Source organism: Scophthalmus maximus, chromosome 17 (assembly GCF_022379125.1).
Source record: "Scophthalmus maximus strain ysfricsl-2021 chromosome 17, ASM2237912v1, whole genome shotgun sequence".
Lineage (NCBI taxonomy): Eukaryota > Metazoa > Chordata > Actinopteri > Pleuronectiformes > Scophthalmidae > Scophthalmus > Scophthalmus maximus.
In genome coordinates, this window is record NC_061531.1 from 3,721,267 (window position 1) to 3,793,355 (window position 72,089).

Here is a 72,089-nt window from a genome sequence, read left to right on the forward strand (position 1 = left end):
AGATTGCTTGTGGGGGGATTTACAGATGCCAGACTCGGCTACAGAACATCTTAACGTACGTGTCCAGGTACTTCAGGGCTAGTGTGTATTCAAAGATGGCCGCCCTCTGGCCCTATGTGGCACGGGCTGATGTTGGCGTCTGGCATCTCGACAGGAAAAGCTGCAGAGGTTTTTTAAAAAGAAAAGGAGCACATGAAGCTGTTTTTGCCCGTTTGGTGAATGCTTATACTCTCATGATTCTTTTGGAGTAAAATCCTCACGGTTGAATGCACTTATTGTTAGTCGCTTTGGACAAAAGCGCCATCCAAATGCATGCAAGGTAATAACGCAAAAGGCACACGTAGGCGTGGAGCTGAAAGATCAGCAGCTACACCACGCTGGCACCTCCACACTCCTAAATGCTTTTATGGAGTGGTTTTAAAATGGCCCCCCTCTGGTGGTTTCCAGTATGACATTGGGGGGGGGGGGGCCCACAGGTCACCTCTTCCTCTCCTTTCTTCTCCTCTTTTTATGTCCCTCTCAGCAATTTTTAAACAGTGCTTCTTTCCATATTAGCCGCTCTGAAAGCCAATTAACACCCTCCACCTCCCAAAGCCACTGCTGTTTTCTGTTAGCTCTTAGCCACATTAGCAGGGGGCTTATGGATAAAGAGGCTGTATCTCCACTGCAGGGGGGGAAGAGGAGGAACGGCGTCGATTGGACCTGCACGTTTTTTGAAGTTTTATGGCGGTGTTTTAAACGGGTTTTCTGGGGCCTTGCATTACAAATTGTAGTTTATAGCTGGTTCCTTCTGCCTCGTTCCCTTTCTTCTCCCCGTCGGGCAGGGGCGTCTCCGAGAGTTGACAAGGTCTGGGGCTACGTGCAGACCATCTGCTGCTGAGATCAGGGTGTTTTGCTGTGCAAAACACCCTGATTTTAATGAGCCTTGGGTGCTACTGTGTAACAACTGGAAATGCATGGCCTTGAATATCTTAATATCTTATATCGCTCCACATCCTTTGTGGCAATGGAAGGACAAAAGGGCAAAAATTTGTAGCAGGCAAACTTGTAGTTCATCGCAGTCAAACAAATGGTAAAACGGACAAACAAAGATGATAATGGCTCAATATGTAATGTGTAAGTTATGTTTAAGTTGTGTCTAGGTTATATAATGTAAGTTTTTTCTAATGCTAGTTCTAACATCAGGCCCTTCACACAACTTATTTTTTCATCAGTTTATGTTTGAATTTATTTGACCGACACGTGGGTGGGTGGTGAAGACACACCCAATACGGTGTAACCTTCCACTTCTCTTCCAAACTCCGTAAAGTGACATCGCTGATCACCGTCTCCATAAGTTAACATAATGACTATGCATAAGTAACTCATACAACCCCACTTCAAAATCACTGTCAACTATCCCTTTAAGAAAACACGCGCAAAAAGACAAAACACGGGCAAATTATGAAAAGAATCTTTATCAATTTGACAACACATGTGCCGCATTAGGAAAAAACTGTGGCAAATAGACCTGCAGCGAAGCGGTAGTGTAACCAGAGGACACTTTAAAGTGATGCACACGTCTGGACACGCTTGTTGTTGCCGCGGGGTTTGACTCACAGCACTATTGAGGTTCTCTTTCCGTCATTGGTGTTGGAAAATTAGATATAAAAGTACGTGTTTTCTATATGCTGCGCATGTGTTGAAAGAAGATGTCTTGAGCTGCAGAGAGAGCAAAGAAGCACAAGTAAACTTTAGGTCAAACTTCAACGAGCTACACGAGGTCAAGAACCTTTCATGTTTGTTGATTGCAGCACCACGAACAAAATGAAGGTTTCATTTACAGAAATGAATTGCGGTAAAAAAAAAAAAATCACATAAAAAACTTAAAAAAATATAATCTGTGCATCGATTAATTCACTTGTATGATCACTACTCCCAATATAACGGACAGCAGGTTAGGTGGGCAGTGGATTGTGACTTCAATTTGCATGATCACAGACAGGTATAATGTAGCACGTCTGTAAATATACAAAACATATGTGGAGGCGGATGGCCACCCACCCTGAGTTTGGTTCTACCAGGGGTCTCTTCCTGTGGGAGGGTCTTACTGATTACATCAAGCCTGGCTTGTTGTTTTGATATTTCTCAGGAAAAAATTGGTTCTCATATCTAAGGGGCGCTGTCGTTAGTGCGTCTTCTGTCTCTACCTTGCCTTTTGCTGCGACCGCTGCAGTGCGAGCCTGACAGCCGAGCTGAGGCCGCACGGATTGCTCGCTGTCCATGTCGGCAGGAGGCTGCAGAGAACTTTTACTGTACACAAGGGGAACTTAACCCCTCCCAGTCTCTCTGCATCCACACACGGACAGCAGCAAGGTTGAGGGGAGTGGGCAATTAAATTGTTTATGTTATGCGATGATTATAGAGCTTTTACTCAGAAAGATTCGGGCCTATAGTCACAAAACATTCCCAGCTAAAATCCCTGTAAAACCCAATGGTGTCGCTGCTAATGCTGTCAGGAGTCTATCTGTTTCATTAGAGTGGCTCAAACCCGACCCGACTGAGTTCCACAGCCGTTAGAGATGCAGATTACAGCGGATTTTTAAGACCGTAAACACTGCATCAAAAAAAGCTCAAGACTGTACAAGTTGTAGATCCGTGAGTTTGAAGACAGGCGTTATTGTACGTGGTACGAAGGAACAGAAAGTGTGCAATCGCATGCATCGGCCCTCTAAGCTCAGAGACATTCCTCCTATCTGAGCTTCCACGATGGTAAGAAAATTCATTTCCCCAGAAAGAAACCTCACGAGACATAATCCTGAGCAGAAAGCCCAACCGTGCATATCAACAGCATTGGTGTTTCATACTGGCTAGTATGAACAAATTCACTGTTCCAGGAAAAGTTTGACATTTTTGTAAAATACTCTTATTGGCTTTTCTTGCCAAGAGATACATGGGATTGATTCAACTCTCACATCTATGTGGTCAATGTTAAGCTACAGCTTAGCTTAGCATGGACACTGAAAAGGAGACACTTTTCTGCAAATTTGAATTTGTTGTTTTTTCATCATTTTTTACTTTTCATATTTTTTCATTTTTGTTTTTGTTTTGGACGCTATGTCACATTCAGAAAAAGCTTGTTATTAATGACACCGGTTGGTGTTGGGTGAACTGCAATTTGCATCCCAAGGGAAGCGCGAGCAGACATCCTGGGCATCGGCAAAAATAGCAATGTGACTCAATTGACCGGCATCATATTGATGGATGACATAGCTAAAGTAAATATATATATATATATATATATATATATATATATATATATATATATATATATATATATATATATATATATACTATATTTGACTATTGTGTATGTTGACTGTTTGTTTTGACTATAGTTTATCAGTGTAAGCGGACTGAGTAGATGAGTGTGAGCTTCAAGGCAAGGCGCTGGGTGGCTGAGCATACATGTCACACCCTGACATGGTAAGGAAATCAGTTGTGTTTTTCGCCTTGATGCACAACTTCCTAGTTATTCTACTTTTCCACACTTGCTGAGGGAAAATTGAGCGTGTCCTGGTTTCATCAAAATGGCACTTGAGCACAAGCCCATTGCAGCTCCTGGCTTGAACACAACATTTCCAGAACTCTTTAAACTCTCTGACTCTGAACGCTTTAAGGCTGTAGGTAGATTTATTCAAATGTGACTGCGTGCTGAGAAATACATGCTGGTTTCTGTGCTGACTCGTGTCATTTGACTTTCTTTAGTTTGTGTTGTTTTCGTTGAGAAACAACTGAAAGGTTTCGTTTTTTTCACTTTGAGAAAGAAGAACAAGAGAAGCCGTCTGAGAAGAAATGTCAGGGCTCCACCAGATGCAGCTCCTGGTGGGTGGAGCATAGAGAGAAGTGGGCGGTTCCATCCACGGCGGCAGGCGGTGATTGGTCAATCCGCGAGGTAGGTCGTGAGCTATTGGCTGCTCCGGTGCTGAGACATCGGAGCTGCTGGTGTCCGAGCTGGCTGATGAGATCAGCAGAAGGTGCACACACACGCACACACACACACACACACACACACACACACACCAGTGGATTACTCATTTCAGTAAAAGTTATGTGGCCTGGTCTCATCTCTCCCTCTCTCTCTCTCTCTCTCTCTCTCGGTTCCTTTTCCTCACTTCTTGTCTGTGACTGTCCCTCTAATCTTCACTGTTAGTTCTTCTTCCCTATCAGTGGCTTTCCTTCCGGCAGAAATGGACCACAGTGTCTACTTTTCACAAAGTCGCAGTCCCCCTTTTACCCTGAAAGTAAAGCTTATTGTTCTTTTACGACGATGTTATAATCTCACAGGCTCTTCAACTTTCCCGTCCGTAAGCAAACCCCACTACTGCATGTAGGGTTTGTTTTCTGCTTTCCGAAAAGTGTTTCTTCTTTGTCAATCTCAAATTCCTTATTGAATTATATCATATATGAATAAAATGCCATGTAATGCATGTGGAATGACTCACTTTGATAAAAGTTAAGTTGGCCAGGTTTTTAGTGTGTAACCTTATTTTTGTTGTTGTGGTTGTTATTTACCGATCGGGCACAGGTTAGGGGATACAGTAGGACTGTGGTTGACAAAGTAAATATGAAGTGAACAGCTTAGTTTAACAAAAGTCAGTGGCTAAGCTAATATTAGCCTACCTCTTACATGGTGCCATGGGAACAATTTCTAATGTAATACAGGGTTTTCTCATGTAGGCATGGATGACATGTGGAAACACGGAGAAAGGCGAGATGAAAACACCTGATATTCCCCAAATTAATCAAAACTTTGTTTATTGGTTCAATCTATTGTCATCAGACTGATGGCGTATTTTATTTGCACAACACAAAAAAAAAGTAAAGTAGCATATTAACACTTTCATCCAATAGGATTGAGAATCCTCAGCTGTCCTGCAGGTGGCCATTTTGTTCGCAGCAATCGTCTTAATATTACTATTGATATCAACGAACGAGATTCAATCCTCATGCAAGGCAGTGAAATTAAATAAAATGGCGGCAGGAGTTCTACAGGTCATTGGTTGTTGCACTGCCACAAATACAGGGCCAAAATTTCAGTGAAACTGTGCTTTCCCCCATACAAATATTTAGCATGAAGGTACATTCTAAACTTTTTCTTTTTGGCACAGTCGCTCAGATGACTAAGACTCGATGCCGTAAGTCAGTGAAGGCCTCGGGTCGTCAGGCATTTGCTCTTGTTCCTTAGAAGATCCTCACCCACAGTCAGTTTATCAAAGGGTCCGTAAAACGTTCTATTATCATCGGCCTCTGTCTGTGCTTGACGGTGACAGTGGTCAGAGAGGCAACAATGGTGGAGGTCTCCTCTTCATCAGTGCTGTGGTTCTGACAGTATATTTGGGAACTGTGCAGCTATTTGTTAACAGACAGAGTTGTTCTGGCGACCCCTGGTGGTGACATAGTCAACTGCACTCTCGCAAACCTGAACTCCCATTCACACACACAGACCCTGCGCCCCTGCAGCTGTGCTCAGCTGCTGGCCCACTGGTACTGGTCCTGGTGCCGGTTTCACCGGTGGACTGTTCTCACCGGTGTGGGAAACAGGAAGAGGAGACACAATCGATAACCTGGGAAAATCGGCAGCAATTACCACACGTGGGGGAAAAAAACCCTGCAGATTTAGGGTGGTGGGAGAGTGGGATGGAGGGAGGGAGGGGCAGCTGAGGGGAGAACTGTGGAGTGGAAAGGGGGCGTGTCCTACAGGATGACGGGTCGTGTTAAAGGAAGGGAACGAGGTGTCCTCTTTCCAGACGAAAGTTGACGCAAAGCAGAACAAAACACTCAAAGATGTCGGCTGTTGCTGTCAGGCGCACAAACCACTTCAACCAGACGCTTATGGACTTTTGTGATCAAAGAATAAGACTGGTGATACTCTATATTCTACTTATTGACAATAAATCCAATGAACAATGAATTGATCCCACAAACGGGTATATTAAGTATATGTAGCCTGACATACTGTATGTTATTGTATATTAAAATGCAGTCATCAGTTGGTCACACTGCTGCACTCTATTTTCCTTTACTTTCCTAACCATCAACACACACACAAACACACACACAGTAGTTTAATAAAAGACTCAAGGTAAATACGAGCTAATGCATATCAATCCGCACCTGAAAATAGCCCCCGAAAGATGCACAATTTCATCTTGCTTAATTTTCTTTTGGGAAAAATAAACAAAAACTATAATTCCCCTCTAAATCGCAGATCATTTGTCTTGAAGCAAAACTACCCTCATTTGGCAATTTATTGGCACACCTATAGCTAAAAACAATGCATTCTAATACAGGTGCTGCTATCAATAGATCCTTGTGAAGATTATTAATGTTTTAAAACCTACAGTGCCCAGCTGGAAGATACCAGTATATAAGTAAAATATATCTATCCAGACTCATTGTAGATTTACATCCTTACTGATCAACAAACCACCGCCCCCAGTCACTTTGCCTAATTTAATTTGCAATAATATCTCATAATCCAATTACACAAAAAAATGTATTTAGGAATATGCTCAGTACAAAGAATAATGTCAGCTGATGTAATTAAGGTTTTAAACCCCACCCCCCGAACAAGAGAATAAAACAATGCCTGCAAATGACAATGAACTTGTAATTCAACAGCCTTCCATATGTTAAGCACATGGAGTGTGAATTGAATTAAATGAAACGCTAGATTAATTTGTTGATTTAACATTTTCATGCAACTTTAGTGCTCTATAATGATCAGCTGTAAACTCAGATGCTATATGTACGATGCTTACGTGTTTTAACTCATGACAATAAAACAGATGCTGTGAAAGGGCGCCATGCAGCATTTTGCCTTGCAGTTGACCAGAACTGCCCCCCACCCCCACCCTCCGAACTCCAACACAGACTGCGTGTTTACATGGACGAACACAGGACTCAGCAGGATAGTTTATGTTAAAGTGTGTGTGTGTGTTTTGTTCTGGTCGAACAGTTTTCAGGATTGAATCAAGGGGGTGGGGGGGGCGGGGGGGGCATCGACTGCAGTCGGGGGGCTGTGACTAAAAAGACTTTCCGCCATTGGTATAGATCAGCGGGCAACATCAGCGCGCCGTGTGTGTGTGTGTGTGTGTGTGTGTGTGTGTGTGTGTGTGTGCATTTTGGTGAAGTGGGTGGTGGCCTTTCTCTGATTGGCTGTCTCTGGGTGACAATGTGAGGGACCAGCATGCACTGGCAGAAGAAGAAGAAGAAGAAGAAGAAGAAGAAGAAGAAGAAGAAGTGTCCCTTTCTCTCTTTCCACTTTTTGGAGTTTTGTCTTTTCCTTCCCTTTTGCTCTCACAGTCAGATGTTACCTCCCCCCACTCCCCCCTCTCATCCACACACACACACACACACACACACACACGCAAAACCCTCCCGCCAAAGATGATTCACCATTCGCCCATCGGGTCCATAGCATGAAAGGAAAACAAACATGGTTTTTACAGGTTTTATTTACAAAAACAACTCCCAGCTGAGTCACAGTTTAGCAGGATTGTCACAAGACTTGAGATAAGATTCTAATTTTTATTGTACAATGTGGTCATTTTGTTTTATTTTTTTTTTTATTTTCATCCCTTTAACTGTGCTGTCAATAACATAATCATATAATACACTGTACTCTTTTTGTTCTTGTGTTTCAGTGATTATCCTTTTGACTAAACTCAAGACAACATGTTTTATGGCTGAAACATCACCTCAGATGTAAAAGTCTCTTTTCATGCTTTTCACGTTTCATGCATCGCATCCGCATAACTGAATCGTAATAGTTAAATTCAACTGACACAAAGATGTGAGCGTCTGATTACAACTAATTTCCCTGTCAGCCACAAAATCAAGCGCCTGCTGCACCAGTGCCAGTCAACCGTAGTGTAGTACTCTGCAACTGAATCCAATAGGCACAGGCTGCATTAAAAAGAAAGGCAGGTTTATATTTCCATCTGCATTATCAGTGATTAAAATATGAACACAATGCATTTAACAGGGGGAGCGGACGGTGTTCTACCGAGACATACTGTATTGGTTTATAGAGAGTGATTTAAGACACATCAGATGAGACAAAAATGAACAAACGTCACCGTCACTCCTCCTCCTCCTCATTTCAGATGAGGAAAACGTTCAGTCGTGGCTGAAGCAAAGTGCTAGAGGGAAGGCTGAGCGTGTACAGCGCCTCCTCCCTCACTCGTCCTCCCTCTCGCAGGGTGTGGCTTTTCACCCCGAGCGGGTGAACTCCGCTGGAATGTGGGATGAAGAGGGGCGGCCCAAATGGCTTCTCAAGCTTTTAATGTGTTTCTATTGTGGGCCTCTCTATTTGACCATGTGTGCGTTTTTCACGTGCCAAGGTGGCGGGGGAAGAAGGAAAAAGAAATCGACCAAGTTTGAATCCTAATTCAGAAATTCAATAAAACACCAATAGCAGGAACTATCAACTTTTAGTTCCTACTGAGTGTTCTAGTCGAGTGCTCTTCTGTTATAAAGATCAGATTAACAGTAATATACAGAACAAAATGAAAACTGGAACAGACGGCGTGAAGTAGCTTTCTGTATCTACATGTTGAAATAATGGGATAAATTTTTTAAAAAGTCTGATATCCAATGAAGTGAGGCCAAAGATTGTGTCATTTTTCCATCAAGTTCCCATAATCAGAGCTGGAAGAAGCAGCATCCAAGGGTAAATATTACTTCATTGAAGGCATGTAGCCATAAAAATATTCAAAAAGAAAAGTTTAAAAGGCAAACTAATAAGTCTAATGAATTAATTGAATTTAACTCGTCTATAATGTTGAGTCATTTAATCTACAACAACTCGTATTTCAGTGCATCAAATATTTTTGAATGTAAATCGAATAATTTGTACCTAAGGCTGCTCAATACGTGTAGTGCAGTAAAAGGCACAATAACAGTGTTTCCCCGGCAACATTTAAGGGACCAAAAGTATAAAGGGAAATATGGCAATAAGGGAAACATTCAAACTTCTAATATACCGAGTGCATCCATACAGTACAGGTACAGATTCAGATCTACACATCGACAACTGGTAAAGTGCTTTGTTCACAATTAAGTAAAAGCATTAAACAGAGCACAGTGACACATCAGACGAATCACAGCATGATCTATATCTTTATCTCCTTCATGTTGGTGTCAGCATGTTTCCATCCATCTAATTTGCAGAAACGGCTTTTGCACAAAATGTCATACATAAGTATGTATTTGGCCTGCATACATACTTATATATGACTTTTTGAATAATGTGAATTACAGGAGGACCAGCTTGTAGTGAGTTGTTGTAATATTTCATGTCATCAGGTTTATGCACAATATCAGCTGATGGGGAATGACTGCGATGACGTAAGTCAGTCACAGGCTCATGAAAATTGAATTCAGCTGCATGAGTGTGATGAGATCCAGTATCACACTGCAGCGGAGCTCGATTTGAAACCCAGCTCGCATCTGATCGGAAAGCCTGATCGACAAAGCGCGCTAACCTCCTAACCTGCAGCATACAATTCAACAAACACCCTTTACGATGAGATGTGAAATTGTTCTCCGATTATAAATGCAGCACACGTCTCTGTTCACTCTGCTGCCTCAGTTTTCCTTTTAAATCCTCCTCTCCGCGTCTCGCCGCTCTCAGTCGGCCTGTCTGTGCCTGCCTCCGGAATACCTCAAGTTCCAGCCTCCTAGTTTTCGTTTTCCTCTCTTTCTCCGCTCCTTCCTGTTCACTGTCAGAAAATAAATTAGTGGAAAAAATGAATACTAAAAACATGCATTGTAAACTGGGGGCAGCAGAGTTACCAGTCAGTGGGTTTTGCTAAATGTTTTACTGTAATTCAATAACAGATATTTTTTTTATTAAGAAACACAGGACATCTGTATTTATTCATTCTACAATATTCCACATGAGATAGGATGCTTTGGATTAAATAACACAAATGTGTGAATTCATAAAATGTACAAAATAAGCACTATATTTCCATTATATCTGGTTAATCTAACTGTTTAATTCTTGATTGCTAATAAGCACCTGCATAAGGTTTGTGTTGTATGATGCATAAGCTGTAAATGAACCTGCTATTAAATTTTAGATGTATTGACAAATCATGGACAGTAATCACAGGGGAAATTAGTCATCAAAAGTTAATTCAAAATACACTGAACGTCATATTAACATCTGTTCAACAAGTATTAAATATTTATTTTAAACTTTACAGATTAATCAACAGTCCTCAGAACAATAATGATAATAAAAAACGAACGCATAGAAAGTGCATAACATGACTCATTGGTTCAAAACTCATGGGAGTGAGTGACAGAGGAGGATTGTTGATGAATTCAAAAAAAAAAAATGTCTTTGTACTTGGTTTGAGAAAGCTTAAAGTTTCGATATTTTAACACTTTTCCGGTGTTGTGATATCCATAATGAGATATATGTTGCGGCTCTCGCGCCGATAGTGGATCCAGGTGGTCTGATCGTTTGCTCACTGTTGTAAAGACGCTGCAGGAGCAAGATGCTAGTAAGAACACAGGTACTTCTCCTCAGAAGCTAAGGAGACGAAGCTGGTGAGGTAATCTATGTTAGTGTTAGCTAACTCTGTAAATGACCAATGGAAGAGACATCTGAAACATCATATTAGATTATTTGCATCTGTCCCACAATGCACCTGTGCACTGAAGATGTGATCCAGGTTCACTGCCCCCAGGCAATGCATCACTACTTGATAGAAACTACAAAGTGTCACTGTAATGAAACCATCTCACTACTGTATAAAGAAGCGTAGGCTTCTTTTCCTTCTCTCTGCAAACTACAAACACTACAACTATACATTGTACACACGCGCACACACGCTCACACAAACACCTGCAAGGCCATGAAGTTACAGCGGTTTGACCTCTGCCTATACAAACACATGAAGACAAGCCAGGACAGGCATGTTGCTGTGGATATAGGGTTACACACACTCACTCACACACACACACACACACTCTTGGCCTACACACTAGTAAGAAGAAAAGAGAATCGGTACATATGATTGTTCTGCAGACAGAAGCTTGGACCTACAGACCAAAATGTTTCCAACTTTTGTTGGTAACTTTTTTTCTTCTTTCGATTAGTGGGCCTCATTTCACCACAGAGAATCAAACTTCAGGCATAGGTCACCTAGGCCGTTGCGTAGGGCGCCACCAGCTGGAGAGGTGCCAACAACGCTGCTCACCGCAGCAAAACTATTATTATCATAACCTGATGTTTTTAAAACCAGGCAAGTCTTACAAAGGTTGTATATGTTCCATGCAAACATTATAATATGATCAAAACTGCGATAAATCATCGTCATCACGACACAGATAATACTGTACCTGTGTGTGTCTCCTCAGTTTGAGCCATGTAGTCAGAGAGTCGGTAGGTTTAAATTGGAATGAAGTCAAAGATGGGAGCCAATCAGTGGTTGTTTTGCATTTGTTTCAGGGATATTTATCTTCATCCTGTTATTTCTTGGCTCGATGATGGCTGTCTGTCACACTGACATTCGCTCCCTTGGTGTGCATTTATTTGTATGATAACGGGAAACTTTTGGAATTAAAATTAACATTTTACAATAAAATGTTGTCATTTCATATTCATATCACTTGCTCCTCATTACAAAAAAGGGAGAAACTGCCTGAAATGTAAAGGCATCTAACAACAGTAACCCAATAAAGCTATAGAATTATACATGCATGAATAGTCAGTTTATGTTCTAATTCATTTAATAAATATGGTTAAAACAGGATAATGCACACAGTGGGAGGGATCAGTGTGCTTGTAAAGATATTTTTAAAAGACGATCTTCATGGCATGACACAGAAATGTTCTGATAGTTATATAATCAGACCCCTTTGGCAAGATGTGCGTGTGATACTTTAACATTTGACGTACTGCAATAATAGAATAAAATCTGTCACAAAAAATCTGTACACTTTCATCTGCAAATTCTGGCAAATCCAGTACCTGTAGAATTGATTCTTTTTTTTTCTTTTTTTTACAACTGCAGAAAAGTAAATGAGAATAGCTTTGATGGGTGTTCTACATATTTTATTCTGCACACCTCACCATCTTACCCTTTCTCTCCTTTTCTCGTTTACACACCGTGACGTATCATCAGACATCAAACTTCTTTGCCACAAAGTAATAGTCAGTTACGCAAAAAACATAAGCAGTGTAACTTTGGCATGCAAACAAATGCCCCATGGCTGGAATCGGACCAGGTGCATGTCTTGAGGACAAAGCCCGGACACCTCACACTCCCCAAAAAAACCTCTGAGAACTAGTATAGTAAAGTACACCACAGAGGGTTTGGTTCATATGTTTAAGTTTTCTTAGTATTGAAAATCAATATCTACACATCTCATCCTTCGTGAGTCACAGGGGGGCTGGAGTCCATCCCATCTGACACCGGGCGAGAGGCGGGGGAAAACCTTGGACAGGTCGCCTGTTCATCCCAGGGCCGACATACAGAGACACACAGAGGCAGTTGGGAGCTCAAGCATCATGCGTTTGGACAGTGGGAGGAAGCACTCTGAGAAAAAAAAAACCACACACACACGGGGAGAACATGCAAACTGTACACTGAAAGGCCCTGGTGGGCCATCATGTTCGAACCTGCACCGCTGTGCCTCGCCAGAATCATGGTTTTTCAAGGCTATGTGTTATGTGTTAGGGGTTTTTTTTTTCCATTATAAAAGCAACATTTTTAAGAATCTTGCTTGATGTGTCAAAGGTCTTCAAAATCACTAAATCGGTTCAAATCTAGTATTGACCTGATGTGTCCTCCTTACAGTACATGAACCTCCATTCCTTATTTAGAGGGATAGTTCAGTGATTTTGAAGTGGGGTTGTATGAGGTACTTATGCATAGTTAATATGTTACCAATCAATATGGTGATCAGCGATCTCATGTAACGGAGTTTGGAGGGGAAATGGAAATAGCCTAAGTCACAGTTTTCCGCCAGACATCGGTTGAAGTTTGCACTTTGCACTCCGCGGTATAGCTTTGAGTCAAACAGCTGATTTGCGGATTGATACTCTGCCGGCGTAAGTTGGCGCAGTTATACATTGCCAAAGTACGCTCCATCTCCATAAGGTAACATATTGACCATGCATAAGTAACTCATACAACCCCACTTTAAAATCACTAATCAAACTATTTCCTATATCCTTTTTTGGAGGACTAACCGAGCTCCCACACGTTGCTTTAACGCTTGACGGTGATTGTGCCTGACGCTTTGCGCTCGCACAATCGCCGCAATGACAACAACCTTCTCGGGACACGCGCCTTAGCAAGCTTTCCGGCAAATGCTCCGTGGAGGTATGTCTGCGACCGAGAACACGGCACCGGGAACCAGATAAGAATGAGCTTGTTCACTGGTTCATTGGTTCACTGGCTCACTGCTTGCGCATGCGTATTGCAACGTCTCCTGGAATTCCAAACATGGCGGGCAACGACGTAACATCTCACATATTTTCTTTGATTTTGCACTCTTAAAGCCTTTAAATGTTGCGTTTGATTTGGTTAGAATAGGATTAGGGTTAGGGCTGTGGTTAGGGTTAAGGCCTGTTGTTGTTGTAAATTCAACATCAAACTTATCAAAACAAACAATACATTGGTTTCGAAATAATCCCTATAATCAAACAAATAATCCCTACATATACGTCTCTCCTTCAGGTTTTCTGCCCCATTTTAATATCTGAAAGGGAAAACCCCAGAGCAGAAGGTGCTGAGAATGCAGCTATTACGCCATCCCGCCATCGAAATCGACGAAGAAGAGTGTACGAGCCATCACGTTGCGATTACCCGTGCAATGCTAAAGAGAATCACACCGGTTCACAGGCTGCCTCCGGGCTCATTCTGACATTCGATGTGATTTGATTGGCTGGTGCCTGAGCTGACGCCTGAGTATTTGCTCGAAAAAGCGGAGCTCGTCTCGAATCCGACCTCGCCCGGTGCGAACAAAGTGGAGCGAACAGAGCTGCGACGCAGTTTGACAACACAGTCAAGGAGAACGAGCAGCGTTTCCGTTGAAGCCTCCAACGCGTACGTGTGAGAGCTCTTCACTGAATGTCCTTGAGATGACCTTTCCCTGTCTCGTTTGACAGAAAGCTTGTGAAATGTTTTGTTCTGCTTTTGTATTTGTGTGACGTTTGCTTCCTGTACAATAGCTTCTGTCATAACGCCCTTTGAATTTGTGCTTTTCTGTTTTCTTTTGTTCATGTGTAGTTTTTGAACTCAAAAGAGACAAAGTGACACTGTAACATCCAGTATCTATGAGTGGGTGAGTCTTTCTTGCAGCTGGATCTCTCACAAACAAAACCTTTCAGTGCAACGCTCCCTCTGGTGGACCACCGAATAATCCAGTGGTGATACACGTGTACGTTTTTTTTTTTCTCTCTCTCAGTTCTTTAAAGTAGAGAGCAGCCGCGTTGGCTACCTAGCAGCCTGGTCACCACAGAAAGGGATCGGGGTGCATCCTGGGAGCACAGTGCACACGGCCTCGACTGACCAATCACAGCACTTGTCTCATGCGCTCAACACTTTTTTTAACTGGATGTGTTGTTGACCTCAGACGACTAAACTCATCCAACACCAGACCCGCCTCATGTAATTCCATGTTTCAGTATCCACACGCGCACACACACACACACACACACACACACACACACAATCACACAGAGGGGTCTACTTTCAGTAACATGGTTTTAGCCACAAGTTTGTACTCGTAACTCAATCTTTCTACCTAGAATTTGAATTAAACCATGGAAGGCACGGGCACATACACAAACACACACGCACACACGCACACACACACACACACGGACACACCTCCACGCACACACACAAAGGCCTGGCTCTCATAGATTTTTAACACTCTTCCTCGTATCTACTCTACATCTAAAAGAATTGCATATTCATCCCCAGGAATTCATAGGGAAAATCGCCCAGATATTGATAAATCCAAACACAACTGCAGGCAGGGGCGTAGCTGGCCTGTAGCCGGCTCAAACCCTCTAGTACTCCACAGAAAACTCGTGGCAACCCAGTGTGTCTCATCCTAGTGGAGTGTTCTATTGCCCCCTGGTGGCCATGTTGGAAGGTTACCATGTGGTCCCTGCTCAGCTGACCTAACTTACTAAAAATTGTTTTCTGGCATACACTGAAGCCCGAACATTTTCCTGAAACTTTCTGAAGGGGCTGTATGGGAGATCGCAGATGTCCAAAAGTTTTACTTTTATCATCTTCTGGAACTAGAAAAAAACGTCCAAGTGAGCCCATGCGGGATAGGCCTACAGCCGAAGGATCTCTGGACCATTCAGAGCGTGACAGTGGGCGCGACAATGACTGTAAACGGAAACACCGCTTTCCCCCGGAGAATCATCGGCATGTCCCGCCTCCTACTGTACATGCTCTACCAGGACGCCACAGAATGTTCCGTATATGAACTTGCTGTTGCGAACGAGTCTGACACGGACAATGTCCTGCCGCGTTCGACATATGTGAACGTCGAACTCTGGAGAATGTCTGGACATCATTTTTGGGGACAGTTTCCAGAGTTCATATCTGAAGAAAGTCTGAGGTGCTGTGAGATGGAGATGATGGTATAGATTTTTTTTGTCTGTGGAGATGCTCGTTCGGGTCATAGTTATCCATGAGGGTGTTGAGTCAGGGACAACTGGACTCGGTTGTGGTTTCGTGAAGACGTGCCACCTCTCATTCAAGAGGCCTCTTCAGTTCTAACTAGTTGAACGTAGGAGATCGTGAACCTGAACGCCTATTAAAAGTTGTGGTGAATCCCAAGTATTTAGCCTGTGGAGTCCGGACAGTGTTATAAACGCAGCAGACTGTTTGAACGACATGTCGGTGAAACTGTTATAACCAGGTCGTGAAGAGTCATTGGAGACAAGTTGGTTTTTTTTAAGTCTCCTGAGAAGAGATGAAAGGACATGCAGCATTGTGAGGGGGGGGGGGGGGGGGGAGATGGCGTCTCCGGCCTCCTCCTCTGTTCAGGGATGGTTTCACTATTTTTACATAGATGGCTTTACTTCACTCCCCTTTCAAACCATCTGGTGAAATGTGTAGAATGAATTACAAGCGACTGATTCAACACCCTCGTGGATTTTTGCACTATTTGAAGCCCACAACCCAGAGAATAGCCTTTGTTGCTTTTCAAGGAAAACTTGCTTAACATGGGTTATGGGATATCCTCTAAGAACCCAGCGTGACACAGGTCACACACCCTTTGAATGTTCTGGAAAGTTCCTCATTCAGCTTTGTCCTTGCTTTCAACTCATGAATTCCCCAAGTGACACTGAAGGAACATCCTGGGAGTGGTCGTGAGACAGTTTGTGTATTTACATTATATATATTTAGCAGACGCTTTTGTCCAAAGCGACTTACGATAAGTGTATTATTGTTTGTGTTTCCATGACAACATTTCCTAGATGGCTGTGTGCCTGGTCAACACGGGACAGAACTAGCTAGTTTTAAAAAGCTATTTTTGGTTTGTTCCTAAGGTAAGTCATTTAACGATTGTAACGCTTACATAACACGTCCTATATTATCTCTATCTCTATATGTAATGGAAACATATTGGAAACTTTAGGGATTTATTGGTCAGTCCTAGTAACCTGTTAATAAATATATTTTTTCCCACCGTATGTCTAAGCTATGCTTGAGCAACATAAGTAAAACAAAAAGTTCCGAAATATCAGTTTCAACAAATAATTTTATGTATTTCAAAACACAAAAGAAACAATCAAAGACACAGTCCTTATTAAGTTAGTAGCATTCTCTCAGGTGTCTTAAGCTCAGCTGACATCACGTTTCACAGTGTGAAGTCTGATGTCACATTAAAAGACAGCTGGTCAGGAGTTGGCACTGGTCCGCGGCCCTCTGCTGATGTGGATCCTGGCTTCGTCGTCCAGCTCCTCCACAATCCTCTCCTGTTTGACGGACACGATGGTGTAGCTAACTGGTAGACAACAGGTTAAAGGAAAAACACGACGGCATGTAAAAACAGCTAAATACCTTGTTTATTTTTTGGGTTTCAACATACATTGACTGGAATCACTCGACCAATTCAAAAAATTTAAACAAACATGCTGCATGGTCTATCATTTAAGAGTCACATTTGATGAGTAGTTCAAGTTCCACACCAGTCACTGTTCACGATACACCACGTTGGCACAATACAATGTATATAAAGATGGACGACATGACAGCTCCCATCATAGAAATCATAGAACATGTGAAATCTTTTTTTTTTTTCCAAAGATGGTTTCTGTTATTTTAGGCAGCACTTATCACACTGATGTATGTCCAGATGTTACCTATCCCAGTAGGTTTTGTTTTAACAAGTTATTTGATGCTATAATAATGCTATGAAACACCACGATTGACAGCTGACACAGTGACTCATGATTGGTTGAGCACGTGTATGGGTGGGACCTTGATAACGCGGCTCCACGCCACAATCACAACTCAGCAGACTCTGGCTCCAAATAACGTGAAAAGCGCAAGACGGTGGCACCTGTATCCGAGATACTTCAGCTTCATTTTTGTACGACGGGAGGAAGTGCTCACTGCCTACTGTCAGATCTATACTTACTGACAGTCTGTGTTTCATATGCATGATGACCCTCACAGTAGCAGGGCAGTGGAAAGAGAAGACCACTGCATCTGAGAGCAGTGTTACTGACAGTGACAACTGACAGCTTATGTATTGACCCATCAACATTCATTCATTCATTCATTCATCGTCTACCGCTTTATCCATTTAAGGGTCGCGGGGGGTCGCTGGAGCCAATCCCAGCTAACATTGGGCGAGAGGCGGGGTACACTCTGGACAGGTCGCCAGCCTATCGCAAGGCCACATACAGAGACAGACAACCATTCACTCTCACATTCACACCTACGGTCAATTTAGAGTCTCCAATGAACCTAACCCCATTCTGCATGTCTTCGGACTGTGGGAGGAAGACGGAGAACCCCGAGAGAACCCACGCATACACGGGGAGAACATGCAAACTCCACACAGGAAGGCCCTGGTTGAACAGGATTCGAACCCAGAACCTTCTTGCTGTGAGGCGAAGGTACCCATCAACACGTGAAGCAATATTCCGTTTACCGGAGGTCATTCTCCATTTCTGCGCAAGTTTCCACACACACATCTGTGCATGTGCACAACAATATACAATAACTGCGCACTTGTCTGTTGTTAGTTATGGTCAGTCACCTGTCGTCCCTGGTGGATCCCAGGTTTGATCCTGAATGCACCAAAGACCACAGGCTTCTCTCCCTGTTGTTAAGTTGTTGTTTTTTAACCACATTTTACACAGCAGAAGGCATATAGAGCATATTGTAGTTGTGCCCAGCTTGGGATAAATAAAGTAACTATCTATCTATCTATCTATCCATCTAGTTGGAAGGGAGTCTTACTTGGTAAATAGTCAGAAAAGCAAAATGACAAGTTTTAAGTGAATGCTTGAATTGAACCACAAAAACCAAAGACAATGTCATTTTCACGTTAATCAAGACAAGATTAATATAATATTATGTATTATAATATATTAAAGGGAGATCTTTAGGTCAATTCATTTATGTTTATGTATCTGCAGGTAGGAGACATGTTATGTTGAACAATAACATTGCTTTAAAACAATATTCTATACATTATGAGTTTGTTCTATTCAGGTGCACTATTTAATTATCATAATTGTGAACGCACCTGGCTGAAGGGCACAGGTTGTATTCTGTTACGTCAGCGCTGTGACCAGGGAAACAGGAAGGATACACATTCCGACCACAAACGCTCCAATGGCCAGGCCGGTCAGCAGGTTCCGCCTGCGCAGGCGCGGCGCGTTCTTCTTCCAGTGGTAGTCGAGCTCCTGTCGGCGGCGGAGGAGCTGCTGCTGCTGCTGCTGCTGCTGCTGCTCGACCGCCGCTCGCTCCGCGGGTCCTTCAGCTCCCTTCTCCCCCATGATCTGTTATGACGATCGGATCGGCTGCACGGAAGTCCCCTTACCGGAACCCTTCTAAAAAAAAAAACCCAGAGGGGAAAGAGTGCCCCACAGCGCCACCTACTGTGTTGGAGTATGTACGAGTCATTGCGCATTCTCCTATTCCTCTCTTACTCACTGTTTGGGACGCTCAGGCATTGTTATTTTACATTTGTACTTCATAATTCAATATCAGCACATGCTTAATAACATTGTTTTTTTATAATAAAAAAGAAATATTTTTACATATCTGTTGCTTTTTTATACTCTGCTATCCACTTTGTAACACCATACTGTAACGCCCACATTTTCCCAGCTGTGGGACGAATAAAGGATTGTCTTATCTTATCATAGTATATGAATTTTTATTTAATGTTTGGAATGTATAGTCAACTTTCCACTCTTAAGTTACACACATACACAGTAATGTCGATTTTATTGTCTTAGGCTCTACTATTGGTGTTCTATCACTTGCTATTAGCAAGAACATATTTACTCATACTGTATATATTGAGGGTTTGTTTGTGAACATGAATCAAACACACATTGTGGAGTGTGTGCCTTTTAATGACATTATAACAATAAAAGATTAAATAAATAAGGTACATAACCATGGACCTGTATCGTGGCTGAAATCCATGTCACAGATTACATGTGTTGAAGCGTGTTTCCTGCTGGCCAGCTTAACCCCCTGTCTTTTGTTTTGGGTCCCAAAGACCCCAATGCTGTTAGTGTAAAAATCATTATGATGATTGCAAAGGCAACCATCTTTTCCACTTTAAATATACCTTCATTTCTTAAATAAAACCCAACATTTGGAAAAGTATCGAACTGGTAACCTTTCACACATAATGTTGAAGGTCAGACCATATTAAAATCACTATAAAGCATTTTTTAAACCAAAGAATCTTTGACTGTTTTATATTTTACTGTATATGGGCCCGTGTAGGAACGCACATGTACTGTGATGTCACCAGAGGGCTTACGTCTACATTGAAGTGTGGTGAAGCAATAAAAAAGGCTTGATTCGGGTTTTCTCCGACAAAATATGTCTTCTTTAATTCTCTTAATCAAAATGGTCAACTCAGCATTTGAAAACTCGACACTCAGCAGTTTCCTCTTTCTTCATCTGATCCTGGCCCCTTCCCTCCAGCCTGCAGCACACGGGAGTTGTAGTCTTTAGTTGGTCGGACATTTTTTGTCTGTAGTCTTGCAGCCTGCAGGAGGGAATGAAGCGGCCTTCCAATACCAAGCCTCTTGTGACACCACACAGTACATATACATTTCATAATATTCTCCTCACGAACTGTTTAGTCTTTGGCATTTTGCATCATTAATGGCGCACAATGATTCCAGGGATAATTTGGCCCGTGAAAGATCCCACAGGCCCGACTTGTAGAGCGGCTGTGGCCAAGGACATATATAGGGTTGTCCTCTAACCAAGAAGGTACATGGTTCTAACCCCGGCTCCAACATTCCACTGAGTGTCCTCTTTGTGTTTTAAAAAAGGGCTGTAAAAATACAGTCCATTTACCATCCATTTACTGCGTTGAAGTCCACAATTATATAAAGTTTTTCATTAGTTAGTATAAAGTAGATGCCATCATCAGTCAAATGTCAAATGTATAAAACAGCAGTAGCTCTGATTAAAGCTGCAGCATTCACGTGGCGAGGAAGCAAAAGCGGTAGTGTGTGTGTGTGTGTGTGTGTGTGTGTGTGTGTGTGTGTGTGTGTGAAACCTTTCGGATCAAAAACCGTTTTGGAAAGCGGCCCAAATGGCTGCAACGTCAAACAAATGTAAAAATGAGTCCTAGCACGGCTCAGTGAGAACACAAGTGAGCAGGTAAACATCACCCTGCATATTATGAGAGCCAAGTCACCAGCTCAACCTGCCAGAGTAAAGCTCCCTGGTGATGTCAAGGCTTCACAGCAGGTCAAAGCCCCGGCTGAACTGGAAAACGGTCTGTTCAGGCTACAAGTGCAGATAATTAGCAGATAATAGACCTTTTTAATAGCAGACAGACTTGTCATAGCAGGCAAAGCACAGGGGAAACCATAATCTAGTTAACAACGGCTCAGTTCCATTAAGGCGCCCCGCCCCGACACTCGCTCACCTCACTGGAATGTGGCCATTTTCAAGGTTATGTTTTTTTTTTCGCCACTTGCGGTTTACTTCCTGCTTTCACATGCCAAAAAATGTCTGCTATGACAATGTCTACTAAAACTGCTGTACTGTCTGGGAAATATATTAATTCAGTCATAAATACAAATGAATCAAAGTTGGGAGTTTTCTGTGCTACATTGCTAATTACTATCAAACACAGCTAAATAACCAACCTGGACCCGCATAGGAATTTCTGAATTATAAGCGGAACAGGAATTATTAATAAAGGTGCAAATATAAGGATAAGAAGGATTTTGAACCACCCAATACAAGTGTTCATTGGTGAACACTTCCGAAAGCATTGTAAAGCGAAGGCTGATGGAAACTTCACCAGTTATGCGTCTCTCAAAGACAAAGTTTGACCGGCTGGTGGCGCTGGATGAAAAGTCACGGGATCCACAGGATTCGTCCTCTGGGGAAAACGAATGTCTGCAAAAATCTGACAGTCGCTGAGATATTTAGGCCTGGACCAAAGTGGTGGACCAGCGGCTGACAATGCCGGTCCGCTATAGCAGAGCTCAAAATCTTAATGTCAAGATCTGCACAAACATCCTGGTAACTGTGATGTATCAACTGACTCCGCAAACGATATTTCAAACGTAATATACACATGAGGCAGTTTTGTGGAAAAACTAAATGAGCTTAAGACAGAGGATTGGGGTTTAAATGTAAAAACATGAAACTACAAGTGAAGGCTCCTCTAATCCTGATTAAGCGTCTACACACTGTCCTCATTAGGCAAAAGTATTCAAAGGAGAAAACACGCACACACACGATTGCATTTGAAAAAGCATCGACTCAACACAAAAAAATTTGGTTTGTAGATTCCAGGTTTATTATTGTCACCGATGTCTCCAAACAGTCTCAACAACCATTCTTTGCTGCTTTCTCACTAGCACAAAGAAGAACAAGCCTTAAGTGTGAACACATTTCTCCTTTTCATTCGTTTATCTCTTCACCAGCTGTATAGTGGTGTCCTGCTCTCGCAGGGGGACACGCCACACAAGCCAAAAGACTCCTAGAGTCCAGTTTAGAAAGAGCTTAAGTCGACTCTGTAAACACGATCGTCAGTGATCAGCTCAATCAGCCCGTGTGAACGCTGCCTGATCCGAGGGCTGCAACAACAGGTCGGAACCAAAACGGACCTGACCTCCGCCGTGAGGGTAAACAGATGTAGAGAACCAGCAGGTAACTGAAGCCGCTGAGTGAAAACCAGCCTGTAGGAAACGTCTCAAGCACCTTCACAGTGTTATTGAGCTTAAATGTCCAAATAAACCTACAGAACTGTGTCAATGCCATTCTTAAATGCAAGAGAGCACGCATCGAACGCTTTCATCGGTTGCCGGTAATGTTTTGAGGAAAATTGAAACATTTTTGGATCCACGAATACCCTGTTTTTATTTGTATGTTTTATGTGAACATGACTTACCAAGGTTACTTATGCAAAAATATGTTCTACTGATATTTCCAAGTAGGACATTTAGACTGTATGGAAAATGGCAATAAGCTTGATTGCCTGTAAATTTAAAGAGGGTACAATTTGACTGTGAAATGATCTTATCATTCTGTACACTACAACATAATTTTGTTGATGTATCTTTTCCGTATTCTTCCTATCTTTTCCTTATTCTTTCTGATCAGACTGTTTCACAGTCTGATCAGAAGTTGTCATGTAGAGCGGACTGAGTGTAAATTGGATGTGTTGAAGCTCAGAACCTAAGGATAAAAACTGTGCAACCGTCTAAATACTTTTGGTCTTGACTGTATAATCTCTAGTATGATTTACGGCTTGTCAAATTACTCTACTATGTCTATTTTCCACGACGCAGAGGCTTTGGTTCTCACGTCTCAAGGTAGAGAAAGTTCCGAGTGGCATAATGAAAAACCAGAACTGGGGAAAGAGCAGTCAGAGCAAACATGGGAACGCTCCGGAGCTGGCCGGGGCTGAACAAAAAGGAAACTCCAGAGCCTCAGCGCTAAAACATCTACAGCGCCAACACCGCCCAGCTGCTGGGAGGCGGGGGGGTGGGGGCTCAGGAGCCGGCGGCAGGTGGAGGGAGCTGCTGGGAGGCGGTGAGGGAGGAGGAGTTGTGGAAAGAGTCAGGAAGCTTCTTGGCGTACTCCACCAGCTCATAGGAATCTCGGATGTCTGTCAGGCCGAACCAGAAGACGGTCCACACCCCGTTGACAAAGCTCCCGTCACAGTGTTTGAAGTACCTGAATGCACAGAGAGGGAGATCAGGTCAAATGTCATTGTTTATTCTATATGAATATTGTTACTAAGACTTAAGGCCCCAAGGTATGAGGCTCTGCGCTGTGCGGGCATCTCCACGTTTTATTTGGATTCACGTTCAGTGGTAAGATAAAAAAGTAAGTGAAAACATTGGACTTAAATGCATTTGTGTATACATTTGTCTTGGCTAAAATAAATAGCTGGACTACTTGAACAATCAGGCATCTTCAGCGCTGCACGACCCACCCCAAAGGTTCCTGCACCAACGTGGGGTCCGACCCTCAGAGCAGGGACTGTTTGGGGGTTGAAAATGATACCCTATTCCCTGCGGTGGGAACGCAGCTTAAGCGACAACTATGAACAAACCACTGGTTAATATCGCTGTCCGTCAGTCTACAATACACAAATAATGGTGCGTGGACCCTGGAGTCCATTGCGGGACACCAATGAGGAAGCAGCTGTGGAAGTGTCACTTTGAAAAATGAAGTCTACCAAAGAGCCGCCTTACACTACACAGCACATGGGGAAACGTTTTGTTGGACTAATGAAACTAGGGGATACTTTGGTATGACAAATTTCATGGCATGATAACGGTCTCAGAAAAAATCACAGTTTCATGGTATCAAGGTGTTTCACAATAACAACATTATCATTACAGTGAGGATCGAAAACATATTGCTTTTCTTGCTTGTTAGCATCAGTGATGGAGGAAGTATTCACATCATTTACTCGAATACAAGTCAAATTCCTGCATTGAAAGAGTTAAATTAAAGTAAGTATTGTGACAAAAATGATCTTACTCAATGTAGAAATATACTCCCTCTTGACTGGTACCTGCTCATTTTATATCATAATAAAATGCAGGACTATACCTTTGTGTTTGGTTGAGGTGGAGCTCAACTTTTTTGTATCCAACTGCAAATAATGACAATCAAAATTATCAAAATAGCCACTTTTCCTCCACATGATACCACACTTCCACTCTCATTTTCTTTTTCCGTGGGATGGAGATTATCACTATTCTTTTTCTCTGACATTTCCCCTGCATGTGTGTGTGGAGTGAGTCTGTCAGGCAGTCAAGGAGGAGATACATACACGAGCCGCACAGGTGAGCTTATCTGCCTGTTTGCCTTCTTTTGCAAGGCCTGCGTTTTGGTTTGGGCAACAGCACGACTGAGACTAATGTGAGTTTGTGCCAATGTGAAGACTTTGTCTTTTGGGGTCGAGCCTGCACGTCTCCAGGTTATGAATCGGTTCAGGTTTACAACACTGCCATTGTGCGTCTGAACATGTGGGGGGTCGGGATTTCTAGGCTTTACCTTGAGTTAGCCATTGTGTGCCCCTGTAGACGTTTAGCCATCCCGTCTCTCAGAGGACCCCGGGATCACTCATGTTGGTCAAGGCTCTCTCTCTGTTTCTGTTGAGGCTCCACAGTGCAAAGAGCTCCCCACTGAGATTTGGACATTGCCCATATTCTGCCACAGGATAAAGCCAACTTTATCTTCATCTCAACATCCCCAGCAAACACTTCCCTCTGTAAGCTTTTGTATTACTGAACATGCTTTCAGTCGTAAAGCCTCAAAAGGTGTGTTTGTGCACGAGTCTTACCAGGGGTTGATCTTGTTGGTGGCTCTAGACCTCCAGAACAGTTTGCCGAGGTCCTGTCTGATGCACTCCCACAGAATGTGGCTGGTGCCCTGGCCCTGCTTACTGCTGCTCACCACAAACTTATCGAGGTAGGGAGTGCCGCCGTTCACCGGCTCCATGGTGATGATGGCTGCTGCGCTGTAGCTGGAGGCACAGAGGCATGTAGACTATTTAGGATAAGAGGATCACTCGGTTTACATCAGGGACGTGAGACGACCAGCCTCCGGGCAGGAAATGGCCCAACATGGAGGTAAACAGGATGTGTCATGAGGACAAATGCACTAAAAGCTAAGAAACTGAAACCTCATTCAGAGGGAGAATCTGTGATGGAGCCTTGTTGCTGCTGCAAGGATGCAAACATCAGACAATCAGAAAATTGTTCCAAAGTTTTGAGTTTGTCTCGAAGAACCGTAGCAGAGTGGATTACTGTATATGGAACAAGATATTGAATTAACTAACACTGAAGAACAAGAAGTTTTCCATTTATTCTCTCTGCAATGAATCAACGTATGTAAAAACCCCATTTTTGTTTGTGGCATTACTGCAGAGTTCGATATGAGGGAGGAGTTGTTTTGGCTCAAAACCATTTGTGGGTAGTAGAGCTGCAACAGTTAATTGATTAGTAATCGACTACTAAATTAATCGCCAACTATTTTGATGATCGATTAATCTGTTCAGGTAGCTTTTCATGAGAAAAAAAAGTCAAAATTCTATGATTCCAGCTTTTAAATGTGAATATATTCTGGTTTCTTGGAGTTTGGGAAACACGGTCAACATTTTTCACTATTATATGACATTTTATGGACCAAACAACTAATCGATTAATCGAGAAAACAATCCACAGATTAATCGATATTGGTTGCACCCCTAGTGAGTAGCATCATCATCATCACTACCATCTCACATAAGACGCTTCACCAAAGAGAAGCAGTTGCAGCCATCCCATTAAAGAGTTTACTGTGACATGGATTCAGTAATTTCAGAAGGCTGTTATGAAACTATAAAATGGTCTTTGATAGGATAATGGTTTTTGCACCCCACGCTTTAGGTTTATATATTTGACACACTTACACCCGCAGGCCTTTGTGGAGCGAGGAAGAGAAGAAGGAGGCTATAACCCTGATCTGGATTTATATGAGGTCTTTTAGACACGGGCCATTAAGACGCTTGGACATGTATTTTTTTCCTGGAATAGTTGCACACACCCTTCAGACAGGTAGATGGAGTGCAGTCGCCCTTTCAGGGAGTCCATGTAGTCTCGCCTCAGAGATTTATCGAATGACTTGTTGATGAGAGCCAGCAGACGGTCCACATCAATCCCATCCAGAGAGCTGTATCTGCACACACACACAAGGGAAACAAGCATTTACTCTAAACACTATAAGAAAGTCAAATGCAGTGTTTTTTCTATGAGCAATACTTTGAAGGAGCTAATTTAGATTTTGGCTCAAATTTAGGGTTACGGTGTTGATGACATGTTTGTGTATACGTATGGGTGAAGTGTACATACCGGTGTATGGGGTCACCATTTTTAAAGAGTGTGCCCGACCCTAAGACACAAGAAGAAGCAGTTATGAAAATCCGAACATAACCTCACTGTCGGTGCATGTGTGAGAAGCTCAGTGAGTTAGTCAGTTCAGCCTCACCTCGGTGGCTGAACAGCTCCGTCAGCATTGTGTCCGCAGAGGTGATCACTGCGGAGGACTCGGTCGGCAGGTGGTTGAGCAGTCGGGCTATGGAAGTCACTCTGTGGCGCTCCGCGGCGCTCAGACATGCTGCTGTGGACAGACTGGGAAGGTCGCCAGGCATCGACACTGTGCCAAGCACCTGGAGCACAAAGAAGAACTGTTCAGCAGAAGTTCAACAAGTCCCTTATAGAATATAAAGTTAATTTCTATTCTGTAGTGGCAGTGTTTAAGTGCACCTAGTCAGACTGGACTGTAAAATGACTCTTGCAAACCTGACATATCCAAACGATATATATACTGCTACTACTCTGCTATATATTGTGTATATAAAGCATACTATGTATATCTATAGAAACACAATCAGACGTTGAGTCAGGGTACATGCCTTGCACTCTTGTACTCGCAGGCCTCCCGAGTTGTTCAGGAACATGACTTTGTGGGGCTGCAGGGCTCGGGAAACGGCCGCCGTCACCTCTGTCGCGTCCAACGTCACAGAGCAACCCTGGCCATCCCTCCCCACCGGGCAAATCAGTGGGATTGTCCCACAGTCCAGACTCCACTGGAGGAGGCTGGTGTCCACAGCAACGTAGTGTGGAGCACTGAGGGGAAGGAGAAGGGGAAGACAAGAGGACAACGGGGTCAGATGGATGTTTGGGGACAGCAAAAAATGTAGACTGGAGGAACCAGTGAAGGAGAATCACTGTCATGTTGGGGAAAAAAATTCTACATAAAAGAGAAAATAGGGGGTTTAAACATGGGTGTCTGCCCCATTGTATGTTGGTGGGTCAACACACACTTTTTAAGACCAATAATATTGGACCCACCCACTTTTACCATCTCTAATTCTGTAGTGAGTGGCCTTGAACTCCCAACCTCCAGCATTGGCGACGGTCCAAAAGAAGCTATAATCCATGGGGTTTACAGCATTCGACTGACTGGCCTCCATTACACTTAAATAAAAGGCACCAGAATACAGCAAAGAGCATCTACCCTAGTAAAAAAAATTTCGTCCCACATTTGATTTGCTTCTGACGCCCATGGGTGTGAAAGATGTGAGCATTTAGGAGGCGGGAAGGGTCTACGAAAAAGGCTACACAGTTGCATTATGGGAAAGGTAGGACCCTACATGTTTACAGCTTAACCCATGTTAGTCACTAAAATTTGGGACATCTCAACCTCTCTTCACCACGTTTGCAGAGATGCAACACTTATATCATATTAAAGTGAGACACATCTTACACAGGATGCAGCCATATCAATAATTGATAAAGCCATGTACTAAAAGATAAATCTCAAAGGACAATCCATATGAATTAGTAAGTGGTGATGATGATGATGTTTTAACGATGACGGGGTTGAACGGTGATGCCTGGATGTGCTCCTGGTTTTATGTTTATATTCAATACATTATATTTTACGTGAGCTAATGTGATAGATTCAGATTTACAATGTACTTTACCTGATCAACAAGCATGAAAGTACATTCATTCATAGCTAGCTTTATTATTTTTTAGTTTTCTTTTGTGAATATAATGACAATCACTGACTGTATATAAAGATGGATGACATATATTGTTGAAGTTATAAAGTTAAAGTTGATTACTGTTTGGTCCAACTACTGCTGTATTCTACTGGTTCAATGAACGGTGGCAAATTAACAGTATTTGCATCTGTTACAAAAACTGACACTATTCTGCTAAAACTGATAAAGTACAAGTCTTGAAGCAATAAACACATTATTACAGGTGAACACAACAAAGTATGGCTGCACAGCCTATGACATGAAATGATTATTTCCTGTGTGATATTGATGCAGTTTTTCAGAATATTTACATTTTGCAAACATCCTGTAGTGATAAGATACCGGACGCCCCTCACCTGCTTCCTCGCGGTGCTTCCTGCAGCAGGAGGAAGGCCTCTGCGGAGAAGAAGGGCAGGACGGTGGCCGAGTGCTGCTGCAGGGCCTCGGTCAGCTGCTGGCAGCGCTCCACCAGCCCTCGGCTGCACCAGGAGCTGGCGACCGGTTCGGCGGGCCCCATCTCCTCGTGCTCAGACCAGCCCATCACTACCACTGGCTTCATGTCCATCCGCTGCAGGAAGGAGAGCCCAAAGGCCAGGCTCTGCACCATCTCCCTGCTCTCGAACACCGAGCCTTCCACCTGGTAGAGACAAAAGACCCTTTTACAGACACTGCACCATATTGTCAGTGAGAAGTCCTGCCCGTTATGCCGACCTAACTTGTTCACAATGTACAAAACAGAGCCGGCATAATGGTGCTAACCTAGTGTGTGATTTTATAGAGCATGCCGGCATTCTGGAATCAGAGGCGTGACGTGGAACAAAGCAGCATCCCTACTTTTGTTGATGACTCATGCTGCCCTCATGTGCTATTGGAATTAAGGTAAATACAAGTTGGCAACTTGGAAATTGCACATGAACAGTCATAATTACGAGTAGGAAACTCTGAGTTAATTTTGATCCCCGAGTTCCAGAGTTGGGGTGACCAGAACCTTTCAACATGGTGGAAAAGAGGACAGATTCAGTAATGGGTGGTACGTAATCTTTATTTTTTTTTTTACAGTGAAACAAGTATTAGCTGTTGCTTGTCTACATACTTGTCTAGTCTATGTACACTTAAAGCACCAATGGGTAATTTTTGTAATTTTTCTGGCGCCATTTGGTGGTAAAGTCGCAAACCGCAAACCAACTGAACAACCAATAGGGGATACTTTATGGTGGCGCATCGCTGATTCCATTTTCCGGTTTCCGGCAGCGTCGGAAAATTCAAAGCGAATGCAACGTATTCTGGACTGTTTTGTGCAAAAAACGTACTCAACACGACGTAGCAAACATGGCGACTTAAACCGAGGTCGGGTCCACCTAATGTAACAATATTTAACTCATTCAAAGTTGAAGAAAAACATAGGTTCTCTGTTGCAGGTGGTTATACATATATGAACACATAGTTATGGACAATATATTCAATTTCTGTGAATAAGTTCTTCTAAATACACTGTAGCTTTAACTTGATATACCGCTTGATATAGACATTTCGCCATTTGTTCAATTCGTTCTGACAGCAAAGCATTTGAACGTGACATTGTCGTAATTCCGACTTCACAAGGGAAGTAAGGGTCTTCTGACTAGCACGCGAAGGCAACGTTACAAACCTTCTGTTAGAACAAAAGTTTTGGAGAAACCGTGTAACTACAACTTCTGATGCATTGTCAGGACAATATTGTACTGATGCGAAGAAGTAATGTAGCCTCATCCCGCAAAAACATGATGACCCAAAACATCAGAAGAACAGAACCAGAAGGAGGCGTCAAATGATGAAACATGTAGCGCACCAAAAGTGGATTCATATTTTCATATTTAGTGCTGATTTCACATTTGAACTGTATGCCTGCTTATTGTTAACGGGAGGAAAAAGTGTTGTATGCACCGTTTAGGGTGAGAGCGCTTCCCCCGCTTGGTTACAAAAAACGTTGCAGAAACAAAGATGGCTGCCTTTTGGTGCTGTTCATTTGAGGGGAGGGGAGGGGGGCAGCACCGTCTCCTGACTTGAACTTCACGGAGCTGCTTCGGAATGAGCCGGGACACGAGGTCAAAGAGCAAAGCAAACTACAAGTGGCAACGCATTCCTGGCGACTTCCGCAACCGTGTTGAGGACCAACTCAATGAGCAGAGTTCGATTTCCGTTGTGAACAGGACGTCATGAGTGTGTGTGTGTGTGTGTCGGACAGCTGCCTGAGGGAGCAATTTAGATTAACTATAGTTCGACAAGAATATTCAACAATTCGTTTTTTGTTTTTTTTAATGACTTGTATGCTTTAATTTCAGGAGCATTGCGACGCTGAAACGTTATATTCTTACTAAAGTTTGACCGATGGTGTTTATTGTTGTTATTACGCAAGCGACGGAAGTTTGTTTCTACGTCACATCCTGAAACATTAGTCGTCACATAAATCAAAAGTTAGACACAAGTTTCAATTTCTTATTAGATTTTTTTTTCCCATTATTATAAAATTAAAAAAAAATTAAAAATAATAATAATAATAATAATAATAATTCACCTACCTCCAGTACAGCGAAGGCAGGGGCCTGGGCCGACGTGGCCCTCTGGAACTGAGTGAGCCAGTAGCGAGCCTCCCGCGGGTCTCCGCCGACCTCGCTGAGGAAGGCCTTCACGTCCCGGTAAATCAGGGTCCGGTTCGGCAGCGCGTGCCGCTCCGCCGCGGAGAAGTAGCCCGGCTGCTCCTGCAGGGCCAGAGCCGCGGCCTTTCCTCGCGCGCCGGCCGCGTCGGAGCCCGCCGTGCGGCGGTGCGCTCCGAGCATCCTCCGCTGCAGCAGGCCGCTGCTCTGGGTCAGCAGCGGCGGGGACGGACTCGACAGGTACTTCCCCGCCAGGACCACGGCCCGGCAGCCGGAGGAACCGCTGTTCACTTTGGCCATGCCGCGCGCTGACCGTCCCGAGTGCCTCGGGCTCGCTGGGGGCTGGGGTCGGGTCGTGGTGCGGGGGTGGGGTTGGGCTGGGGGGGGGGTCAGCACACATAGTCCCCGCCCGCACTCCACTGGCAGCTTTGTGTGGTGCAGTGTTTCATCCAGCGCCTCTGCTGCGTCGGCACCTCTCCGGTTTCGTCGGCCGGGCACACGGAGGGACAGAGGGATGCTTCTCAACCCCACTCGTCCTCCTCCGGATGGGGGATGGGGGGGGTTGGCCCGCCGGCGGAGTCTGAAAACGGTGCGCGGTGCCCCGGGTTTAGTCCGATTTCCTCCTGGCTCTTCTCTCGATAGAAGGCAGGCTGTCATTGTCTGTCAAATGGGTTCCAGCTAGTTCTGCTCGCTTCACACACACACACACACACACACGTACACACAGACACACACACACACACACACGTACACACACACACACACACACACACACGTACTCACACACACACACACACACACACACACACACACACACACACACACACACACACACACACACTCGTTCAAACTCAGGACTTTAGGCTCAGAAACTGTGGCAGTGTATCACAAGGTCGATACCTGTCAGGTTAACTCATTGTGTCATATTATTTGGTTTACATATACACATTTCACATTATACCTTCTCAACAACCATAAAAGAGTCAAGTGCCCCTCTTTATTTTAGATTTATTTAATGTCATTTGAGCAATTCAATATGCTAGTGCTTATATGGACATTTGATAAGAATAATGTTTTCATCCTTCTCCCCCAAAATGTACATGGATTATCACGACTGCAGGGTGTGATTATGGACAGCCTCACAAATCACATGAATAGTTCCCAATTGATCGTGGTGTGATATACTGTACGTAGAGCTGCAACAGTTTTAATCGATTACTAAAAAAATTAGCCAACTACATTTATTAAATGATAAGTAGTCAAAATTCTCTTTCAGCTTTTTGGCTGGAGCCACTCCCAGCTAACATTGGGCGGGAGGCAGCCCTCTTTCGGCTTCTTAAACATGAATATTTCTTTGCTCTATGACAGTAGACTAAATATCTTTGGTGTGTGGACAAACCAAAACAACATCTTGGGGTTTTGGGAGACACGATCGACATTTTATGGACCAAACAACTGACAGATTGATCGATAAAATAATCAACAGATGAATCGATCATGAAAACAATCGTTAGTTGCAGCCCGATATATGCCATGCAGATTCCTTACAGGCAGAAAAAGTAAATCCCCCCCTTTGGAGTCCAGACACGGTGGGTGGTGATGGTGGATGAGGCAGGTAGAAGAACAAAAAACAAGAACCCGGCCGGACTCAATGTTGAATAATGCAGACAACCATGTGGGGGGGAAAAAAAACTATAGGTCAGATGATATTATTGAGATATTCCTCAAGCGTACAGACCAGTGCCGGTCGACTCTTCATCAGAGTCTGACAAACAAATGCTCAGTTTGAGTCATACAGTACATGATGCCCGACAGTACAGCTGTGGCCTGGTGCACTGCCCCTAGAGGGCGCTGAATGAAAAGGTTGAGTGCCTAACCATACAGTCATTTCAACCCAAATCACAACGTTGTCCCGAGCTTAACCAAGTCGTTTCTTTGTGCCCAAACCAAAACCTAACCGCATCACACTTCACATCATAAAACTGATTTACTGATTTATTCTTTAACAGTGATTTGTAACTATTTGGAAGCCACAACGAGCGGAATTTCAATTTATACTTTTGCGGTATGCCGATAGATGAAAGACTCCGTAAGAGAATTATTGGCATAGACCAGTCTGTTGCAGTGAAACCACCACGGCACAGTTATATATTCAGTGGTGTGGTGAAAGATTGGCAGCGGGATCCTCTTTATTCCACCAAAAGCTCCAGTTTACTGCATCTTCAGCTCTGCCTCTGCTTTTCCACAGACGCCTTCACGGCCCCCACTAGACCATAATAACACAGAGAAGACCTGCCAAAGTCACACCGACAACCAGCCCAGTGACTTTACCAGCTCCTCCATCCGTCGGATTTTTTGTAGTGCAAAAAATGTGCTGACTTTTTAGCTCAGTTCATACACTTTGTGCGTTGCCAAATTTATTTATAACTCTTCCTGGTCTTCCCTGTTTGATGACTCAATGCGTCTGTCTCTGTTCCTTCCCTATCTCTGTCTGTCATCAGGCTGGACACGGTGGACTACATCTGCCCTGGCTGCCCTCAGGCAAACACACACACTCGGCCCCCCCCCTCTCACACACACACACACACACACACACACACACGCTCAGCGAGGGCAGTGCAGCGGTGCACGTACTGTATAATCTTCAGGAAGTGATTAGGGGGTGTGAGATCAAAGGTTTTGTGTGACGGGAAAACATTCCCCCCTCCATCTCCCCCCCCCCCCCCCAGGGCCGATAGGAGGACGGACAGCTTCGCTCAGGTTTAACTCCGAGTCGCCTCGAAACAACTGACACTCAAGAGAGCTTGTACGGCACCCAAGGCCAGTGTCACGGATACCGGAGCAAATCATCGGTGAGCAGTGAACAACGGTGGGCCGCCGGGAAAAAGAAATCCATCCAGTTTTTACCAGCTCTGTCAGACTTCCCAGTCCCTCTCGGTGTGCCGGACGTCCGGGGAGTTACAAGTTCAATATAAGCAACTGAAAATGCTCTACAGCGTTTGCAAAATACATGTTGCATGTATAAACTCTTTTATATACGGCAATAAATACTTATTGAATAAAGGTTTAACTAAATGATGAAATCTTGATTGAGCGATTAAAAGTGACATTTACCCAAGAACTGTGTGCTTAGTGGAGGACATGCACAAGACGGAAAGGGCAACTTACAAAATGAATGTGAATGAAAAGTTTCTCTTTAAACAAAGTAAAAGTAATTGACTGATTATATATATATAAATGAAATGTTAAACACATTTTGTTTACTTCTTTTTTCCTTTTTTCATTTTTTGTTTTAATTGAATGTGTGCATACATGTGGCAACATGAATGCATATATATGATGTATATATATATATATATTTATATATATATATATATATTTGTGTGTGTGTGTGTGTGTGTAAATATTTATGAGTAACATCTACTTTGTATTTAATATGGAAACTGTGTCAACTGTGCGGGTGAAGAATAACAAATAAAAAAACATCCAAAATTGTCATGATGTTGAAAGAATACAAAATGTGACAGTGAAATATATGAAAGACATGTACTAATTAAAAAAAATTGTACTTGTACTTGTACAAGTAAAACAAGGGATTTCTATCTTCTGCGACTCTACTTCTACTTGACTACATTTCAGAGGCTCATACTCAGCTTTGAATTGTTTTTAGAAAGCAGCTGACCATCTTGGAAATGCAGCTTACATGTAAATCTAATCTTACAATATCTGCACCCACAGCGACTGTTCTTCTGCATTCAGTTAGTAGTCCTCTGACTTTTCATACTGACAATTATTTGGTACTTTACTCATCGGGGTCTGCAAGGAACGCTGTGCATGTGGACAAATGAAGGAGTCTTTTGTTGCCCCAGAGGGAGCTGTGGTGTTGGAGTTTCAAAAGAAGTCCGAGTGGAGCAGACCTCTGCAGTCTGCTCCTCATCTCCGCACAGTTTGAGGCCTGTTGCTGTGACGTACGGTGGGACAGTTGAATTGTGGGTACATTAGAAAGAAGAATGTCTATCCCTTCATCAAACTCTCCACTGTCTGACAAATTACTCATGAAATAAATCGGTCCTGAAATTTAACAAAAACAAGCTCAAACTTCTTGGTAAGTATTGAGCTTTTTAGTATTTTCTTGCAATATTTGGCCTGTGAGGTGGTGATGGTATAGTCTCACTCTCTCACGTTTTTTTTTTTGCCCTCCAAATCTGAAGGTCTGATCTGACCATGAACTAAGTAAATCACTGCATTTCAGCAATATGCTCTTATCAACTATACAATGTTGGTTTTGATCATGTCTTTTTTAAACGAAAGGTCATTTCACAAGCACCCTTAACATTTGAGTTACTCATGTTCTCTGAGTGCTTACAAACAATTTAAATTTTAGAATATAAAAAAATATGATATAAGCATATATAATATATTATTTCCACACTGGTTTTTTTTTATGAGATGACACCAGTGCTAGTTCCAAAATCTGCCCGAATGAAACCGCAAAACGAGGTGAAAGTCAAAACTAGTGTTCTCTGTTAATTTTTATCAATTAATTCAATTTATTAATACCATTTATTCTTTATTGAGAGTCCCATTAGGGGCGATACGGTGGTGCAGTGGTTTGCACTGTCGTCCCACGGCATGAAGGCGAAAAACCGGGGCCTTTCTGTGTGGAGTTTGCATGTTCTCCCCTTGTATGCGTGGGTTCTCCCCGGGTTCTCCGGCTTCCTCCCACAGTCCGAAGACATTCAGAATGGGGTTAGGTTCATTGGAGACTCTAAACTGACCGTAGGTGTGAATGTGAGAGTGAATGGTTGTCTCTGTATGTGGCCCTGTGATAGGCTGGCGACCTGTCCAGGGTCAGCTGGGATAGGCTCCAGCCCCCCCCCCCCCCCCGCGCGCGACCCTAAAGCAATGAATGAAACTCCCATGAAACATGTGCAGCCAACAAAATCAAATTGTTGTAATTTGTTGAAAGGCTCTTTCTCTCTCCTCACTTGACCTGGAGAAATGAGAAGTTTAAAGAACAGCAGAGGGCAGTGGACACCAGGGGCTGTATACGTGTCCCTCTTTCTGTGTGTGTGTGTGTGTGTGTGTGTGTGTGTGTGTGTGTGAACTGCTCTGTACTGAAATCTTTTGGAAGCCGGCCCAGCCACACTGCTTGACTGACAACACTGAGTGGCGCATCAAACACAGAGTGAAAATATGATGATGCGGCTCAGTGAACATTCAAGTTAAAACAGCGCTCGGCGCTTTTGAACTGACGCCAGCTTCGGCCAACTGCACGAAAGGTGGCATTCGTGGAACACCCGCTTTTCAAGTAGTCTAATGTCAAAGTGTACGTGTCCCTGGAAAATCTTGAAATCATTTCTAATTCTTTTCAAACACGCACACAGCTCGTACATGGCTTCCCCGTGCACCGGGACAAATGGGAAAATCCCCACAGCAGTGATTTTAGGGCTTTTCAGATAGAACACACGTTTTCAAGTGGCAAAGTGGCCGACACTTGCTCTGCAAATAAACGTGTGTTTCGCATTCTGGTCAGAGGCCGTAAAACACATTTCATTTAGTTTTACAGGCTTGTCAAAAGGCAGGTTAGTGGCACGAGTCCCCGTCCACAGGCCCATTATTTCTGGCTACGCGTCCAGTGAGTGATAATCGCCGGGCAAACAAACCCTCAAGGCTCTCGAATTTGTTTCACGGCCTCGTAGCGTGACTCAATTGGAGGCGCACCAATCAGCCGCGACTTGACGCACCAGTTACCTGTTCCGATGCTGCGGCTGACGTGCTCGGTGAAGGCTCCCGCCGACGGGGTCCAGTAGCCATGGCCTGCCTTTACCTACAACATGAATCCACCACCCGTAGCGGAAGACTATCCGTTATTAGTCACACACGTCTTTGGGAAGTGGTTGTGTTATTTCACGTTAACATATCTAGGCTACACGACGTATGTATCACTGGTCATCATCTCAAAGGGTTCTTCTTTTGCCCTAAAGGAGGTTGAACGCAACGATTTTTGCTTTGGTTCGTCTGAGAAAAGTTTTCCCTTTATTCCCTCTTTGGATCTTCCCCCCGTCCCCTTCTCACTCTGCTTGTTCCCCATACCTGTCCGCCTGTCCGCCTGTCCGCCTGTCCGTCTGTGTGGGTGGTCACTTAATCACAGGCCGTATGTGGCCCTTCATCCTCCTGAGGGCGAGAGGGCCGATTGAAATAAAGCTTTTTCGGGGCGCGTCTGATTAGACAGGCGGCAGCTTGTGCGCGCACAAATCCATCGACGCGGAGTGTCACCGTGAGATTTCCTCTCTCCCGGTGCAACAGTTTCATCTTTCTCGAAGCACGTGACGGGTCTCGACCGGGCCGCAGACGTCTGAGATTTATTGGTGCGGGTCACGTGGTTTCAACGATGATGTGTTTCTTTTTTAAAAAAAAAATAATAAGCTTGGGAAAAAGCCGTTCCGTCATACACCCACATCACAAACACAATGAAGATAATCAAAATCTCCTTACTCACGCTTTTCTGGCTCCATTAGAGTTGGAAAAGCGGTGTGAAATGTGTGCGCTAACAATAGCCTATAGATGTGAGATAACTGCTGGGGGAAAATAACAGCCCAATAAAAAAGTCATAGAAATAAATCACTATAAGACCTAGAATAAAAGAAAATAAAAAAGGCACATAACGTACGGTAACGTAGCATGCGTTTTCAATCAACTTACAAAATCATTTGTGGAGAGATTGTCAAAATTTCTTTTTTTTTAATCTGAAAAGAGAGGGGAGAGATAAACGTCAATATATTTCAGCCACAAAGGGGACATAAAAAAAAAAAAACTGTGCGACACTGTACAAACTACTATGAGTTATAAGGCGATATAATTCCCTGTATTTTAATTTACCCAAAGGATATGTTGAAACGCATATGTTAGATAGTGTTGTTTGGTGTTGTGAAGTTTGGTCTTATTTGGCCATTTTGGAGATATCTGAGATTTCTATCAACATACATATATGGAATCTGATTTGTGCGGTTCTCGCAGCTTGTAAAAAATTTGTACGGCATCGCTGGGGATATTGTAAATATTTCCCTAATGTCAACAAATCCCTTGAAAAGCCCCAAATCAACATCGATCTGATTCCGACTAACAAGTGAAGTCTGTGTATCCAGAGCTTAAAGTATCTCATTCCTCTGGGCCACAGAGCTTAGAATAAAAAGACATTTCAAGACGCATTGGTGGGTAACACTGTTGGGCACTGGGTGACGTGTTGCGTCCTTACCATTAATATTGGCACCGTGGGTTTATTTTAAACCAGTGCAACATACACCACTGCCACTGCTACTGTTGTGAACACTCGCTGAGGCTCCACAAGCAAAGCAATCGGCTGCGGAAAATACAGTATTAACCGGACGTGACACATTTTACTGATACCAAAAGACATACGCCATTTGATAATTGGCGCCCGAGAGGTGAAGCGTGACTATTCTATTCACCGCACTCGTTAAAACCGGAGATGAGCTGTGTGTGTGTGAATGTGGCTCTTAAACTGACGCGCGGCTTGCTATTGTTGTTGTTGTTGTGAAAATGGGAGAAAGAATAATCCAGTATTCACGTGGCCGATGGCAGGCTTACACCCACAGTCTACATCCTGAGAGTTAGTCCAGATAGCTCATGGTGTTTTTTTACCCCTTGCTTTGGTCCGGACGGAAATATCAACGAGTATCGAGTAAATTGGCTGTTGTGAAATCTTAGTCCACAGAGGATGAATCCTACTGACTTTGGTGATCACCTGACTGTGTCTACATGGAGCTGCCATGAGGTCAACATTTGGAGTTTTATTCGGATGGATTGCCACGACCCTTGCTACACAAATTCATGTTTGTTGTTTGTCCCTTTTCTTTTCGTGCACTCATCAGGACAGAATGACCAGTTATTCAATTCTTTGCTTGATGACCAAATGACTGCAAAACTAATGACATTCATATTAGCCTCAAGTGTGCTTTGCGTTTATTGCCAATTTGCATTCCCAATATGCAACACAAAGATGGTGAACATAGTTTGAGACTGCAGTTTTCATTTTCCCATCCTGCGCTCACATTGATTAATGCACTCGTGGCCATCTAACTGCCCACGGGTGTGGTAAATTGTACGTGTTCATGCGCGTTATTGGCGAGTTATCATCTTGAGGCAGAGGTAAACGACTGAGCGATTAACCAACACAAACCTGCATTCGAAATTAAAATGCTGCGTTGTTACGCTTTTATCAGGACCATCATCAATACGCCACACTGTACAAACGCTGCCTGTTGCACATCTAGTCATGTGCAGATGAGCAGATCAGTTTCCACTGCAGAGAGGAGTGTCGCGTTGTGACATTCAGACACACCCTGAATGCCGTTACGCTACTTGAACAGATTTTTGAAACACAGCCCTCGGTCTTGTTTGATTATTAGACGTCAGTGCTGTGAACACCACAAATGAAACTTGTCAACTTGCCCCCAATCGAATGGTGATGGCGGCACAGAACTTAGAAATGAATATCTCACAAAACCTGCGCAAAAGAAACCAACACTATTGACGGGGTGTCACAATATTGACAACTTTCAGCTCCATCATCATCATTTCTTTTCTTTTCTTTTTTTTTTTACAAAACAGAGGCAAAGGACACAATAAAAATCAAAAAACTTACAGAAGAATTTGACAGATAGCATTATTACTATTATTTCAAATTAGATATCGTGATAATATCGTGAATTATTTTGGCCATTGACACTGTCCATCTTGCTTGGTTTTTAAAGAGCTAAGGTCAAAGGTCATTTTCTATGTTTCGGTTGACGTAACGCTTTCAGTTCCGTGGATCTCATTTTTTTCCTTCGCTTCTCTAATTTACAGGCCTTTCTCAAAGAGCACTGTCTTCTGACTCTTTTGTCGATGTGTATCTCTGAACATATTGTCACGTTTTGTACTGAGAGGCACTTCACCTCTCATGCATACCTTCCCTTCATGCTGGCACTCGTACAGTAATGAACTAAAGTAATAAAGAGTTTTTGGATTAAAAACCCCCCCAAAACTTCACAACGGTAATTCAGATGCAGAAGGGACTTTGTGTAAAAATGCTGCATTCAAAATGAGAGACTGCTTTGAAGCCTGTACAGACAGCATGTGGGCACATGGCCCCCCCACCCCCCCCCTTCCCCTCCTGGCAGCGCAGACACCCACAAATCCTGCAGCGGTGCCACCCTGCCACTCTGCCACCCTGGTGCCACACACGGACTTGAAACGCTAAATTAGAGGCGGTCGGGACGGCGGATTTGGATGCAGAGTCAGGGTGGGCTCATTGGTGTGGTTGGGCATGTTGGTGAAATGCGGTTCTGTGTGGGCATAAAGTATTTGTTTTGGTGATGTGTGTGTGTGTGTGTGTGTGTGTGTGCGCCTGTGTGTGTGTGTGTGTGTGTGTGTGTGTGTGTGTCTAGTCTGTATATCCAACCATGTGATCTCCTAATTAAAATGTCACTACACAGCACACTGAGGACTAAACAGCCCATCAGGTCTAGTCACTGTATATTTTACAATGAAGTAAGCAAACACCCGGCGCTCCCTGCTCTGTGTTAGCCGTTGCGTTCGAGTTAAACTCTGCGAAAATATTCCCTCAAACATCACACCTTTCATACGTCTCCGCGGTCCACGAGCGTCGTCTTCAATTTGATATCTCCCGATTTTTCTAGAGCTGCTCCCCGACAAACATTGACAGCACCTCATATTTATGTACATTTCATTTTTTTTTTTTTTATTGACTCTGTAGGCTACATATGTGGGATTTTATCGCCCCCCCCGGCATGGGTGTTGTGTGTTCTGACCCGTGTCTGTTTGTTGGTTTACGTGTGAGCAGGATTACGCAAAAACTGCAGAAAAACAAATTCCACCAAACTTGGTAGGGGGGGATGGGGCCTGGGACTTGGAACAAGCCGTTTGAAAGTTGGTGCAGATGTGGATCAAGGCACATTTGTTTTGTGACAAATAAGTCATTTAGGTAATCAGACCAATCCCCCCCTCCCTTTTATATTGCTACTATAACAACTAGATAATGATCAATGATCGCTGGCTCTTGTTATATTGTCCTTTCAAATACAAATCACTTTATCTCAAAAGGCTCTCTCTTAAATGCATATCTGCCAAGTGGACTATTTGATGAATCTATTAATTCACCTTGATATTGATAATGACTTTTAGCACCTTTAGCTCAATGAAGCTGAACATTATTTTGTTCATGTTGTTGTGGATGTTTGCCAGTGCATGTCTGTAGCCTGTTTTTTGGTTTTTTTTGGCTTGCCCTAAACCAAATTGCCTTTGGAATTAATAAAGTTGTATTTTATTTCATTGTACTGTATTTTATTGTACTGTAAAAAATATCTGTTGCTTTGAATTGCGTTAGGTTTCACAGGTGTTCATTCAGTTGTGTCCACTTGCTATGATTCGGACATTTACATGGATTCATTTTTAGGGATTTCATGTTTTTAATGCTATTGTGTATATTGATTGTGAGTCTACAGTATCATGTCCATTAACAGCCTTCAGTCATCGAACACTTCACAAAACCAGTGGGATGATGATTATGAAACCAAACCTTGCTGTTTTGTTTACGGCAAGGAAACCAAAATATCCTGATTATATGATTGCCAACTAACTTTTTTTTCTTTTATTCTTCTCACCAGCCATAACAACAAAAAAGATTTCTGGCTTGAATTCATCAGAATAAAGGCACCAAACAGGAAGTGTTTCAGCTGGTTTTTGTTCCTGTGTCCTATTATGAGATGCAAAAACACACAAAAAAACCCAGTATTTTTATTGCTTTGTTTCCGTGTTTTGGTATTTTTTTTTTGCTATTTTTCATTTTGATGAAATGTAGCCTGATGGCCTGTATATTTTGTCTCCTCTCCTCTGTGTTGTCAAAGTGCAGGAACATATACTGTATATACATATGTTGAATTACATCACTGTATTTTCATTCTTTTGTCACTCTTTTCAAAAATAATAAGGCAAAGTTTGTTTTTATTATATATTTTTATATAAAAAATATAGGGAAGCGATTCGGCAGTTCCACTGTCACTGTTTGAGTGACAGGTGATGACATACATTTCTGCTTAAATTGTTGCCAAAACAGAGAAGGAGCTCGTGGAGCAACTTATGTTAGAGCAGTTATTCAAGATCATTCATTTTCACTTGCTGCTCTGTCTTAGGTGGAAGCATTGCCTGTTAGATCTTGGTACGCATTCCATTCTCCTCATGGATTAGCTCTGAATCTCAGCATAGCTATTGGAAAACACCTTTAACACACAGACACACACATACAGAACATACACAGAGTCGTGTCCCCATGACGTCACAGAAGAATACATTGACTTACATTCATTTCTTTGAACCTCACCCTAACCCTAAAACACGTCTTCACCTCAAAATGTAAATGATTAACATTATGGGGATTTGATTTTTGTCCCCAAAAGTCCACACACTCCATCCCATCCCCAAGTGTTATTTTTTTTCTCCTTACACACAGAACACCCGTCTCTTTTGTTTTTGCCCAAACTCTGGTGAAATTCCAACTCGAGGCGAACGGGGCAGGAGAAGGACGAAGGAAAAACATGTTGGAATTTTCTTCTCCTCTCAGATCTTCAGGGTTTCACAGCAGCAATTACACAGAAGTGTTACCAGATGCCTCTCACCATTGTCGGACCCAAAAGAAAAAAAAAGAGAAAAAACACGTATCTGCACAAAGTCAGCCTGACCTCCACGATCGGGGAAGAGAATATTTCTTTTGTTTCTTTTTTCTGTTTTTAAATTTATGCCAATGGAGTTTTGAAATTTTACATTCGATTTTTTAACAAAGCATCGGAGGGGTTGACGAGACTCTCTCTGCGCACAAATCAACGAGGGAACATCCGCTCTGAGGAAGAAAAAACACTGAAGTTTTAGTTACATGGTTATTTCCTGACAGCAGAGTTTGGTTTCTGCAATCTTATCTTATCCTTGAGCCTTGACTCTGAGCTCTCTCCAATTAGTTTAAGAAATACACACTTTGATGCTCTCTCTTCCACACACACACACACACATTCTTGCATGGACAAGTTGTATGTTTTTTTTTTTTTATCTTGAGCGTACACACATGTATTATTATACAATAAGTATGCAGACATACCTGCACTCCAACACACAAGCACACTTAGTTAAAACCACATTCTCTCACTCACCCACCACGTTGCACTGAACAATTAATCACTTGCAATTCTCTGTGTCATCCATCACACAGATACAACAATACAGAGTGAGAGTGAACATTGTTATCTCTGTCTTTAAAGCACAATTTTTAGCATGAAACGTCAAAGGCCAAACATGTGACCAGTGGTGGACAAATTATTCCAAACTTTTACTTTAGTAGTAAGCACCGGTACAGCAATTTAAAAATACTTTCAATCAAAATCTCACTAAAGCAAAAGTACAGATGCATTGTTCTTTATGTCTAATGGCCTCTCAGTGTTTAAAATATAGGTTTTTCTCTACTACATACTTTTTTGCGTGAGTGTAATATGTCAATATTTTAGCTTGTAAAGACATCTCTGTCTAAGATGTCCTAGAGTCCTAAAACCTTATTTTTCAGTGCAAGAGGGATAAAGCTGTTTTTAACAGCTTTTAAACATAACTTTGAAATTAGAAAAAAAGAAAGAATAAAGAAGATTGTATGGCTCCAATTATGAAAATGTAAATTTTACTCAATTCTTAAAATTAGATGACTGCATTTCCATTGCGTTAAGGTCTCAGCTCTGACTGAGCTGCTCCAAAAGATGGATGTACTTTGTTGGCAGACCTGCATCCTCACGTTATCCTGTGAGATACTACCATGATGAACTTGGGAATTTCATTTTCCTCCTCAATGATGACGAGCTGTCCGACCCCAGAGGCAGAAAAGCAGCCCTGAATCATTACCCCTCGCTTCACAGTACCTCACCTAGTGATGATGTTTTCAAATTGGTATGCGGTGCCTTTCTTTCACCTCACAGTGCTGCATGTTCATCCCATGCAATAAAACTTTACATTCATCAGTCCACAAAACCTGTTCCAGGTAGCATTGGGGACAGTTGGGGACAATTCTGTTTTGGAGTGCCGCACCTTCCTCAGTAGTGTCGTGCCATTCACACTCATGCAAGCACACATGTACATTGGATACTACATTTTTTTGGCTTTGAGTTCATATTATTTTTTAATGTTATTTCAATATTTCAATATGTATATTATTTGTTATCTTGTGTATGATTTAAATTGTGCAAAATAAAAATACATATTCAATACACATTGCATTCAGTAGCCTGATGAAAAGACGTTAACCAGCTTCACTGATTCCTTTGAAAATGTACCTTTATGTTTTAAAGTTGTTGTTGGTTTTTCTCTCAAATCAAAGTAGCTGCAACACACACCTCCAATCTTATTCCAATAATGGACTTAAGTAACTCAGATTTTTTATTTGATTAGCCTAAGGGCTAAGGGTGAATATTTGAAACATTAATTATGCACAAGTACTGTGCAATGGTTCGTGTGCTATTAGCAAACAAATTTGAGATGAAGATGTAGACATTAAGTTATATGTTAATTTAGATTAGGTTTCAACAGACTGTCTATTACATGGTTTTATGACTTCCTCTGTGTAGAAGTTAAGCAGTAACTTATATCACCTGAGGCATTCCACATTCTAATGTACGTCTCTATGCAGATGACACCATTTTATATGCCACTGGTCTGCTTTTGATAAAATTCTCCCCATCATTATAAGTTTGTTTTACATGCTAAAACAAACATGTATATTATTTTCTGAAGAAGAGAATAGGAAGAGAATCCTTCCTAGTGTCCATATCTAGACTCTTCACAAATTATTTTAACTAAGGCACTTTATGAGTATAACACTTGTCTATTTTCTAACTTCTTCTTTTTTGTATTGTCTATTTGTACATGGGGTACTGACAAGTGCAATTTCATCCCAACTGTATGCGTTTACTGATATAGCTTGAAACTTGAACTGGACTTGGGAGCTGCAAACATCAACCAAGATGCTGTATGAAAACTTCCTATGTTTGTAGTATAGACATAGCCCCACAGCTAACAGTTCAATGGGTGTGCTGCAGAAACTTTACAGTAATGTGACCAGGGTGGCTCCATCTGTTAATAAAAGCGTCACCTCTTACCAAACACCTGATTGATGGTAGCGACGTCATTCCGAGTATCATCCTGTAACACATTAACACTGCAGTCCCCCTGATTCCTCATGAGAGCTGCTACTTGTCTGTCTTATTGTTCAGTGATCTCATATTACCTTTGACATTGCATGAGTGGTCTCAATTTTCTCAGTCTCAGCCAAAAAGTGATTATATCTATATAAAAAAAAAACCCATTCCTCCTATTTTATCTTTTAAGGCCTCAGAGTGTACAAAAAATGTACTGAACTTAACTAACAAACCTCAGAGCTAAGGACTAATCCATTCTACTGGCAATTTAACATTAATCCACCTTCTTTATACTAAAAGGTTGGCCCCACCAACTGTACATGGCTGATAAAAGGGGAAAAAAGAGCCATTATGACAAATCATATATTTCTGACACTGGTGGCTGCCTCACTAGCTTAACCTCAGAATGTATCAGCTTTCAGTTTTCAAATGGTAGCTGGAGCTGGAGGCCATTTGTAAATGGGAAACTAAATACCTGATGTGGGCACATGGAGGGATTAAGTGTATTTTTTGGTTGTGTAGGTGAGCTGCTTTCTTACAGGTTTCGAGAGAGCATTCGATATGCGCACAAGCACACACGCACACACAAATGCATACTGTAACATACTGTAAGCATGCACATACATCTCTCCCACACACTGCACAGCCCCCAAACACACATACATGCACACACACCCACGCCCACAGAGAAGCTGCCTATGCTCTCAGTTTCTCCCGGTGTCTCGAGGGAGAAGGTAATTGCTGCGGAAGCCGAGCTACTGCGCGCCAGTCGACTCTTTGGTTGATAGGGATCAGTGGGCAAAGGAGAGTGGAGTCTAGAACTCTCCTCAACCTCGGAGCACAACAACACACATACTGATTCGGCCTTTTCTCTGAAGCTTTCATTCGGTAATATTCCCGATGAATGTGTCATTTGGCCTACTGGTTACAGATTCACGGCACAGGTACAGGTGATGAGTGTTTTGAATCCAAACAGTCTAAGACTGTCTAACACATAGTAAGAGTCCAAAATCAAACTGTACTTGGCAAGTAAATCTATGTGCCTCAAAGTTCTGCCTCTATCGCCTTTAGATTCTGTACCATGTGTGGACATTTACCAAACCACTCTTTCTGGGTCACTAAATTTAAAGAATGTTTGTCCCCCTTGAGGGCGGCACGGTGGTGTGGTGGTTAGCACTGTCACACAGGAAGAAGATACTTGGTTCAAATCCAGGTTCGGACCAACCGACCACCAAGGGCTTTTCCGTGTGGTGTTCCCCGTCCTCCCGGTATCTGCGTGAGTTTTCTCCGGGTACCTGTTGGTGTTATGATGTAAGTGGCTGCTGATTCATGTCTTGTGCTTTGTGTGTTTAAGCTCTGAAAGTTGTGACTAACCAGCTGAGAGAAACATTGGCTGAAAGGACAGTAAACACAGTGAAACCAGTCAAAACAAATTAAGAGATGGAATAAAAAGCAAAATAAGATACTGAATGATGAGTCAACCACCACGGTCAAGGTTTGGCAAAAATACCTGTAAATGGGTAACCATATGCACACCTTGCAAACATCTCCAAATCCCTGCATGTTTTCTTATGTGCAGCCCAGTGAAGTACACTTCTGGCTATGCCGTTAACATGAACCAAAGAGGCTTTCTAAACAGTGCTTTGTGCAGCACCGCGCATCACGCAAAACATTTGGATGATATAACTTCAGATATCAAAGGGAAAAAACTACTGATATAATTTCTACACATGCAAAAGAAACAATAATTCAAATGTCTCTCTGCAAAAGCTGTGCATGTCCAATGACATGCATTCCAGAAAAGCCTGTTTCAGCAATAAGTGTGACAGGCTGGGATAAAAACACCTTTGAAAGTACCTAATCCTTAATACTTTGTCAGCAAAATGTGGCCTATTTATACACCCAGCGCATCCAGTGCCTGGCCACTTAATGGATGGAGATTGGTTATTCTGTTACTCTGACTCGTTAATTTGTCGCGTCATGTCGTAGTTGCTTGTCGCATTCAGTGAGATCATCAGAAAACCGTTTCCTGTTGTGGTTGCAAACAAGGTTGAGACCTTCAAACGCTTTCTAGGTTCTAGGTTTATGCCAACAACTGCAACACTCAACATTCACACTACTACTGCATCTGCCTACCTCAGAATGAGGGAAGCATTTCAGTTCATTTTACAATACTGATATCAAAACTCTACTCAGTTTTTGGAATGTTTTTGTAATCACCATCATGTTCATTTTGACCACTGAGCGGCATGCTGGACTGTGTCCTCTCTTTCATGCGGTTGTCATGTTCAACAGTCAGACTTGGAGGACATTTGTCTCTTCATCTACTCCACCTTGCTGTGACACAGTAAACTGTCATCGTCGGCGCAGCATCTGGGTGGTTTGAGAGGGTGCGGCATAAACAACCTTTCAGGGGAGTTTTTTCGGTTTGATTTGATTCCCTCCACAGTGGGAGGAGAACGCCTGCGCAGAGGCAGACGGCGTGTTTTGAGTTCGGAAGCCAAATTGAAGAGCGGATTATCTGAAGCCACACTAACAACAGAGCAACTGAGAGATACCGACATTTATACGGAGAAACCACACAAACAAACACACGTACTGTGATGCAAGGTTGCAGAAGAGAAATGTTTACATTTACAGAGGCAATCCCAACACATTCACAAGAAGATATGAAGTGGTGAGTATTTCAAACAAAGGAAAGGAACAATGCCAACATTTACATAGGACTAAATGAATGCAAACACACACACACACACACACACACACGTACACACACATGGTGGCAGCAGGGCAGACCCCCTAGTCTGTCCACATATGGCTGCAATTGACCAATAGTGTGGGTGGATAAATGGCAGCCGACCAACTGGTGGTATAATTATCTGACCAGCCTCTTTATGTAGCCTTAAATAGCAGTCTTGTTTATACTAAAAATAAACTGTCATTTCAGCCCGCTGACATTTGACCCCTGACACCTGACCCCAGGCCAGAAAGGACAAAGGTCGGCCTTCTTGTACTTGGCGCTAAAAATAGCAGGCAGACTGCTCTTCACCCTTGAACCTGAATCCCCCCAAAAAAGTCTTGTATCTGATTTTTGTTGGCAGCTCAAATGGTTGGCAATTCACCATTTAAAATGAAAGTGTCACCTGCTCTTGCACTTCAACTGAAAACTAAAACAAAAGCCCTTTGGCGTGGTACTCAAAGGAAGCTCCTGGCATTTTTTCAAGCTGCGGCTCATTCTCATAATTGAACAATGAAAAGCTATAGTTCATTGTTATACATTTTTTGCACCCAATACTTCCATTGTAAAGATTTGGGGAACGCTTACGCTGGCAAAACATTTACTGAACAAGTGGTGCAAGCTTCCTGGTTGCTGTCAACTATGCATGAAGGTATGTAAGAAGCTGTTAGCTGCAAAAGCGGAATTTCTGTTAACTTTTAATATACTAATAAACTCAAATGGTGCAAGCATGTGAAATGTTTTTCTATCCCTCAATATATACTAGCTACAGACCTCTATGTATCAGGTATTTTAATTTTTTCTGTATTTGGTGTTGCCACCTTTCAGGACACAAGTCTGCGGGGCAAAATAAAAAAAGTATTCCAGTATTGAGTGAAATCAAACAATATGCATCTTTTCCCCAACATATTAAGCAGAAGGATTCATGAAGCTGATAACTTGCGAAATCAAGAGGTGTTTTAATTCAACTTGCTGTAAGTATTGTGATGATACTGCAGGTGTAGGCCTACTAAGTTGCATTTTGACAATACTGTGAATGAAATAAACAAAGATTAAATAACCTAGAAACAAAAGAAGCATTTCTATTTTTTTCAAAAAGCAATTAGAAACACAATCATTTTTTTTGTACATTTTAAAGTTAAATCCATTAATCTGGTGAACTTTGATAGCAATTTAGGAGGCTAGATCTATGAAGGACTTTATGCTCTTGTCATCAATTGTAAGCTGTAGCCTTGCAACATATACATGTGTTGTATGGACACTGACCCCCTCCCACATACAAGTACACAAATGGGGAAAAATGGGAAGGCCTCCAAATATGGTTCTGGTTTTAAAATAAACCAACAAGATGACGCTGGCCAAAATGGCAATCTCGAGGCTTCAAAACGGAAGATCACAAAACTATGGGTTGCCCCTTGGCTGTAATGCAGGTGAATGTGGAAGCTTTCGTCAGCTCTAGACTGTGGACATCCAGCTATTTTCTGGGGGCAGAGTTAATATGATTTGTGTGGAATTTGCTAAAACACCATAGGATATTATTCAGTGGCTCATGTTGGGGCCAGCACTCTAATCAAGCATTTGAGATGACATATTTAATGACATATCTAATTTTTAGCAAAATTAGCGCGAACTATAGTCAAAATGGACAACATTTTAGGAGTAAGACCCAAGTTGAAGAATACTGAAATTTCCCTTCATATTTTGACAATGGAACCATTTAGAAAAAAAAAAAAAACGTAAGTATAGTTTATATAGTGAAATTTTCAGATCCGTGATCAGCCGTGGCGAGACCAAGCGCACCTTCTGTCCCTGAAAACGTGACCACCACCTGTTCACCCTCAAAACACCCTCCTCCCCTGTGTTTCGCACTTACACACAAAAGAGTTAATGACCTTGACCCGTGATTATGTTAGCCTGTGGCTTTCACCTGCAGCTCCGCTCCAGACGCACTCACACAAGCAGCAGCTGCAGAGACCCAGCAGACCCCTGACCCTGCACAAACACACACGGGCCAGATGTGGAGGCAAAGATCTCTCTTGTGCGCGCACACACACACACACACACACACACACACACACACAAGACCTGCAGACACACACAAACACAGTATAGTGGGCAGAGGGTATATGAGTGAGTGGGCTGCCACAGCCGAACAGCTTCTACCTTACAGCCAAGGGCTTTTGTCAGCTGAAAAGTCAGCTCTCTGTGGCAGATTTCATCAGCGGTAGCTTGCAGGCGAATTACGAGAATGTTACCCTCGTGAGATGGTTGAAAGCACCTTCTCTGGCTACGACACAATAAAGTGTGCAAAAAGTAAAGGGGTCACAACACTTTCGGAAGCCACGGTACATGATGCTACACTCAGTGGCCTCTATATGCTTCTCGAGAACAATGATTTGCAGGTTGCATTCTGTGCGGCAATAAAAAAACAACTTTCTCTCACCTCTAACCCTATCTGTGATTACTAACTATAAATGAGTCTTAGCGAAAGTTCAGACATGGAGACTGTCTTCTTCGCATGCCTCCTAATTCACGGCTCCGGGGGTAAGTTTCCTTCATACCTGAAGCAGCTCAACCCTAACCCAAGTGCAACAATATATTCCTCCTGTTCACAATACATTCAGTTTCATGCTCATTGACGTGTTCTCTTTCATTTGTCCGTAAGTCTCTCCTGATTTAAATGTCACGATATGGATTATATCAGATGTAAGATAACACCCATAAAGTATCTCGTTTTTTTAGATTTTTTGACAGGTGTGAAAATGAAAATTCTCTGATTTCAGCTTCTTGAATGTGAACTAGTCTGGTGTCTTTGCTCCGCTATCACAGTAAACTGAATATCTTTGGTTTGAGGAAAAAATAAAACATCATCTTGGAGTTAATTGACAGATTATTCGATAATGAAAATAATCGTTAGTAGCAGCCCTAGTCAAAAGTGTTTATGACAAGACGTAGCTGAGATAATATTGGTGATCATTGATCTCTGCTTTGGCACATTATGATGGCACGAATGTTCAGTTTGTGTTGAAACTGTAGACAGGCGTCGATTTGCTGAAGTGCATCGTACTGTATGGAAATATGTTTCTATTTTTTTGTCCTCCGCATTTATACCAGTGAGGTGAAGGCTAAATAATAGACGCACCTCTCAGTGTAATACAATGCAGTTCAACAGCACCACAAACTACATCCTCCAAAGTGATCAAACAGATGATTCAACATCTCTCTGAAACAGTGTCAACACAAACAGAACATGATAACCTTCATACGTAGCAAGGTTGTTATTCTAGATTGCACAAGTTTAGCTTTAAGTGTACCTAATAAACTGCCAAATGAGTGTATATATGTGTATTGTACATTAAATGGCGCAGGTTTAACATTCTCATGCATACATTTATATAGTGCAACCTCCTTTTCAACTGGCCAAAGTCAACATGGAAAGCAACATGTGTGCAACAGAAATTTGGAGGACCATCCTCCGTCACCATACGTCCAGCTCATGGATAGGTTTACTGTACGCAGGGCGTTTTAGCCAGTTTTTGTGAGCATAAATCCTCAGGGTGTTAAACAAAACACCATTTTTCCTCAAATATCTTCTTTGCCTTTATATGGTTTGGCATGTGCCAAATCTGTTTGACTTTCTTTGGGGAAACTGTTACACTGAGTGTGAAGCAGCCCAGACACTGGAAACTGGAGTGTGCAGCGAGGTAGTCTTTCAACAACGTCACATTTGATCATATGTGACATTGAAATTACTCGTTACAAAATCGCTGCCCCGGCAAAGAGTTCATTACAATACCACAGCTCTGTTCTAAGGTTAAATATTTTTCTTTTCTTTGCTCCTCTTCGCAAGCCCATCTCCTATTTCACATTACCACACACATGTACTGTACTCCCATACACATTTTACATCTGTTTCATCTGCAAATTCTCTAAAGTATTGTATGGAACATTCAGTACAGTACAGATGTATGCACTATAAATTATATACAGTAACTTCTCCATGAAATATGAAACCATTGATATAGTACCATATTGTAGTATAACTTTCAATTAACATACTTTCAATTTAGTTTTTTTCTGTCCATGTTGTTGCACAAACTAACTGCTGATGACGACTGTGTGATATGGTTGAGAGCTCCTGAAATACCAAGTAAGTGGACCCTCTGTTGGTACTTGTTTCCTCTTGATATTAGAAACACAACATTAAAAAGCAAATGTATAATATTGAATAAGGCTTCGTTAAAGCAATGGTTCCCAAAGTGGGGGGCGTCACCCCCTGGCCCCTGGAGTCTCAGATTTCCGGACATCAAATAAAATTTGGAGAGAATTAGAAATGGGATATTTAGAAATCCTATAAAAGAGTATGAATTATATACAAACTAAATGAGAAAAATAAAATAAAAACTATTTAAACACAAATATTTTCATCAGCTTGCCTTCTGATTTGTTTTTGTTCCCACATGAACACCCAGCATTCCGCCATTAAGTAAAAATATTGCTTGGGAGGGTATCTCTAGATGATTAACATCTGGAGCATTTTAGTCGTGGGGCAAGATACGTGCACACAGTACACTCTTAGGGGACGGTGTTACGCCGCGGTCTGCCTGCTGCCGGGAACTAGATGGTTGTTGTGTCAATGCGAACAGCAAAAGCTATACTAAGTAGCAATGCACAGGGTTTGCATCACCCCTCCGATGCTTCCTATAATTCCTAAGGCGATTAGGGACTGTATCAGTTGCAGCAGGTCAATTTACATCACCAAAGGAATCACTGCAAAATGTACATGAGAAACAGCTCCATCCGTTTCCTTGAGGGTCAAATATCTTTTTGCACCATTAGGGTTAGGGTTAGGCACCATTACTTTGGGGGTCAGTTTGGGAACCCCCATGTCATAGGACCAACAAATTTGTTAGCTCCGAAAATAAAAGGCATGTTTATTGTTGGTTTCACAAATGCTATAGGTGAAAAAAAAAAAGCAGTTTTATTTGGATTTTTGTTAAATCTCCAAATGTTAGAACCTGTCCTCCCTGTATCGTCTGATTCATCCTATTAATTACTCTGCAGTTCCTTAGATTAGTATGTGTCAGTTTGTATTTTCCAAAAGGGGTCATATTGCCTTATGACATTCTCCATGAAGAAGTTTCAGCACATGGCTCTATGTGGGGTCAAGGTATGTACTTGAGGTCCTACAGTGGTGTAACGTGGAGTGACATGTCTTTTTGTTCACGGACAATCTGCAGAGAGTATATTCAATTCCAATTGAAAATTCATTTTAAAAGAGAGTCCATAGAAATAGTATTTAAAAACAAGTAATACAGGATAAAATCACTGCGATTCAACATTCAAATCAAAAGTGCAGTTTCGATTATGCTGTTCTCTGACTCCGGTGTCTTAGAAGTGCTTCCTCTAAAGAGAAGTACACTGGATCCTTTAGAACCAAACCATTCCGAGGCCTATTTCAAACCTTTGCTTCTGAAATCAACTAAATTAGATATTAGTATTTTAACAGCTACTGTAAATTATCCACCAGCATCACCAAAATTTCAAATGTATTATGTCTGAAATCTGGCTTTTTCGTCTTCCCCACAGCACTGAGACAATGCAAGTTAAAGCTATAAATCACCTGAGAGTGAACACAGATGACAATAAACTGTCAATATAGTACTTTTACACATCAGCGCTGTATTTAGTCGATCATGGCATCCTTGGTAACACATTACAGAATTAGGCTGGCCTCGCTGGCTCAGTTTTTGATTTGGTAAGGATTTAAATAAAGATTTCACGGTCTCCCTTGGCGACATCTTCTCGACTAACGCTAACATAAAATGTGGGGTTGCTCAAGGCTCCATTCTGGGATCTGTATTGTTCAGTCTCTGTATGCCGCCATCGGGGAAACATGGGATTGAATTTCCTAGCAATGTCGATGATACACAACTGTATATCTGACATATATATGACATCAGCCCTATTGATGAACTGCTTCAGATCAGCGCAATTCATTGGTCTAGCACCTCACTGCTAGTTAGACAGGCTTTTTTTTTTTTAAATGTTAACTTCCCCTAGATCACTGGCCTTTCAAATGTTCTCAGGTAGAGAACAATACAATATTTGGTGGCAACATTTGGTGTCTATGGTCCATCCTGCCACAGTAACCACCAAGGGCCTCAAAATCTGTAGACTCTTGGAAAAAAACTCTTAATATATACCCTTTAGCTTAGCATCCCAAAAAATGATATATTCATTAAAGATACATTTTAAATTTCAATCTTAAATTTATTCCATTCAAAATATCTCTCTTTATCATTCCCTTGTATTGCTGTGCTTTTGTTTTACTGTTAAACACATCTGCCACACAAAAGTCAGATTTGATTTGATTATACTCAATGTCATAATCTTTGCCGCACTGTGTGCATACATTAAGTAAGTCATCAGCCTACATAAGATGATTAACATCTGAGTTTCCACTGGGACAGCCTGTACCACACCTTTTACAGTTGTATCAAAAGGTCATCCAGGTACACAATGAACTCAACTGGTTCATTGTGTAACTGAGTTCCACGTGAATGTACACCATTTTTTACATCAAACAGGGCAGACATAACATTACCTCATTTAATCTGCATTGCTTGAAGGGCATACCAGAAGAGTCTACAGATTTATAGGGTTTTCTCAGCTCAGGATCAGTTTTGTCTCAGAACAACCAAATAAAGGTCACTCAATTGTATACTTTGGAACACCCCAAGCAAACTATTTAATTGTCCATGATTAATTCTGTCAAAGGCCATGGATACATCAATGTAAAAATACAGTGGAATTTTGGCTTCTACATCCAGCAACAGCTCCCTTTAAAGTATAAATGTCAATTATGATTGTCAGCGGCAAGAACAAAGATTGCCAACCTTCTTAGCAGTATTATTTCCAACACTTCAGAGAGAATGCTAGCAAGGGAATAGTTCTGAAATTATCCACGCCAATTAGTTTCCCATCATTGTCCTTAACCAGAGGCGCTAACAGTGCAGAGGTGACAGAATGTGGAAGGACAAGTATCGTTGTTGTTTTCTGATTCGTAGTATTTTCTGCAACCAACTTGAGCAATCTGCTCCGAGTTTACACTGGTACACATGCTCAGTGCGCGTGAACACTCATGTGATATACGTTTTCAGGTGCGTTGGTATGGACAGGGATTAATTAATACTGATACAGAGCTAAAACACTTGTGTGGGTGGATCGTTTTAGTTTTAATACACCGTATTAAATCATAAACGTAGTATTACGAGTGAACCAGATCTTGAAAAGCTGTAAGCTCTACATTTAAAGAGATAACAGTTGGCAGAGCATTCCTACAGTGTACCTACAGCATTTCACGCTGAAAGTGGGTCAGTTTTATACGGATGAAATAGATAAATAAAAGTTAATTGGAAGTAAAAGGTGAAGGTGAAATTAAATGCAAACAGGTAATTCCATTGCATCCAGACTTGTAGTGTCTAATTCCTGGAACCGAAACCAATCCAGTCAAATCAGAAATGTATAATATAGATACACTAGTGCGCGTGAACTCTTTTTTTTTTTTAAAGCACCCACTGTGCCAGGATTCGGGCGATTCCACAATTTCCCTCCACAATGTGCCCGGCTGTGCTGAATGAGCGTTCGCAGTTTGTTGCAGGAATGCACGAGATTCTCCTCGGCCCCTGCAGCCTCGTTTTTCTAGAAAGCTAGTTTTCCTTTAATCACTCTGCAAATTGAAAGTTTGTGGAGCAGTTCTCCTCCACTTATCCATCAACGTGCAGCGCCTCATCTTCCACGCTCAGCGGAGTCCACTGATGCTTAATGCGGAAGCCGCTGTGAGTCTTATTTTGCAGTTATGGGATTTTTTTATCCCCTGTATTTCCGCACACACTTTCATACTTCCTCTTCCTCCTCTTTATCTAAATGCGTGTCTGTCCCCAGCACCTGCAACAGAACTCAGACATCTAATGGACTGATCTCCTGATCTGCAGATCTGTCTTTGATTCTTATCGTCATCGTTTAGGGGTCACCTTGCGGGTCTAATTCCCTACAGCATGCAGACAGTTGGGTCAAGAGGCCCAAAGTTTGGGGACACACGTAAAGGACAGATGTCTGCACACACACACACACACATACACACACACACACACACACACATACGCAGAGGAAGCTGGGAAACTAAAGGAAGCTATGGTGACAAACCATTTCCCCTGTTCAGCAATTACCAACCATTCAACTCTGCACTGAGGCTCATTACATCCAGGCCTGGAATGACATTTGGAAACGGTTGAAGGGGGCCCGCTCAGCACTGCACTTTGTTGTTGTTATTATTATTGTCTGTGCTGAGAGCAGCCCATTAGCACATACTCTGGTCCTCCGCCTGCCTCTCACCACCTGCGGTTGTTAAAGAAGCAGATCAAACTGAAGTCCCACATCAGAACCCGGTTCGGGCTTAAAACTGATTTGTCGCCTTCACTGGGGAAAAAGCACAATCCAGCAATTCAAGGAAGAAGAAGAAGTATATTAGTCCATTTGGATGACGGGTGTATCAGGCTTTAATTCTTACAAAATTGCATTAGTAAATAATGTTTTGATCGGATCCAGCCCCTTCTGCAAACCTTAACAAGATAAGGGGTATAGATAATGGATGGATGCATGGATGGATACGTTCTGGTTGATGCTAAAATCGAATAGCTATAATTGTTAATTATTAATTAATTAATAACATTTATTAATGTTAGAATGAAACTCCTGACATTTGGTTCTTTCCAATTGGTCAAACAAAATTGAAATGCTCTATAATTATAAAGTAATAAAAGGTGGTTTATAGGACAGATTTTTTTTTTTTTTTTTTACTGAATTCACATTTGCCTACTGCACTGGCAATATATGCGGATACGTCCTTTTTTCAAAAGAACATTTATTTTAATTAATTTTTTTGTGGTGCAGAAACACAGATAATAAAAAATGTTTTAATAAATAGACTATTTTTTAGGTCAGGATGGTGGAACAGTGATTAGCAGAATAATACATTTCTGGGTTTAAACCTTTTTGGTTTGCCTGCATGTTCTCCCCTGAGCCTGTTTGGGTCTTCTCTCCAGCGATGCCGCTTCCTCTCACAGTCCAAAGAGGTCAAGTTAACTGGCAGCACGTAAATTGTCCGTAGGTGTGAGAGTGAGTGTGAATGGTTGTTTGTCTCTGTGTGTCGGCCCCGTGATGAACTGGCGACCTGTCCAGGGTGAAACCAACGCCTCTCGCCCAATGTCGACTGGGATTGGCTCCAGCCGTTTATCATGAAACAACCAATATATAACGAAATAGTTGTGGAGCAAGTCAGTGTAAATGCAAATATATATAGATAGATATATACATAAACATTGTTGTTTTGGTGATTTCTTTTTTTTAAAGCATATAGTTTAAAAATACATTCAATAGTTCATGTAGTCATTTATCTGCACAAATCACATTGCAGAAAATATGAATAAAAATGAAAGAAAAGTTTGCAATACAACAAAAGTACAGTACTTGTTTTGAACATTTAGAATACACATTATTATTTGTATTAAACTATATATATATATATTTATTTATTTTTTAACCTTCCTAACCATTGTTTCCTTGATTGATTAATTAAGTCTATAAAAGTTTTCAGAATTCATATTTATACACAATGAAAATGCACAACACAATTTCCTGAGATGTAAAGTGATTTTGAAAAAAATAGACTATGATATTATATATCATATATTTGACTGTTCAGTGCTGGCACAGCAATAAAACAAAGTGTGGAGATAGGCCTGGCTTTTTGAGACTATAGTTTGACCCTATAATATTCTTTTTATTTTTATTTTTTATTTTTTAATTGGGTTTTCTCAGCTCAGGATTATTTTTGGCTCAGAAGAACCAAACAAAGGTCATTCAAATGTCCGGCCCATGCTGACGCTAATTTTCTGTTTTTTTTTTCTGTTTGGCCAGACAGGCTTCTCTGGTCGAAGTATTTTTTGTTCTGATGTGGAGTTTATGTTTACCTGGGAGCATACCATTCGTTGACTTTATATGTAAATAAAAATTGCTTCATATGCTTGCTTACAGTAGCTTTAATGTTTCTCATTGCTCATCCAAGTCGTATATATCTCAGTATACTGACTGGAAAAACAGGAAAAATGCCAAAGTGATATCAATAAAATTCTAATCGTCAACTGAAATTACTTTTATGATACTTTGTGGCTTATTCCTTTCTTCATAGAACGGAATAATCCACTTCACTGCGCCAGGAAAAAAACTGGTGAATATAAGAGATTCATTTACAGACAATAGGGGTTGATTTTCATTCGAACTTTACTTTATTCCAATAAAATAGTTCTACTGAAGAAAGACACGTGGGTATTGTGGGTTTTTAATAGCAACAGTGTCTGGAGAGAGCTGCTGATTTAAAAAAATGATTATCGGTAAGCTCAACTGTAATGCAGTGCCAGCAGAAATCTCAGCGCTAGAACCATTTGCATGAGCAGATACAGTACCACCAGAGGTACAGACAAGCTCGGTGTAACCTCAGGAGGGAGGCAGAGGCTTCCAGCTTTCACCGCCTCTTTTATGGAAGGAAACGCGTTTCCCCCCAGCTCTTTCCATTGCTGACACGCTGCGCCAAGAACAACCACAGACACACACAGACGCGTATAAACACACACACACACACACACACACACACACGCAAGGCTGGTTCGTCTGAGCTCCGGGAGAACGCCATCTCAGACAGTGAAAAATCGATGTAGTGTGTGTGTGTGTGTGCGATCTCAATCATGAACGAATCTTGAGAAAAACTGCAACTTTGTTCAAAGTAAAATGTTTGCTTTTTGAATTTCCTTTCTTGTCATTTCAAGTGTATCCTGTCCATATAAAGTACAGCTGGAGTGTCAGACACCTACACGTGTCTCTGTTTGTTAGATCATGACTTAGATTAGAATTCATCCTGGATGTCTCTAGCAGATCAGGGTCTGCCCGGCTCCAGTCCAGAGGGAGGGGGCAATGCACCTGAAGCTGTTGAGTAACTGCCAAGAACACAACATTTTGCACTCAAGTAGTATACAGAGCCCGTTTACTGTCCACTTCCTTTTAATGTAACTGCACCAAAATTGCCTGCAATTCAACGAGAGGGCGGTCACGAGGTTGTCCTCATTGAATCGGGAGTGAGAGCGATTTCGTTCATATTATCGCGCCTCGTGGACTTAGAAAGATGGAGGGCAACGACGTCACGTCTCATGTTATTTTCTTCAATTTCACACTTTTCAAAGCATCTAAATGCCGCGTTTGAGTTAAATCGGGTCAGGGTCAGGGTCCGTTGTCATTTCAGACTAAAAGTGAACATGAAACGATAACTCTTTTTCAAACCTATGAAAATGAACAACATCGGTTTTTAAAAACAAAAAATCACTGCAGTCAAACAAAAAATCACTACATCTCTTCGTTCACTCTTCCGCCACATTTTACTGTCTGCCACTGTCAGAGGAAAGGGGAACACTCCTTGTTTCTCTTGTTCTTAGTTAACTGTGATTTCAGGGTTTGGCAGAAAATATCAACAAAATCCGTTTGGATAGGTCAGTATTAAACCACAGTATTTTTGGATTATTAATGTTGACACACACTCTCTCTCTCTCTCTCACACACACACGCAGCTGTTGGCAGCAGGATCACTACAACAAATTAAGAGGGAACTCAAATCTGATCTCAATTCTCCAGTGTAGTTCTGGTCTGCTGACAGTATGGCCAGGAGGGATATTTGCATGTGTGTGTGTGCGTGGGTGGGTGGCCATTATGCTGTCGGACCTAAACCAGCTTACACATTTGCATTATGGGGACTTGCTGTCTGTGTCCCCATAACATAAATCATTGAGTTTCAAGGTGAAGGTGCATTTTAAACTTTTGTACAAGGTTAGTTTGAGGTTAAACTGGGAGTAAGTGTACAGAAAGGAACCTAAGTCAAGGTCCTCTGAAGACATGAAGACACGACTCTGTGTGTGTGTGTGTGTGTGTGTGTGTGTGTGTGTGTGTGTGTGTGTGTGTGTCTTCCGTCTGGGTGGTCAGCTACTATAGACATTAATGAGCACAGATGTAATAACCACCGAATGAGGCACAGCAGCGATGAACCTGATGTTTGTTTCTATAGTTCCACACCAAAAACGGTGCCAAGGACGCTATCAGCTGCGGCACCAACATCATGGCTTTTAATTCATAAACTCAAGATCATGGTTCTGAATCTGGTAAAGACATTCGTGGTCGCCAGAGGTTAAATTGTGACTGCGCACTTCCACCAGGAGGATACTGTAACCCCATCATGCTGCCTACTGGATAAGTGACGGGCTTGCATCACGTCGGTTTCTGTTATGAGTGGGTCGAACCCCATCGCAACAGATGCATGACGAGCATTTCTAACACTCAAACTATAATTACAATCACACGCACACGTCGCTTTGAATGAGTTTTTCCCTGACAAAAATAATGATAAAAAGAGGTGTGTCTCTTTCTACGCACGGCATGTTGTACACACCTGAATGGGGAGACACACACACACAACAAATGCTACACACCTCTTACATTATACATTTCAACCAAGGTGTTCCCTCACAGTTTCACCATTTCCACATCCCCGGAAACAAATACTTTGACCGAACTGTGCGTATTTCAATAGCGTGCGCACATTTTCCATTTCAACACATTTGTATCCGGATTGAATGGCCGGTCTTTACATCTTAAAATAAGATTTCAATGCTTCATATTCTTTTTTTTATATACATTCTTTTTGTTTTGCTTTAATCAACCAGTTCATCTGACACAGTTTACCAACCATACACCTCAGTGTGTTCAATGAGAGTTTGATATGTTCTGGCACCCAGGCAAAAGATTATTCTGTTTCAGGCTTTCGTTGGATTATAAAATAAAAGTTTGTGTCATACATTAAATAGAAATCCACTTATTGGTAAATGACAACAAACCTTTTCTCACATTCAAAATCAACTTGGTCGTGTCAATTGCTTATATGTTACACTCTTATTTCAGATCTGAACTTTTCTTTTGTGTGTTGGTGTTGGAATTTACCAAACATGAATCAACTGAGCAATATTCTCAAGGCACTGAGTCAAATCACTGGTGAGCAACTGCCCTCTCTGACATATTGTTTAAGCAGATACTACAATAATTTTTTTTTTCTTTCAAGACACAGTGAAATGAGAAATGCATTTTTCTCCTCCTGTCTCTGTGATATGTTTTATGTTAAATACATGTAAATGTCCCAAAACATGAAGAATTATATATATACATATATAAAGAGAGAGAGAGAGAGAGAGAGAGAGAGAGTATTTTTCATGGATGTACTAAGGAAGGCTGTATACCATTGTCAGAAAGCCCCTGACTTCAGCTTCCTCTTAACCTTGCCCACCATATAAAATCGCATTTGAACATTAGCTTGTGGGTACAGTAGATAGCATCATGCAATGATTGGATTCCAGCTGGTAAAACATTTTCATTCAGAAAAAAATGTAAATATGAGGTCTATGCGTGTAACCCATATTCTTTTGTGCAGGTGAATAGGTGAATGTCCTCGCAGCTCTATGTGGCCCTTCATTTTGCTGCGTTTCGCCCACATGTGAGTGATCCAATCACAGCCGGAGGATTTGATTTAAATCCCTCCTGGAAGTGGGGGACATCTGGGTTCTGCTCCGGAGCTCAACTTACTGTCATCGCAATGATTTTGTTGAACACATGTCCACTGTAAAACAGTAGTGTGACAAGGCAACTGGATGTCAACTGGAAGTCCTCTCACCAGGAACTTTATTGAAGGCTTTCAGCTGCATCGCACCCTGCGGATGGAGTCTGGAGTCAAGCGATGGTTGACAGCTGAACGGCATCCAGTGGACCTTGAGTTAAGCGACCTTGCTCTGTGACGATTTCAGAAACGTTACTTTATTCCTTGTCCTTGTTGCATTAATAATAATGATACATTTTTTTTTGTGTGCAGCAGTCGCTGTGTGTGACGTGGTAAAGAGAAAAGAAGATAATGCATACTGAGGGATTATCTTGAAAGGAAGAAGGGAAGAAAGATATCCAAATTCCGCCAATTCCACCGTTTTTGGTAAATGTTTATTTTTTGTGCATGATATACATGTGGGAATTGTACAAAGAAGGAAAAAAAATAGCACAACTTGGAAAATATTGGCCCTCACCTGCTCTGCTTTCCTAACAGTATGGGAGTGGGTCTGATTTGTATCTGATCTGAAAGCCTCAGAGTTTAGCTCTGGACAGGCTGATAAATGACGGCAATTAGAGCGTTCTCGTTAATGTTGTTTTTAATTCGTCCCATCCACACGGGGTATTCATCATCTCCCGCTAGCGCCGCGCATGCATGTGCACGTGTTTGTTTACGTGTGTGAGAGCATGTGTGTGTGTGTTTTGATAGGAAAAACTGAGGCCGAGATTAAGGGGAAGGAGGAGGAGAGGCAACAGGGGAGTGAGAGAGAGAGAGAGAGAGAGGGAGAGAGAGAAATCCAGAAACAGAGGGAGAGACGGAGAGAAATGAACACTGGCTGTCCGACTCCTCGGTCTGTTTCTCTTGGCCTGACGTCTGATACTTGAGCGGGGTGGGAGAGGGGGAAGTGAAGTGAGAGGAGCGCTCAGTTTGAACAGATGCACGAGAGATCCATGACAACTGAACACACACACACACACACACACACACACACACCTCTTAATGTTGAGACTGGTATGGTCGGTGGCTCAGCTCTGGTGTTTTCTTCTTCATATACAGTTATTATTCAGTCATTTGGTACAATGATAAAACTCAAGATGAAATTGTTCCCATTTTTGAAAGACCTTGTATATGATTCACACACCATACCATAGATAATGTTGATGATGACGAATGTGGTCGTGATGATTTTTTTTTTAATGATGATGATGGCAATGTTAGTTTAGATTAGATTAAAGCGGCGGCTGTACAACTGTCCTCTCTCTCTCTCTCTCTTCTCTCGTCTTGTCTCTCCTCTCACCCTCTTTCCCACCCACCTCTCCTCTCTTCCTCATTTCTCTCCTCACCCCAACCGGTCGAGACAGATGTTTCTCCCACAACTGAGTCCAGTTCTGTCAGAGATTTCCTCCCGTTAAAAGGGAGTTTTTTTCTCTCCACCGTCGCCAAGTGCTTTGCTCATTGTGGGATTTGTTGAGTTTTCCCTGTAATATTGTAATATCGACCTCACTATGTAAAGTGCCTTGAGACAATGTATGCTGTGATTTGGCGCTATACAAATATAATATAATTGAATTGATGTGTATAACACATTTCAGTAACGCGGTTGAAGTAATGATTAGCGCAAAGTCGTAGTACTGAATTACATTACACAGCACTCACACGTGCCATTCATGCAATATTTTATGGTGGACGTACCAGACACTTGATGTAGGGCGTGATACACAAAACAGCTTTCGTGCTAACGTGCCATGCTAGCTGTCCGTGCAATGCTGAAGGGAAGTACACAGGAAATTAACTCCACAACCAGATCAACACATACCTGGTCCACCAGCTGCTCTGCCTCCTCTCTCCAGACCATAGACTGAATGTAAAGATGTACGTAGGCACCGGGTCAAGAAAGTGAAGCCAATGCTGGAGTGCCTGAATCCCGTATTGTCTGGAATGACCAGCAGAGGGCGACTCCGTTGGTTGCAAAAAGAAGTCAGTTTCTATAAAAGTCTATGAGAAAATGACTCAATCCCAATTCTCATTTTTACCCCTTCCCCTTGCCCCTTCCTCTTGAAATAGAGTTACAAGGGGAATTGGTTGAAAATCTACACCTATGAAATGGGACACCCGAGTACACGTGCCGATTGCTCTACGTAAGCAGACGCGACGTGTTTTTCAACATGCCTGGGATGAGGGCAATATCATTGTAAAGACGCTGTTGCAGTTGCTATGGTGACATACCCAGAATATTCAAATAACAAACTGGCTAATTACAGTATGTTGGGCATGACAGGACAGGTGAATCACACTGAAAATACCCCGTGGTCTTATAACGACGAAACAGCACATCACGTTAGTTTAGTGGTACTAATATAATGCATAATGCTGCTTTGCGACAAGTGATTTTTTATCTGTGACTAGCAATTTTTTTTGCGTGGCCGTTATTTAGAATACATTGAAACGACGAACAAAGGTTGTCATAAATTATTAACGGATAAAATACAAATTTGGGCTAAGGGGTAGGGGCAAGGGGAGAAATGGGATTGAGCCTAATTTTCAGTTGATTTATGACAGTTTATGGTCTCAATCCTTAATTCTGCAGGTCAACGGTGTAGTAGGTGGACATGCAGTGTAGGAACTCTCCATCAGGCCCATCCCCTGGTCCTCCAAATATTGTTACTGTAATGGAAAAATTGATGAAGTTGACGCTGAGTCAAGAAAACAGAGATCGTGGACGTCTCATACAAAAGTATTTATTCAGAGCTCAATATTGAGGAGATATCTGGTTTGTTACACAGATCAACTAGTGGTCAGTGCATTGGCATCCCAAAACCCCTTCAATCCTAGCCAGAGTGATGTATTAAACCTTCTCAAGCCACGTGTCTTCATTTCACAGACAGAATGGCTCCTCATCTAGCAACATAGAAACCCTCTATCTGAGTATAATCTAGGACACAAGGCAAACTTACCTTGCTGAAGACTAAACCGTCCCCAACAATGATTTTTTGTTTTTTTAAAAGAAAGATGGCACTTGTCAAAATGCTAAACTCGAGGCTTCGCAAAACGGCAGTTCTCAAACCAATGGGTTGCCACTTGCTCTAGACTCATTTTGACATTCGATGTCAGGCAGGACCTGTATTTGCATTGACGCAAGCTAATGACCAGATGTAGTAAGTATGTAAAGTTAACTTTTCACAAAAATAAAAAAGCAGTCTGCCCATAAAAGTACATTATTTCACAAATGCAGGAGAATATTTAATTGTCAATTTAAAAACTCAATGAATCCAAATACAGCTATAAAGACAAGAATTACAAATATGTGAATTGTGTGAGTATGCCCCTATACAATTGCTTTATTGTTTTTTATAAGCAAATACCAGCATGAGGTGAAGGGTTATACCGACAATATTGCCATAATTCTTTGTTAGTCACAACATTTACTGTATATATATGTCCATCATTCATCAGAGGACATACATTTGAGATGTGTTGAGTTACAGGACCCTTTTCTTAATTGATGATGAATTTCAATTAATGATTTAACTATTTTTAATCATTTATTTAGATCTTACAATAGCACCTTTCATTTTAGGTGACACCAGTGCTGATAAAAGCCTTTTCCTCTGCTACACCTGTAAACATTACATTGTCACACTCAGTTTTCAAACAATAGATGTGCGCTTATGAAAATAAACTGTATTTAACACAGTCATTTGCATGATTGCACCTTTTGTTTGTGACCTTTTCGGCATTTCAGCACACTGGGCTGTGGAATGTCTTCATCAGCCCAATTAACTGAAGTTACTCCTCAACATTGACGCACCCACCACACCCCTCTGGCACCCAGCATAGTTCAGAGGACACAAGCACGTATACTACTTTTAGTGTGCCGACTCAAAATTAAACCCTCTCGCTTTCATAAGGACACACCTATAAACATCAAAGTGAACACGCCCAGAACTACCTGCCTTTTTTCGCACACCTTTAATGGATATAGGGCGTGAAAATGAAATAAAAATCAAAGGCATAATCCATGCACACAAGCAAATAACAAGTGCACACATTCCTGTCGACCAAACTTGGCTATTGCATCTGATGAAGTTCAAGATACTTGCCTCAGGTCATACTGCAGATGGCATCCAGCCTTGAGAGATCAGTATGTCTGAGTACATGTGGTGACTAACATGTGGTGACTAGGTACAATATCTGGTGACGGAGGAAAAATTTCGCTATTATGCAACTCACACATGGTTCATTTATTTCCATATCTGACTCTGTGTGTCTTACCCCACCGGTCTGCCCAGTTGTTTACTAGTTTTAATGATATAGGTTATGATTTGCATAAAACTCTCCTCATCAAAGTGCAGCCACTAACCACTGTGGTCAAAATACTGGATACACCTGTTTTGACAAACGTGGCTACAAATTGACCTATGACACATGACAGTTGCATGGAAAATGAAGAACAATATAAAGGTGGCAAAATAGTACGCCCTGTTAAAGTTAAAGCTTGAATGTACGATTAAAACTCTAAAGTTTTGTTCAGTGACATTCCACTAAATTTTGTTGAAACAAGACAGCTGCTGGGAATTCTGTCCAGATTTTGATGAAAAATGTATCGATGAAGGAGAGGCTGGCTGCTGAGACTGTAAAATGCAACTGCTGCATGGTAAATGAGATTGTCCCTTAAAGGGGCAGTAAGCAATTCTGGAGAAAATTTGTTTCTCTCTTTATTGTTGTTGATGATTTTCTTATCACTGGTTGGGCCTCAGGAATGGTAGACCGATGCGCTCACTAGGCCAAAACCCCTGAGTTGTAACGTAATTCGCTAGCACGTCTCTTAAGGTGTCGAGGAGTGTCACAGTGTTTTGTGTTTTTTTATTTTTTTTATTCAATTTACATTCATTTTTATTCAGGCATGCGGACAGAACCAACAGCTAGCCAACTGTGAGGAAATATTTGCAAATCTTTACAAAAATTGTATTTGCTTACTGCGCCTTACAGTGAGCCACCACAATGAATACTGCTATGTCCTTTTCCCTCCAATCTTCTAGAAGGTACTCAAGGATTAGGCCAGTGAGTTGTGTGTCGTTCGAACTTCTCATTAGATAAGTGACAGGAGGCCTTCACGGATGGATCCAGGTTTGATGACATATGTCAGTAAACTCAAATGCCTTGAATGAACAAAGTGTCCTTGAGCAAAACTCTCAAGGACATGCTCCAAGGGCTCTGTATGAGCAAAACAATAGGATTTGATTCTGGCCCAATTCCCAGAACCACTTCAAAAAAAATTTGCTCACAGTGGTTATAATGATAATTATGAGGTATTTCCATATTTTTTAAGTGGTTGATCAGAACAGAGGTGACTTACAGGAACGCTCTTAAAGTAATCCTTGGATAAGCAGTCTCCTTTTGTACACAAATGAATGAAAAACAAAACATGTGCACACCTGTTTTCATGTGCACAATGAAAAATGTAATTGATGTATTTTGTCAGTGAAATATTGTGATATATTTATACTCCAGATAATCTGGAGGATTCCTGACTGATATACATAGCATTCAAAAATATATTCTGACCCCTTTTGTGTTTTTCACATTGAGTTGCTCTCGATGTTGATGTTTAGCTTTATGCTAAAATGAACATACAGTATTTTTCCTTCATCATTCTGCACTCATTACGTCATAAAGGCAATTACATTCTTTTTGCAAATGTATAACAAAGGACAAACTAAAATATCACATTGACATAAGTGTTAAGACACTTTGATATTTTTCTACACCTTAATTGGTGTTCTCCTGTTGTAAAATCAATTGATTGGACAATATTTGGAAAGGTATCCACTAGTCTATTTAAGGTCACAGCTGACAAAGCATTTCAAAACAGTAACCAAGCCACGACGTCGAATGAACCGCCTGCAGAGCCAGGACTGTGTTCAGGCACGGATACAAAGAAGTGTATTGTATTGAAAGGTTCTAAAAGGTTCTTCTAAAGTGACCCCCATAATTCTTAAATGATACATTCGGAACAACCAAGGCTCTCCCTGGCTGCCCAGCCAAACTGAGCAATTGGAGTGACCAAGAATCTGATGATAACTTTGCTTGAGCTCCCTCATTGAGGATGTTGTTTGTCAGGCTATTGAAACAAATTGTTTAAGGCGTGTAGAAGCTTGTGTGTGATGCTAATGGCACCTCCAGAGTGACTCAAGAGTCACTGCCTCTGGTCCCTCCGTCAGCTGTGCGAGAGGACAATTAAGACATGCTACACTTTTCCCCAGACATGTTTTCAGTGTTAGTAGATTAGTTCAAATTGTTTCATAAATACTTTGAGGTCAACTTGGGGATAAGGGAAAGATCACAGAAAGAAAGAGCACAGCTGCTGAAACTGCTATCATCTGTTCTTTCATCTCATTCTTCTGAGAGTAGAAGTTAAGTTCATGCAGTGGTCATGAGAGTCACAATATTAATAATAAGTAAAGTGAGCGCAGGAAACTGACACTGCTCTGGATTTCTGGTTCCCTCTCTTTTCTTCTCAGAAACCAAATTTGTGGTTCTATGTTCATTGTTGTTTGGATTTTTTTTTGGAATAGATGAAAAATTAAATGAAATAGCATTCACTGAAATGCATTTCATTGCATTGAAGAATTAAATCCTTTGAATGGCACCACTTATTTCAGCACCTTAAGACAATCGGCTCACGTTTCAAATCAGCAGGTGTCAATGACAGCAAGGCATTACAAGCTATCTAAACAGATCAGAGAGCTATGCATATTATGCCCTTGATTGTTGCTGTACCTGCAGCGCTGATGTTCTTGCTTTTGTGTTTGCAGATAGAACATGATTAAAATGTGGATCCTACACACAACTTAAACATAATCGGTTTAGTCCCATTAAGATGGAGATATACAGGACACTGTGAAGCCACTTGAGGGAGCAATATGAGTAAGAATGAGCGTGTGATGTTTAGGACATTTTGACATGTCCAATAGGAAAAGCAAAGATGGAGATGACAAAATGAACAGTGGCTGAAATAGATATTTCTGCTTGACTTTCATGGTCCTGATATTGTGCATGTTGGTCACACTGTGATGGATTACTGGGCCACTTGAATAAAACACCTGTGCTGGAGTCTGACCAAAGGAGTTGCATCCATCCACTGAAATAAACAATTCAAACACATTACGAACTAGACATTCACTCTGAGTGGTCTAAAATATTCAACATGTGCTACATTGTGCTACAAGTTTTACATGTTAAGCACAGGCGAACGTTAATGATTGACAATTTAACTTGACAATTATATAATAGAGTGATGTGGTGCCGCATGATTTGTTTCTCTTCACAAAATTGAAAACTCCATAAACTGTGTTCATGCAGTTCTGCGTGTACCTTGATTGTCTAAGTGGTGTTGCCGTATCTATACCTCGCACATGCGCAACTCAGACTGGGCAGCTGGTTGTTAGAGACAGGTAGCTAGCTAGAGAGACGACGTCATCAGCAGGTTGTAGGTTAGCTCTGCGATCATATAAGTTAAATTATGGCTATGGCAGCCGGTAGAGACTATGCTTGCCCACCAAATGATCCATGGCCATACCTTAGGTCTATGTTTGAAAAGTTATATGTACAGCAATTCCATTGCTTGACATGACAGTATACAATGTGTTGTGATGAATAAAAAAAAGTACTTTAACTCAAGTAATGATTTGACTCAGTTACTTTCACTTTTATTGGAGTGACATTTGACCAGGAGTATCTCTACTTTAACTCAAGTAAACTTTCTAGAAGGTTTGTCCACCACTGCATGCCCCACGTAATTACTGGTTTTTGAGGAGCACTATCTTGGTTTTTGTGGGTCGGCCTGAAAATGGCCAAAAGAAATCTACCAAGATTTATGTTGACTGGACAAATTCTTAAAAGTTCTAAACCCCATCCCTTGTGCAGATATAGAGGTTGATGGCCATGTGTTTTTTTTTTACCAAACTTGCTCATTTCTAAACAAAATGTGCGTCCCTGCCCCCAAGGCTGCATACCAAGTTTTGTCAAAACCCAAAAGGTTCTTTACATTTTATTTTGATAGTGCATGTTTTGACCCTGGCCCCAACCAACTTGCCTAGTTTAACCCAAATTGGATAAAATGTCTATGTGTTTGTGTGTATGTCTGTCTTGAGCTAGGCATGGTTTCCTGGTGCTTCTAAATGTCTCTTTTACCAGACCGAAGCCGTGATCAAGGAAGCAAAGGTGAATCTGCCAAATCCAGGTACAGGTCCATCAAACTGTCTTTTTGTTCATCCAGGTATGAACCGCACCTTTTTGTTGTTGAAGAGACACGTCTTGTATGGAACAATGGATGCTGACATACAAGGTCACTGGTCTCTGGCCACATACGTGACTTTGTGAACGTGAACGTTCTCACAATGGTTGCTACCCAAACTTCTCTCTGTGTGTGAAACCAGTTTCTTCATTGACGTTGTTTCATACAGGGGTCCCCAGTTTGTCTCTCAGGTGGAGAGCCTTTTGCCAAGGGCCATTTTATCCTCAAGTGTCCATCCCAAATAGAGAGCCAATCAAGTCATGGAATCTACCTCGCCTGAATCAAATACACCCCCATAATCTGTGCGGCTGATCATGTCACATGTCACATGTCACGCCATTTGAGCCGACTACCAAATTCTTTCCTTTTCAGAAGGGCGAGTTAGTAGTTCCCTCAGTCCAATCGCATCATGGACGATGCAGCAAGATTGGGGGGGACACCCAAACGTCTCACCTTCGCTCTATGGAGTCCAACAGATGCCTCGTTAACAGATGCAGGATCCCTGCGCCCATTTGTATACCCACTCAGAGAGTGCGGCTTTCGACTGTCCTTTTGTTTTATTGGACCCCTTGTTATTGTAAAAGATTACTATCCCTTCTTTTGTCAAACTGAATTTACCCAGGGCCATCTGGACCCACTGTAAACACCCTGACACAGCTAAAACTGACGCAGCTAAAACTTAGACTTCTCATGCATGGACACACATAATGAATCACAAAACTATTAGCCTCAAATCGAGCAGATAAACGGTTCATTTTACAGATAAACTCATCTCAGTAAACCAGACTTGCTGCACAGTGGCAAATAAACAGAAGACCACTTCAAACCTTAACTAGTTCTCAAACCCTCTCTGCTGTCTTTCCCTCACTCTATCTGACGCACACCCTCTCCCCTCCCTCCCCGCTGTCTCTCGCATACACGCACGCAAGGAGACACACGTGGGAGGGTTGACGCCGTGCTGTCTGCAGTGCGTTCAGGAGTATTGTTATTAACTGCGGTGTGAATAGAGGCAGCAGTACATCCCCTGCTCTACTGCTGCTGCAGGGCTCGCCTTTGTTCTGCACTCCATAATGGCATGCCATAATTACAGTCTTAGCGGAGAAAGCACCCAGGCAGCTTCTACCTCACCACTTTCCTCAACTCACCTTGCAGGATAAGAGAGGAACATACAGGCACGGGTTTCTTTCATGTGCATACTCATATTAATATGTCAGTCTGGGATGTGTGCCACTGCCACCGAGACAGGTTTCCGTGCACTTGTTGTTTCTAGCAAATTCTGAAGAGAAAAGGAGTAAGCCTGTTTCTGATCCTCCAGCAAGAAAAGCAACCATTAGAACTGCTCCATGACTGACTACTGTTGATGACAAAACACTTGAAAGACAAATACAATCTTAAAGTATCAGCATGCCTCAAACAAATGTCATATGTGTCATATGAAGGCAAAAATGTAAATTTGTTCAGAATGGTCAAACTACAAGAAAGGGTGAAAAGCCTGCCATCACAGACTCTCAATGAGCTACGGTTGAGGCCGTGTTCTTGGGTCATAACCAGCTAAGAGATCGCCAGTGATTGGTAGCGATGTACAACCAACGTGATTGGTTGTACTCTTCTTCGTCGTTTTTAATGGCGGTTGGCAACCAGCGTAATAGGCACATTATCAGCACCTTCTGCTCCGGAGTTTTTCATTTCCTTTGACATTTCCTTAAAGCCAATATCGTGCTAGTTTTGATGGGTTCGAAAAAGTTGTTGTTTGGTGTTAAATTTAGTGTTAACGAACCATAACCACAACCCCAACCGTAACTGTAACCAAATGAAACCCAGCATTTAAATGCTTTATAACTGTCAAATCGAAAAAAATATGTGAGATGTTAAGTCATTGTCCCCCATCTTTGGAATTCCAGGAGACATGACGATACGCAAGCGCAAGCAGTGAACCAATGAACGAGCTCTTTCTTATCGTGTTCTCAGTTCCGTGTTCTTTACCTCAGACATACCTCAGCTCAATAATGTATCCGAATGGGTCTAACAGCACACATTCTCAGACAGCCTGTCCTCAAAGGTGGTAATGGTGTTGACTTGTTTGTATATGCAGAAAGTGACTGAA

At 42.0% G+C, this 72,089-nt stretch overlaps 2 protein-coding genes across 3 annotated transcripts; both read right to left on the reverse strand.

Annotated features, from left to right (window-relative positions):
• Positions 1 to 16,782: 16,782 nt before the first annotated feature.
• LOC118289434 (cytochrome c oxidase assembly factor 3 homolog, mitochondrial) lies at positions 16,783 to 19,105 on the reverse strand. The gene is made up of 2 exons (XM_035616451.2): positions 18,868 to 19,105; positions 16,783 to 17,046 (listed from the first exon to the last, which is right to left on the reverse strand). The coding sequence occupies exons 1-2, from the start codon at positions 19,052 to 19,054 to the stop codon at positions 16,940 to 16,942; spliced, it is 294 nt and encodes a 97-aa protein (XP_035472344.1). The 5' UTR covers positions 19,055 to 19,105; the 3' UTR covers positions 16,783 to 16,939.
• Positions 19,106 to 22,048: 2,943 nt separating this feature from the next.
• nags (N-acetylglutamate synthase) lies at positions 22,049 to 31,382 on the reverse strand. 2 transcript variants are annotated; one of them, XM_035615661.2, is made up of 8 exons: positions 30,885 to 31,382; positions 28,683 to 28,963; positions 27,190 to 27,403; positions 26,763 to 26,943; positions 26,627 to 26,666; positions 26,322 to 26,453; positions 25,078 to 25,260; positions 22,049 to 23,453 (listed from the first exon to the last, which is right to left on the reverse strand). In XM_035615661.2, exons 1-8 carry the CDS (start codon positions 31,257 to 31,259, stop codon positions 23,270 to 23,272), a joined length of 1,590 nt encoding a protein of 529 aa, XP_035471554.1. In that variant the 5' UTR covers positions 31,260 to 31,382; the 3' UTR covers positions 22,049 to 23,269. The 2 variants fall into 2 exon arrangements, with proteins under 2 accessions (XP_035471554.1, XP_035471555.1); XM_035615662.2 differs by lacking the exon at positions 22,049 to 23,453 and adding an exon at positions 24,893 to 24,944.
• Positions 31,383 to 72,089: the final 40,707 nt, after the last annotated feature.

What these genes read in the sequence shown, in the direction of transcription:
- LOC118289434 (XM_035616451.2), bottom strand. Translation starts at nt 19,054, where the DNA reads ATGGGGGAGAAGGGAGCTGAAGGACCCGCGGAGCGAGCGGCGGTCGAG. An exon ending in AGCGTTTGTGGTCGGAATGT is followed by an intron (nt 17,047 to 18,867) that starts GTATCCTTCCTG and finishes GTTGTCTACCAG; the next exon opens with TTAGCTACACCATCGTGTCC.
- nags (XM_035615661.2), bottom strand. Translation starts at nt 31,259, where the DNA reads ATGGCCAAAGTGAACAGCGGTTCCTCCGGCTGCCGGGCCGTGGTCCTG. An exon ending in GAAGCACCGCGAGGAAGCAG is followed by an intron (nt 27,404 to 28,682) that starts GTGAGGGGCGTC and finishes CCTTCCCCTCAG; the next exon opens with TGCTCCACACTACGTTGCTG. An exon ending in GGAGCTGTTCAGCCACCGAG is followed by an intron (nt 26,667 to 26,762) that starts GTGAGGCTGAAC and finishes CTTGTGTCTTAG; the next exon opens with GGTCGGGCACACTCTTTAAA.